The following is a 72089-nucleotide window of genomic DNA, read 5'->3' on the forward strand; positions in this document are numbered from 1 at the left end:
CTCCCCCTCCTAAATAACCACAATGATCATCGGTCTCTCTCTCTCCTTTCTCCTTGGTTTTTCCAATTGAAGTCGAGGCCTCCTGTACCCATGCTCGTCAAAAATTGGAGCCGACAACGCTGCTGAAGCCCGAGGTAAATACCAATCCTTCTTTCTCTCCTTCTTTCTCATCTTCTCATGGTCTTGGATAACACCGTCAGCCACCAATTCGTCGAAAAATCCACAAAAGTAAGAACCCCTATTTTTCTCTATTCGGTGGGTCTTTTCCTCCTCTTTTTCGACCACCAACGCCGCCATTTGCGTGTTTACCTTTAGAATAGGATCCTCATCTCTCTATCCCTCTTCTCCGGGAGGTTTTGGCCGCCGCCGACCGGCCAATGATCAGAAAACTAGAGAGAAAGGGGCAGTACCCTATTTTTCTGATTGTTTTTTAATTTTCGCCGGTCGAACCTCGCCGTCGCCTTCCTTGCTCTGTCGCCGTCGACCAGATGCCATGCTCCTCATAGGAGCCAAGCCATCGAGCCCCCCTCGGTCGTCCTTTGTTCGGTCGGGAAGAGAAAGAAGAAAAAGAAGAAGAAGAAGAAAAGAAAAGGAAAAAGAAAAAGAAAAAGAAAAAAAAGGGAAAAGAAAAAGAAAAAGAGAAAGAGAAAAGAAAAAAAAATAAAAAAAAAGAAGGAAAGAGAGAATTTCCTCTCTCTCCTGTCTCACTCTTTCCTCTCCCCTCTCTCTACCTTTCTCTCTCCAATTTCTTTCTCTAGATTCTCCCTCTACTTTCTCTCTAAATTTTCTCTCTCTAGGATCTTTCTCTCTCTGATTTTATCACGGATCCTAGGATAAATTTAAGATGAAAATAAGATGATCTGAAATTATTTTGAAATTCGTGCAGTAGATTGGATTTCAGTCTGGTCCTTATTGAAATTTATAACATCGATCATGGTTCATCATATTGAGTCACCCTGATATGATCGTTGATGATCTCGATCATAATTACTTTACTTGAAGGATACGAAGATTCTCTCTTCACTTTCTCTCTCTAAAATTTTATCTCTAAAATTTTCTCTCTTCATGAATTTTCTCTCTCTAAAAGTCTTGTGGACCAATGGAGGGTCCAGATACTCAGACAAATCTCGATTTTAGATAATTCTAGGAGAATCTAGATTTGTGTTATTAGGATCGATTATCGATAATTTTTTCATATATGATTTTTATATTTGATCAGGATCATGAAGAGATACGATTATTTGCATAAGATGTCGAGTGAAATGTCTTATTTCAAAATTCATAAATCAAAGAAGAACATTGATTTCTATGCTTGGATCAGTCACCGATAAAGGTAAGAATCCTTTACATGATCATCATTATATATTTTATTTTATTGTTGGTCTTGCATCATTGATTTTACATCGTTGGATTTGAGATCGATAAATTTGCTATATCTGAGACACCGTTATTTGCTTATATAATTTTTGAGCATGAGTATGTTATGTCAATATATATATGTATCAATGGTTGATGGCATGATTATATGGATATGACATATTTATTTGATCAAATGTAAATCAAATTGATTTGGTGAAATCAATATATAATAATTAAATAAAAAAGAGATATAGTTTAGACTAGCTTTGTCATGTAGAACAGCCTACTAGGAGCTTATGTCTGGGACAGCCCGCCAGGAGCTTATGCTTGGGACAGCCCCCACTGGTTTATATATGGATCAATCGGCCAGAAGCTCATGCCTGGGATAGTTGTCAGGAGCTTATTTTGGAATAGCCTCCGACGGACTTTCGTACGTGGGACAGCCGACCAGAAGCTCATCCTGGGGCAGCCTTGAAAGGCTTATAAGAGAAAAATTATTGGATGGTGACTGAGGTATAGACTTGATTAGTCCAAAGTCAAAAAGAAAAATGTTAAACATATATGATAATGAAAAGAGAAATGAAAGACAAGACATGAAACAATCGTTGAACAAAAGTATTTCACCCATTAACATATGTGATGTATCTCTTTTGACAAGACAGATAATTTATAGATGTTTGTATTATTCCGGATATTGAACATAAAATTTTATATTTTATTGCTTATTCTTATTTTCAGATTATATTATTATATCAGTGTGATATAAAATTCTTACTGGGCTGTAAAGTTCACACCTCTCATTTCTCTTTTTCTTCTCAGAGTTATAGGATGCTCATGGTTGGCTATTGTATGGATTTGCAAGTGAGTGGATGTATAGATAGAGTGTCATGATATCTGATCAGATGATTGAAAGAATTTCAATTATAATTATGCAAGTTTTACTAGTTATTATTGAAATTAGATATTATGGATGTTGAGGTTGTAATGAAATATTTTTGGTCTTGCTTATTTTTTAGGGCTTACTCTAAGGAGTGTGTGGCCATCACGTATCCGACCTAGATGTTGGATTTAGGGCGTGACACCTACAATTTACGAATATAAAAACTAGTGCATCATGAACAAATCAAATCATCATAGATAGATTCAGCATTCAATGAAAACATTAATGAACAATTCAAGTCAGATCTCCCTCTCATCAGCTTGTTTGGTAGACAATATTCAGTTTGCTATTTATACATCATTCTCCTGCCCTCTTTCCTTATTTTCCTTTTGATATTCCTTCATTACGTTGATCAAGTGGGTGGAGTTATTTTTTTCTCCCGGAGAGAGAGAGGGGGAGAGAGAGAGTCACATTGTTCTGACTTTTAAAACTACTATCTGGGAGAAGAAAAGACTATCTAATGCCGTAAAATTGCAGCCAATAAGACAGTAATTTTGTTGAAGGTCACCAAGCTGATGAATTGACGTGAATGATGAAAACATGTTCATTTGACCAAATTGATTGAGACAGAGATCTAGGTAGGAAGACTAAGAGAAAAACTTTGATATACATATGGTCCTCTAAAAAAGTGCATGAAGTGCCTTCTTTCTTCAGTGGGTTTCATAAATCTCCCAACAACCTTTTACGTGGAAGCATCTGTCTCTTACAAAATATTTCCTGTAAGTTGGACTCATTCCTCTTCCTTTGATGGCTCATGGAAGAACAAAGAACTAAAATTAAGGAAGGGCTAATCAGCGTTTCTTCTGAGAAAGGTTTCAGCAGAGGTTAGAAGTCAAGGATTTCATAATCTAACGTTTGACCATGTTCCAACTTAGAATTATATCTCCCTTCCATAGATGTTGGTAATTCAAGGATTCATTTTCTCCGAAATCTCAGTGCAGCACCTTAAATTATTCATTTGGTCACCTAACAAAAGAAAAGTATAAATAAACTTAGCTATCATGAAATGGTGTCGGCATGTTATCACTCTTGCAAGAAATCGAAAAGGTGTGATGCCTTTTAGTTGATTTATTCAATGCAGTCATCTAAGTCGTGTAGCTAGCTAACACAGAAAAGTCTATTCCCCTGGATCATCACTAAATATCTCTTTTTAATCTCTTTTGAGAAAACAACTCTATATATTTTTACTGGAAATTATTGTTTTTTACATGGATAATAATTAATGCTTTTTGAAAAGTTAATGTCTAATGCTTATTTTTTTTTTGCATCTTATCGTAGTTACATCTCCAACTGCTTGTTTATAATGCACTCGATCGTACGTAATACACGAATTATCCAGTTCTTTTACTATAGTTATTTAGTAGTTATTGAATTTTTGGTATTCTATTTTTCAATTATAGGTATATCAAAACTTTCTTCACTTGAAGCAAGGAAGCTTTTGGTTGATATAGTAGCAAATAAATTCTTGGGGGATGCAAGGAACTTGTGGTAAGGCATGTATGCACCTTGACCAACGTTTATCCTAAATTTGGTTGGGATAATGAGAGGAATGATGGATGGCCCTTTCCATCATGTGGATCAAAATATTTTTCAAAAAAATGATGAAAAGGAGGAAAGGAGGGACTATCCATTCATCAGACTCACTAATTTACATCTATCCAAATAAAAAAGGATGCAAAGAAAGATGGATGAAATAAGTGAGGGGTGTATTTCTACATTGACAAAATTATCCCTTGTTAACTATTAACAAAATCCTAATACTTTTTTTATACTAAGTATTGACAAATAAAAAAACATCCCCAACCTCTTGCTAAGCAATTTTTTGTTTCCTCTCCATTTTTTAATGGTAAGACAGGCTCTAGTGGCTAATTCAGTCTTAAGTACAATATCAAATGCAGAAGCGAGGAAACAGCCCCAACCTCCAAAGAAGAGAGACCTGACCATGGGAAGAGCTCCTTGCTGTGACAAAGCAAACGTGAAGAAAGGCCCATGGTCCCCCGAGGAGGATGCCAAGCTCAGGTCCTACATCGAGCAGCATGGCACTGGTGGAAACTGGATCGCCCTCCCACAGAAGATTGGTATGATTTTCCTCTCAAACACACCATAAATCTCTTAAACAAGTAGAACGGTACTGCTGTTAATGCAAACAATGATGAATTTTTTCCTAATTGGCAATTAGGCCTTAAGCGATGCGGTAAGAGTTGCCGCCTCCGGTGGCTTAACTATCTCCGACCCAATATTAAGCATGGTGGCTTCTCTGAAGAAGAAGATAACATCATATGTAGCCTATATGTTGCTATTGGAAGCAGGTGATAAAATTGGATATATCTGCATGCAATCATGCCATCATTCAATATTGACTGTATAGAGCGGTATCAGTAATAGCTATGCTTTCTTTGTGTGATCAGATGGTCCATAATTGCAGCACAGTTACCTGGAAGGACTGATAATGATATAAAGAACTACTGGAACACAAAGCTGAAGAAGAAGCTCCTGGGAAAGCAGCACAAGAATCAACAACAGGCCCGTCGAGTCTGCCGAAGAAATCAGGGGACCAAGGATTCTAAAGATAGCAACACCATGAGTGCTAAGGAAGGTAACCATCACTCCTCTTGGCCCATGCCAACCATTTCCACTAACCAATTCAACCAGGTGGATCACCATGCTAGCGATGACGTGCATGAATCGATCACAAAGTTTCTAATGAACCTTGATGGTGCTGCGTTTTGTTGCCGTGGGAGAGCTGAGCAAGGAAATCCACTTGCTTCTTCTCTGGGACAACAGCACCTGAATAGAAATTCTATGGGTTCAATTACACTTCCCGAGCAAGCCAATTCTTTCATCAATGGTTATTCTCCATCAGGCTACCGTATATCACAAGGTCTAAATGAGATTGCAGTCGAGCTTGATGAGATGTTCTTGGGCAACTCAGTAAAACTACGAGGGCTGGATTGCTTCTTTGGAGCTGGAAACATGGTGGCCGAGAACAATTGGACTAGCACATCAGGAAGCATGAACTGGAATGAAATAAGCCCTTTGATCTATCCGCCTGTGGTCACTAACTATCAAGGGATGCAGCAGCAATGTCTTCCTGATGAACTGGTGCACATCCTTGGGGCACAAATATGATTGCTGCTGTACATGAGCTGTGTAAACTTGTGTGGAGGAGGAGGTGTTGCAATTCAGCTATTCCCCAATAAAAACACTCTTCAGAAGAGTTGTTTGATGTGCTTTTCGTTTCATACCCCTTGCCAGTGTTTCCTCATCTTTGGTTGCTTCAATCGAATACTTTATATTAGTTGTGTAGTGTTGGTTTGTTTCCTGTTGGGATCTTCCTCCAATTCCTGAACTGTATTTGCTGTCCTTGACTCAGAAGTTCTTAAACTCAAAACTCTTATTTGTGTCAGGAAACATGGGCCCATCCCGTTACTATGTTGGGATGCACTCATGTGCTAATAGGACTGCTGCTTGTGTTGAAAGGCGCTTATAGAACCTCATATGTTAACATGCATAGGCATGGGGTTATTATGAAATGATAATTCCTTGTTATAAAGTTCTTGGAAACCCAAGCTAGAAGGCACTAATTAAGAGGAGGTTCTTTGAGAATTTGGCAACACCTTCCTAGGCTCTATCAAGGACAGCATCTCGAGATGTCTTGGGTCCTTCGTAGGGACCTCACGTCCAGAAACAAAGCCGGACCTCTTAAATTCCTTATCTAATAAAGTTTCTCTGTCATTCCGTATTTATTTTTCTGGACATACTATGTTCCACATCATGCTTGACGCAATTACTACATTTTTTTTTTTTTTTTGCTTTTTTAACGGAAGTTAGTCTAGTTATTATTTGAGAGTTTTGGTACTTGAATATGGAAGAGTACTCGCTGTATCTCCAATTAAACCTAATCCCACATTTTAATTTCATGTCTTACTTAAAGATCTAAGGTTATGTAGTTTTTGGTTTCCGTGCTACTTCTTAAGCTGTTTTCTCTTTCAGAAGTGTGAGATATGTGATTATCTGGTAAACATTTAAAATTTAAGGTTTATATCATTTTCATTAATGATTATTGTCCTCTATTGACATATAATACTTCATCATTATGGTAATATCATGATGGGAATTACTATCAAGGATGCTTAGCGTATATATTGCATTAAATTGCTGTTAAAATCTCTGAAGCTTTTTTCTTTGTCAATATAAAATAGTGATCAAAACTTTCAAGTTTAACTATTATAAGAAAATGAATAGTAACATGAATTGGTAGATGAGAATATAAACAAGAATAATCTAAATCCATTGGTTATACCTATATTTGTAGATGACATTCTGCTTTATTTGTGTTTTAGCTCTATAAGCATCAAGTCTGTGCAACATTCTAGTATCCCTTAACAATTAATGACATGAATATACCTATTTTTTTGAATTTGATGTAATCAATTTGACTATTAATAGCTATATCTCATCTTTCACAAACTCACAATCACATATAAGAAGGCTAACATTTGGAATGCAACTTTGAAATGCCTTTTTCTTTTTTCTTTTGCTGCCAGAAATTCTTATTTTCTTCACTGCTATGAAATGCTTGATTTTCATTCTTATAATCACCTTATATTTGGACAAATATAGCATCACTGAAAGCTCATTATCTAAATCAAAATTGGCTATGGTTGCAATTGCCGTCACTTGATTAAAGATGCAAGAAAAACTACAGGCAAATGGAAATATAATAAGAATAGTTCATGAAATTTCATGAAGTTAAAATAATTTTTCGCATTTTATACCATGCAAGATCAACACAACAATCAAGATTTGTTATAGTTGGGATTTTTGGTACGTCACCATAATACTTCAATAACAATTAATAAATGTTTATCATGTTACTTTAAGCTCTCTTTTTTGAGGAAACTTTCACTATGTATCATATCATTAACAATTCCATATTTCCAACTTCACATATATTTCCTCCTATAGCTGATATATATTGACATTTTATTCTTTCCAATATGCTTGATGGTTTACACAAAGAAGTTCGCATCCTTGAGGGCTGCACAATTGTGTCATTCATATACACTATTAACATGATGCGCTCTTATACTCATTATTGAAATGGAGAAACCTTACCAGTCCTGACAAATTTCATTATCAATCTCTCTATGATGTTCCATTCAAAAAAACTCTCTCCATGACATCAATTATATTTAAATGTGCCTAACTTGTAAGCAACAAACATTAACAGTTATAATACCTCAAACTTATCAACAAGAATCATCTCAAAAAGAACACTTTTGAAAGTTATGATCTGCCACTGCTTATGTTCATGATGAGTTTTAAGTGTTTTCCTTATTTCGGAAGTATATATTTTTTTTGTGTGCACCAAATATAGAACTATCAGGAGGAGCCAACCTTTAAGTTTTTGCATGAATAATAAAGCATCATTTATGGCAATAATGCTCAAAGAACCACATGCTACCAGCATATAACAGGTGAAGGCATAGAATCTTATCCACAAGTTGAAAAGTTCTCTTGCTCCAATAAACTTGCTTGTCCAATAGCCTCTCTTAGTTAATTGCAGTATATGTTGACTTTTTATCCTATCATCTCATAAGTGACTTCTCATCTAGAAAGTTGTCAGATAAGAACAAATTGTTGGAATTAATTTGTTGTCAAAATTTCAACTTGGAATTCATTCTTTTCCTTTATAGTTCTAGCAATGTTGGAATACACCTACTCCATTGCTAAATAATTTGTGTCATATTATATATACCTAATATGCATTTCCTTCCTCTGTAGTCTATTAATTAAACCTCTTCCTTGTTTTTCTATATATGCTTATCTCTCCGATAGCCTCGTGACATAAAAAAGTAGTAGCTGCATTATATAGTTCATCAATGTGGATGTGTTTTTATATTAATGAATGTGTTTCCAAGTTGGTAGATTTTTAGACAATGGTCCTTTAAGTTAACCTAGATATGATTTAATGGAATAAAAATCATATGGGATGGGCAATAGAGAATAAAATTATGAGGCAGGCTTTATAGTTTACCATGTTTCTCTTAATATCAATCTTAAAGAATAAAACTAAAAGTTAAAGACTTTTTCTACTAGTAGAATTATTAGTCTCGTGATTAAAAAAATAATATTCTCTTTCTATCTCATTTTTAGTATATATCTTTTACTGATATATACTACATGGCCATATAATATGCAATAAACAAATTAATCATCAAATCAAGACATGCCTCTATAATTTTTAAAATATAGAGTTCACCAATATATGGTATATGGCTAGATGATACACACTTATTAAATTAATTATCTAGTAATTCAATACACACCTCTAATCAAATTGATATATAATTTTCTGAAATATTACATTCAAAAATACATATTATATGGCTTAGTGATATACACTCAATGACTTTTCGATATATATTACAAGCTTCTTTAATACATACCCAATAGTAATTGAATATATATTTTTAGATAAAAAGCATATCCTAAAAACTACATATCAATTTATATGAATATGTGTATTAAATCATTACTAGATCTGTATCAAGAAAGTTTATAGTATAAATCGAAAAATCAATAAATGTATATTACTATACCACATAGGGTGTGTAAGTGAATATAATATTTTAAAAACTATACATCAATTTTTTGAAGATGTGTATCGGGTTGCTAAATGACTAATTTACTAAGTATGTATTATCTAGCTATGTACTATATATTGGTAAACTCTATATTCTAAAAACTATATGTCAGTTTACTTAGAGGTGTATATTATTAGATCACTGCTAAATGTATATCAAAGAAGTTTATGATATGTATCAGAAAATCAATGAGTACATGTTACTATACTATGTAGTACATACTAATACACGTAATATTTTAAAAATTATATATTATTTATTTGGTGATATGTATTAGGTTTCTAGATGACTAATTTATTAAGTGTGTATTATTTAGCTATGTAATATATATTAATGAACTCTATGTTTCAAAAGCTATATATAGATTTTGCTGGATGTGTGTATTAACTTATTTGATATTAATTTATTTAGTGTGTATCACTTGACCACATAGTATGTATTGATAAAAATTATATTATGAAAATAAGAAAAAAAAATACTATACTTTTTTAGTTTTTGTTATAAAATTAATGGCTCCATTAACAAGAAGAGTCTTTGACTTTTAAGTTTCTTCTTTAAGATTGGTATTAAGAGAAATATGATAAATAGGAAGTCCACCCCAAATGATATTCTATAATGCCTGCCTCATATGATTTTTGTTTGATTCGCCAACCTTGAATTGCTAAATTATTAGTGATTAACAATAAATTATGATGTAAGATAAAATCTCATAGTTTGGCACAAGAATGTAATGATGATGATGGTGTTGAAAAAATAATATGCTAATATTTATAAATACTTTGAAATAATTAAAACAAAAACTTTGCTAAGATAATATGATAAAAGTGAAATAAGAAAATGATAATGATGATGATGGTGTTGGAAAAACAATATGCTAGTATTTACAAATACTTTGAAATAATTAGAAACAAACCTTGCTAAAATAATATCATTATCAAAATGAATAAGAAAAAGGCATATTTGAAGTTGACCCACAAGCTTCCTCTGGTCACCCACAAGAGAAGTAGAGAAAGTAAACAAGAAAGAATATTTCTGGCAGAGTCATTAGCCTAAGGCCCACAAAGCTCAACTAAATCTTGAAATTATTGGACTTCATTAAATGGAAGTTTACTTGCATAAAATATGCAATATGCAATTCTTCAAAAACATAAAAACTTTAATATTTGAACCTTTTTAGAATCATAAATATTCTAAAAAGTTAAAATATTCCAATAGTTGGGACTTGCCTGTAACGCATCATATGCGTGCATGGATGATGAGTTCCCTTCGTGGGACAAAGACATCGGTGTGCTTCTTGGAAGTAGCCAAGATGGACTTGGCAGAATAAAAGTGGAATATGCAAACTTAATGCAGCCTGGCTCAAAAAGCTTGTAAAACCAATTACATGCAGATGAGAACAGGAGGATTGCTTTCTTTTCATGTTGAAATCTGCCAAGTCATGTAAATTCACATGCATATAATACAGCACAAATTAGCAAATGGGCCATACCATCTCCATATAAAAATAGCCCCTAAACCAAGACTAGGAGGGGTCGTTCTAACTTCCAAAAACCCACTCAGAACATAATGTTCTTTAAGGAATCAACAGTACAGTCATCTTCTCTAAAATACTTAGACTGAAAATTTGAACTTATTGTACGTTAGCAGAACCAATTCAGAGAAGGCCAGTCATAAGGCACCTTGCATTCAAGGTTCTCTGCATACATATTGTGAATTAATGTCTCTGTCTGCATGGCAATAACAAGAGGAATGGTATGACTTGCTCAACCATACCTTTTACGGAAACCATTCCCTTTTACAAGTCCCCCAGCTGATGGAAGGAGAACATGTCTATAGTTGAGCAACATGGTTCCCTTGATCTAATACCGTTACTATCACTGATATTAGTGTTGAACTCATTTCTTTCATAAAGGTATCTGGTAGAGAAGGCTTGGAGCTTAGCCCTTTTTATTTATATCCAAATGATGATCTGTGAAAGCAGGCATCGGATCTCCAATGCAGTCAGTGGGAGACTTCACCAACAGACTTTTTGCCACCTTTACCCTAGAGTTCAGGACAGAGAAGATGCACAGAGACTGCTTAAGTCTATGTTCTACTTCTTAACCTCATGGTCTAAAGATTTGTCACCAAGCAAGTAATGTAATCCACAGTAGTTAATTTCTTTTATCTGTAGCTCCTTCAATACGTACGTATCTGAGGCAATAACGGTAGCAGCACAATGGCACCGCGATAACTGGTACAACATTACATAATGATCAAAATATACAACAATCAGCCAGCACATTCTCAAAATTAATTACTTTCTTGGTCGGCTGTGAACATGATTATGACGGTAAAGCAGTGAGAATATCCTTAAATCAGGAGGGTCATGGAAGAAAGAACCGCATGCTAAACGTCAGAGCTTGACAAGTTAGACTTGGAAGGCACATGCCCTTCAAACCGATGACCATATAATAACATCGACAAGTTTCAGACAAAAACCAAGCGACAACCTTAACACTACCCTTTCTTGTATTATCTTAGGCGTGCGTATCTGGAATCCCATTTGTTTATTTAATGACATGGACAGTCACTAAGGTGGGAACTTTGTTTTCAGCAGCGTAGTTTCTTGTCATATTCCATCTTAATTATCATATATATTTTAACTTGGTCTTACCATATAATCAGTGCTTTTTGGCATGCATGTCTCTTGATGCATTTGTAAATGATTCTCCTTCCAAGAAGAAGCTGTTAGCATGGCTCTGACTAAGTTGTCAAAGGAAGGATAAAGGGATAAAGATGGTCTGTAGAATGTCTTCTAGCTTGCGTCCTCCGTGACTGCTGCAATAGATTATTATGCCTGCTTTTTGTCATTTTGATCTGGTTCACATGGATTGAATGGAGAATTTTAGAGTATTAGTGGAGGATAAATCAATTTACTTACCGAAGAAAAAATATGGTGTAACACATTGTTCTTAAGTTGGTGATTACAAGTGGCATAAGGTAATCTTATAGGAGGTGACAATCAGAAAGGAATACAGCTCAAAGAAAATAACAACAACAACAATAATAATAATAATCAACCATGGAATGATGCATGTGGAAGAAGATCAAGCATCTGTCCATTTTTTGTTCTTTTAAAATAATTATGTTATAATAAGAGAGATGCAACCGACAAGGGTGGAACATGTTTTGAAACTAGGAATATGTTGGGCAAGGAGTAAAATCTATTGAGAATCTATATATTAGTAAATAAGATTACATCAATTTAGTGACCTATCATTCTCATGCTTTTCTTGTGATCTGTACTAAAGCCAACCAGAAGGCAGACCATTAAAGTAGCCATTGCAAACCATTGGTAACCTTTATATGCTGTTATGCATCCATTAATTTGGATGTTCTGGTCCCCTAAAAAGATGGACATTCTAATATTTTGTCATAGCTGCTATGGATCCCCTACAATAGTTTATGGGCTAGAAACATATTATGTATGGTCCATTTTAAGGTTTAATCAATATTATTGGGGGTTGCATCAATGGTTATACCACTCCTCTGGCCAGTTCTTCATTTGAGTCTTGGCTAGTACATCGAAGGAGGAAGCCTAAGACAAATATCGTACAGGTAAACCCCTCACTCTCTTAACCAAAAAAAAATGCCAAACTACACCAATATAAGATTGTGACAAATCACATCAAAATCATAAAAGTTGCAGTTTTCCTCATATTTCAGATTGAACTCCTTTAACCCATGCTCCATGGGAGTCAAATCACTATGGAAACATTGTGACTCACTAGAAAACTAGCCTAAACTATGCACTCTTAAATGATAACTACGTGTTGTTGTGATATTATTTTGAGAACGAAATCTTCATAAGAGAAAGAAGTACTATAGAACTATTGTCTCCACAGCATTGATACATTGTTGTATCTCACATTTGTCTAACCTCTCCAAACCATGGTAGATATGATGAAAGTAATTCAAGGGCACTAAAAGATCGTACTTAGATTCGGCCCATTCCTGAATGGCTCGGGAATGTTGGCCCAACCCAACCCAACCTGGGCCATTTCATAAAATTCCAAGAGAATTAATTCATTAAAACGGACGGTCTGATCGTAGCGAACATAAAATTCTTCGATGTAGCTGACTCTCACCATACTCCCTTCGCTACTGTACGGAAAGGAATCCCTTTGGGCGTCGCAGCTGTGGGCAAAGCGGGAGTTGGGGCGCCGCGAGGGAGAGAGCAGCAAGGAAGAGGAAGAGAGAAGGAGATAAGAGTCAGTGGAGTCGATGGGAATGGCGGTGCTCATGGCTTCTCCGAATCCTCCCGTCGCTCTAAGGAGCAAGGCAAGTGGGATCTCCCTCGTCTTCTCCCTCCTTCCGCGGTCTTTTTTTTTTCTTCTCTTTGACTTCCTTTGCGACCATCTTTTCTCATGGATTTGGAGATCGCATGCACTTCTCTTGTTAATTGCTGAACTTCTCTTGGTTCGTCGATGCTTTTTGCGGAAACTTGGATACCAACTGCTGTGTGGAGTTGCGTGCTGGCTGCGATGGAATTAGGGTTTCGAGAATGGTGAAGAAAGATCAGATTAGGGTTTTGATTTGCTCTCCAGCCTTAAATGCTCTCATCTATTTTTCACTCTTAAAGATCCCCCTAGTCCTGGTTGGCAATGAAAATATGAAATTTCTCGGGAAAAAAGTTTAGAAGATTCTGAAGTTTGGCCATAAATAATGAGACGCCTAGATAAGCTAAGAATCGGATTGAGGGAGATAAATGTATCTTTTTGGTATTTTGAGTCTCGCTGTTCAGACTCAACTTGGATTTCTTTTCTCTGTTTTTTTTTTTTTTTTTTTTTTTTTGGAGGGACCTACTTTGATAAACATTCTCAAATCTTTTAGCGTATACATGCTGTTGAGAAGGCTTGGAACATTGACTAATAGGCGTATATTCTTAAGTTGTACATTCTCCAAGATTCTGCTGTTGATGACCATGTTGCATTTTTTTTCTGCTACCTAAAAATTCTTTTTTGAAAAGGCTTGTTTGCTGACTATCTAATTATTCGTAGTTTTAGTCAATCTCCAACTAAGTCATCCAAGAGGAGTTTGTAGTTGTTGTCACTAGTAATCTTTATGATGTTTTGTAATATTCTATTCGGTGCCAAATTGTCCAACATTATATTGTTGATATCCACGCCAAGGAGAAGTGATAAATCTTTGTGGCACCGTTTCTAGGCTGTTTACCTCTCATCATTTTCACAACTTGCGTTTAATACCTATGTAAATGCTGATCGGGTTGGTGATATGAGAAATTCCTTTTTCATTCTATCATTTTATGTAAGGAAGATAATGCTTCCTGCTCGGAAGCTAGAGTACCATACCATGATTAACGCATTTGTTGAAGTTGTCTCTATAATTGTGCCTGCACTCCATCCTGACAATTGAATGTTATATAGAAATACCAAGAATTTTATGATTGACTGTCAATTAGAATGCTGTTGTTATGTTTTTGGGCACCAACTAAGTGTTCGGTGAATTTGACAAACTTTTTATACATCATGCGCCTTAAATTTGTAAGGGATGTTAAAGTATATATTTAGATAATTTATTGAATTTTTATATAAGATTATATTGTATAATTGATGTATTCTTATCTCTGTGGTGATTTTGCCCATGAATATCTTGGCATTTAGCATGTGTAAAATGTACAAATCATTCAAAAGAGCACTTGATGGTTGCCTACAGTTCCAGCAAATGATGAATATCTGAGACCGGATTGTTATCCATGTTTCTGGAACTTATGAGATTGAAATAAGAATTGCATATTGACAAGTATCAATAGGTTGATATGTGCCAAATGTGTAAGTTCATATGGGGAGAGGGGAAGGGGATAGAGAGGCCGAGGTCTGTGAGGATACTAAATGCTGCTGAAAGTCTAATATCTGATTTGCTTCTGATTATTGTGGCTGTAGCTCCTACTTTCACCCTTCATCACTACCGTCATTGTGGCTGATTGCTGCTGCTTTGAATGGGAGACTTTAGCCAAGTTGGGAGGAAGTTAAGGGAGTGAATGTGAAGGGAGAGTAGCAGGGGAAGGGAATGGGAGAGACAGTTGGGTAGAGGAGTGGTAGTAGATAGGACATTTGTTTCCCCAAGTCACTCTTCTGCATTGAATGCAAGAGAAATTGGACCACCTTTTTTCTACAACCACATTTGGACCATCCACTAACAGGAGAGCCCACTTTATTTGGTTCTCCTACTAGTCGAAGTAGTTTGGTTTAGATGATGTCTAAAGGGTGTTTATTATGTATTGGACTAGCTTCCCAACCTTGCGGCATTTCATTTCTAGTTTAGAGTAACTAGTTAATTAATTCTTAGAAAATCATTGATTAATGAAAGTTCTGCCAAATGGGGTTGCATTTTTTTTTTCTTTTTGATGTGATTAGTGGTCAACTGATACAGATATAACTAAAAATAAACCCATCATCTGTGATACGCATGATTGATTACGAAAGATGAATAATTTGATAATTCATTGTGATTCCATCAATCAATAAATTGTTCGAAATCATATTGTTTAAATTAGACCATTTTCAATCGATATGAAACATTTCACCAAGTTTGTTTGCATGAAGATTTAGAAGGGAACTAGCATCTAATGAATGGCCGTGATCCCATCAGCTGTTAAAATATTTAATTTTAGGTTCTATACCATCATATATGTAAAATTTATATGCCCATTCATGTATGTCCATACTTACATATGTATTGTATATATAACTTAATGAGTTATTCCTCTCAGCAAATGACAAATATATGCCCATGTATTGCACTAAATGGTCTTACATATGTGGGGTATCTTTTGTCATTTGGCCCATGCCACCAATGCACAGAAAAGAGTAATAATCATCAAAATGATCATTATAGAAAAAGGTGTTTTGATGGAATGACTAAATAACAAAAACACTCTCATGCATACATGACTTTGATACAATCCATGAGGGATAAACTTGTCATTTGCATATAGGAGCAACTTAAAAGATGCTTTGTTGGGAGTGTTATTATAATTCTACCATCCATATACATATATGAGATAGAGAGGCTGAAGAGGATTGGAGGAGTGTGTAATAGAATTTGATATCTTGTTTTAATCAGTTTCTTATGAAGTTTGTGTACCATATACTATACTGAGAAGTAAACTCTTGCTATTGCCTAATGTGTTGTAACTTCTTTAGAATAGAGGTGTTAAGATTTTGCAAAGTAAAGAGTATAGTATGTCCCAACGAGCTTTATGCAATGTTCAAGCTTCATATTTAATTAGCTACCAATTGTTTTCAGGTGTATATGGAAAAATGCACAAAGCAATTGCTGTAATTGGAAATAGTTGCACTTCCTCATACCTTTCATCTTATTTAGTCTTACAAGTATGCAATTTATCCTATAAATAACAAATGCACATAAATGATCCCATTTTTAAATTTAAATTTGAAACATTTTCAATTATTCCTTTTGTTTCAAAAAAAGATTTTTTTCCCCATGTAAGATCCATTGATAGATCACCTCTCACATCAAATTTCAACTTGATTGAGTGCTCTTAGACTCAATCTTGCAATAATGGGTAATCAAGTAAAGCAAGAAATGCATCCTCAAATCCAGAGAGTGTTCTGACCATGGTAAAGTTAGATTAGAAGATAAGATAATTCATGTTTTCAAGGCCAAAGCACAGGAAATCAAGGATCATCTTCAATGGATAGCATACAATAAATGTAGATGACTAATCAACAGGTCCATAAAATCAGAGGGTGTGGACATTCCGAGTGTTACTATAGTATCCTCAACTTCACTGCAGTGGAAAACATATAACTAAAAAAGGAGGCTTTTGCATGTATACCCTTCTAAATACGTGAAATCGAATGAATACTCTCATAAAGTTGCTATTTGTATATATATCCTTATAAAACCTTGTTTTGCATGCATATCCTTTGTTATGTATGTATGTATGTATGTAAGAAGAAAAAATTATAGGTGTTCATGCAACTCCACATATTTAGGAGGGTATATACGCAAAAAAACTCCTTAAAAAATTGATCACAACTGCATTGAGACTTGCCAAGTCTTTCATAACTTGGTTGAATCAATAAGTCAAATAAAAAGGCCAAGTAATATTGTTAATTTTTTTGTTTAAGATCTTAATTTAGTCAAGTTGGAATAATTCTATTCTCGCATTTGATTTTTGATGTAATTATCATAATTGAGTCTATGATATTTATATATTCTTCATTATTTTTGGAAGATTCAGGCATATTGAGTTTAAATTAATTATAGATGTTTAGATCAGTGAAATGACTTTTAGTGAGTTATCAATGGTGAATTATTTGTTTATTGAGGTGAGAATTTCACAAAAATGTCATGATTTCTTTGATAAGAATTGATGTCAACATGGGATCATGCAGCATGGTAATACTGATTTTTTTCTGCCACCCTCAATTAAGAGTGACTGAATTATCTTCATTGGAATTGATTTCTACCATTTGAGCATATGCTACAAAGCATGTGATTGAATTTATTCAATTTGGAGCACATGCTCAAATGGCATAAGTCAAATCTAGTGAAGATAGTTCAGTTATTCTTAATTGAAAAGGGTGACAAAAAAAGATCAATATTATCATGCTGCACGATCTTATGTCAATATCATACTTATGGAATAAGTCATGATGCCTTTATGAAATTCTCGTCTTAACAAACAAACAATAACTTAATATTTGTAAATCAGTAAAAAAAAATTTATTGATCTAAATATCTATGATTAATTTAAGTTCAATATGTTTTAATCTTTTAAAATAATGAAAAATATATAGATGTCATAGACTCAATCCAATTCTATCAAAATCAAATGGAGAATAGCATTATCAAAATAATCGTCGAATATTCCAACTTGACTGGGTTAAGATCTTAAACAAAGAAAATTGACAATGCGAATTGGCCTTTTTCTTTTGACTTGTTGATCCAATTGAATCATGAAAGACTGGACAAATTTCAGGTAAGTTTTGATCATTGTTTAATGGGATTGTTTGAGTGCATATGCTCCTAAATATGCAAAATTACATGAATATCCTTGTGAAGTTCCTATTTGCATATATACCCTTATAACTTTTTCTTTTTGTATATCTATGTATAAGGGTATTTAAGTCATTTTAATTTAAACTATTTATTTTTTAACAGCATTTGATGGTATGGGTACATATGCCGAGCACATAACATGCAAAAGATATTGCTGAGCATGTGATATTTGTAACAATAACATTTATTTTGTCTACTTTCTTGCTATGAAATCTGAAGCAATCCCTGACTCATGAACAAATTATGGTTTTTAACACAATGTTTTTTATAGCAGTTTCTTAACACAATGTTTTTTATAGCAATTTGTTAACACAATGTTATGAAATATACATTGGTACATCCGATCAAAATTTGAGAAGTTATTTAAAATGCTTTGGCATCATTAATTTTTCCTTGCAGATAGAGACTTCCCAGAGCCAGAGAACTCTAGCCCATTACAGAGCCTCAGTATCCATAGGATCTCATTCTAGGTGTCATTTTTTGACTCATTCCGTTAAAATACGAGCTGCTGAACATTTTGGTGAGCCAAAAAATGTAACTGATTACCTGGATGATTTAGTAAAGAGCTTGTGGGAGACTTCTCCCAGACCGCTGAAAGAGTTCCCATGGAAGGAAGCTAAATATATGATTCTGGAGCGCTTGCTCTTTCATGGACAGAAGGCTTTTAAATGGTCCATTATTGTGCTTCTTGTTGTCAGTTCTGTATCAGATGTATTGCTCGCAATCTCAAGAAATAGAGAGCTTATGATTCCCATTGGTTTATTCATAGGTGTTGCACTGACAGATTTCTTCAGGGAGTTCTTGCATGAGTATTTTCGGAGTATGAAGGTTAGCTTATTGTACACTTGCAATCAATTACTTTATTCCTAGTCGATAAACCTCATTGCTTCCAGTGGCTGTTGGACAGGATGAATCTTTTAAGCATCTCGTGGGCATTGGATTGTTTTTTGTGCTCATTAAGCTTATCTCGTTAAGCTTTGAAGTTCCAAGGCGGGTATTGTTTTCTCATATTGGGAATGGTGGCTTGATGCAAGTCTTCTGGTTATCAAAAGAGTTGCGGCATACTGAGGATAAGCATCAGAAAGAACAAAGGCTGGATGTCTCATCACCAGAAGTTCAAGGGACTTGAATGTGTGGCTTTACTGCATAAAGAGAATGCTGTCATAGGCTGGATCATGAGTTACCTGACTTTTGGTTTTTGCCTAGTGATGAGTTCTTCCAGGGTCTGAATTCTCGGTATAAATTTTGTGAAGTCGCACCTCTTTTCTGAGGCCGTAGAGCATCATCTGCATGCAAATTGTAATTCGCATAATTTTGAATCAGATATGAATTAACTCAGATCGTCAATCCGGTCAAATCAACTTTGTTTTTCAACAAGATCCCACGTCTGTGAAGTGATAAGCCTTTCAATTGTGATATTCAGCAGTGAACTGAGATTCCTGGATCCTTAAGCTGTTTGATTCAATTCATTGGGAACAGTGGTATAAAGAGAAGATCCCAATGATAAACAATATTTACAAAACAACGCTGCTGTTCCATAAGCGCCTATACTATCTGTGGTTGATGGCAACCAAAAAAAAAAAAAAAAAAGAAGTCAAATAGGCAACTTTACATTGATGAATCATATCCTGATAAGGTGAGATGCTGCATGTCTTTGTACTAGGCACGAGAGTCCCAAGTTGGGTGTGCAGTGATACTGATTTCATGAGAGCGGTCTGTTATGCTGACTTTACTAATGATTGATCCATCGTCATCACCTACATCCGGAGAGGTAGCAGCTGGTGCGGACTGGCAATAAGCTGTGAGCAGCAGTTGATGAATTTCTTCCATCCTGCCAGATTGCTCGTCATCTCGGTCCATCTCGATAAGATCCTGAGGGCACCCAAATCATGCATGAGAAGGTAGATCTATTTATTCATCGCCTCAAGTTCGGAATGCTGGACAAGTACTTCTCAGGATCGCCGCATTAAGCGGTGTCACTGAGAAGATCCAACCTGCGACAAAACCAGAGGTGCTCCAAAATACAACCAATAAATCATTACAGCCGTGCTTGATTATCAGGAACTGAAATCAAGAATTTTTTTTATTTTTTTTTAAAGCTTTCCCCATTATCTATTACTGGGAATCATCACTAACCCATTCTGGTTTCCATACTTGTACAAGTTGATCTTGAATGAATAAAACAAATCTTGTATAATATTATAGTTTGCAAAACATATCTGATGGGTACTGTAATTATATAAATAATCATCAATAATTTAATAGAATTGTATTGTAACATAATATAATATGTTAACATCAACTATACGATTGAATTGTTTGTAATATAATTAATATGATTACTTATCATATTTAATAATAGCTAATATAATATACATATATAATAATATAATATTCAATAAATTATACCATAAATTCCTCTTTTCATGAATATATTATAAGAAACAAATTATTAATTTTGATAATGGACTAGTTAGAATAAAATATTGTACTAGAAACATCATAATGATGCACAAATGCATCATGTTAATGATATATTATATGTTAATATCATTATCTTTTAAATATTCAATAAGTTATAATATATATAATATGAAATAAACAATACAATACAATAAGATATATGATATTAATATTTGGTCGGTCAAATTTTAAGTCAAATCCAATGAGATGAAAACATAAGACACTATTCGACACTAATAATTTAAGTCATTGAAATTGACCTACTACTTTTAGAATATAGATATATAAAAAATTATATAATTTAAAAATCTCTAGCCTATACATTAAGTAGTCAAAAAATGATACTATATCTCGTTATTTAAAATTTTATCTTAATCTCCTAATGTATGATCCAGAGATCTCTAAATTTTATAGCTTTTAGCCTATAAGCAATTTACAAGTAGTATATTCCATTCAATAGGTCAGATCATCAATGTCGGATCTTGTCTTCCAATTTTACAAACTAAATCTGACTTGAAATCCAATCAAATCCTAATCTACCTAATAGTACAATACAATAAGAGACAATAAGATGCAATATTTTTAATACTATATATAAACTATGTAATTATATATCATTATTTTTGCAGGATTGTATATTGGATTATATAACATAATATAATATTTTATTATTTAATAATAAATATATCTTGCTATTATACATTTTCAAGATACAACTGAGGTTAATAAATATAATTGAACAAGGTTTTTTCATCTTATTACTAGTCAAACATATACCCAATATTATGGAAATCAATACCCAATCCATAGCTGCACATTTACCTATTTTTATGGGAATCCAATATCCATTAGAATCGATATTCTCTTATCTAAATGAGTTATGAAACACAAATGAACCAGAATGGGAAATTGATATCCATTTCAGAGCTTCCATTGTAAGAAATCAAACTTCGCCTGGGAGTAAGATAATCGGCATCAGTTTCGTGCACGTTAAAAGTAATGCTGCCATCTGTCATGAGGGGATTCATGAAAATGGATGCGTTACAAGGGTGATTGAACATTAATTTGCTAAGCCAGCATTACTAGGCCTAAGGAAATTTCCTCCGCACTTCACAGGTGCCCTCAATCATTTTCGAATCATGTTCAGGGATGAAAAAGCACAGCATTATTGAGAGAGGTGTAAGAGCCATCTCAGTGGGATTCTGGCTATTGCTGCTCCAATAGTTTCTAAAATCTCCCAGCAGAGTATGCAAATATAGCTCAGTCACAGCAAAACATATGAATTGAACTAAAAATCTTCTAAAGAAGAGGTGGGGGAAAATGGTTAGCAGGATGGCTTGCAAGTGCAAGAGCTCCATCTCACATGACTACGTACTCTATGGCGTACTTCCATTTATGCAGAGACAGATCCTCCTATAAATGGCTAATAGTCAATTAAAAGACTGAGCAAGTCATCCAGAGCATTGCAAAAACTAACCTGTGCAGATATATTATTGAACATGGGGTAAAACCGCTGCCTGCAGTATTCATTGAAGAGGATTGTAGCAATCACAAGAGGAATGGTGAAACCTGAAGCACCTGGATATCTCTTCATCCCAAAAACTCCAAGAGCTATTATCTGTGTCAGTATTAGAGAGAAGATTGCTGTGTTGTGCACAATGGGCCACATTTGCCCTCCAGATTCATATTTTGAACAATATACATTCATAATCTGCAAATTTGAAGAGGGAACCAAGAGACATTATATTATAAATGCCCAACACTAGGGATGGCAGATGAATTTAAAAGTCAACAGAAATTACTAATAAAACATGCCTGTGCAAGGTCTTCCAAATATTAGCAAACCCTCCCTCAAACAGTATGACAATAATAATATTAGTGGATGATGGACTTTATAGTTAATTAAACTTTGACTTGTGACACAAAAACTCGATGTTCAAGGTATTAACATTTAGAAAGAAACCATCTACTGTATAAGCATGTGAATAGATGAAGACAAACTTAACATATATTTATTTTTTTTTTCAAGAGAAAGGGAGAGACCCACCTTCTGTTATTACTCAGGTTCAAATACTTTCAGATGCCTCCAAGACTTGAACCTAGAACTTCTCCTTCTTAGGAGGGGTGTGTGAGTGTGATCATGAAGGTAATGCTAATGCCGATGCACAGCCCCATAGCATTACCATTTCCATTTTATGCACCAATAATGACTGTTATCATTATATATATATATATATATATATATATATATATATTTTTTTTTTTTTTTTTCTAGGCATTTACTGTACAAAATATAATTGTCTCACCTGGTTGCGATACACCACATAACCAAGGAAGAAGTACACCAGCAAGAAGGGCAATATTAGAGGTGCCAAAATGGAACAAGTGAAACCAAGTAGGCCGAACACGAGAACTCTTGGAACTTCAGTGTGATATGGAAAGGATGGAACAGACTCTGGATCTTCCTGAAGTCGGAGTATATTTTTTCTCACAAAATTGTATACTAGGGCAAAAGTTTGCATTATTTCAGAAGATAAACTTGCCCATCCTGATGTCAGAACATGAGTCATGAAAAATGTTGACTGTTTCATAGAAAAAGTGAAGTCACTAAAAGATCAATTCTTCTAAAAATTATTTTACAACAAACTAATACATATTAAAATAATATTATTATGAGCATTCATGTCATAGTGAACCTAGAAAGAGAATATACTAAAACGATATCCAAAAAAAGAAAATACTAAGAATAAAAGCTAAAATTCTCATACTAAAGCTTAATTATGATGCCTGATCACTCTTTTAACATTCGCAGAACATGCTTCAATATGCAGAGCTTAGATATCAAGGTACAGACGCATATCAGTCACTGGCTGGTTCAATATATACCTCCATATGAGGGTAAGTATAGGTTTGATACATTTCACTGTGGCTCAGTAGAAATAAGCAACAAGAGAGAGAGAGAGAGAGAGAGAGAGGTGTATTAAGCATCACAGGTGAATATGCCTTGATATGGTGGGATATGGACTGGTTCTTGTGCACATAACTAAAATCAGCGTGTACCAAAGACCGTAGCCAGTACAGGACATACTGTCTGGTACAGGGCCACTATGGGTGGCTATTAAATCCTTGCACAAATGGCATTCATTCCACTGACAATAATTTCCTATTATCATACCAAAAATTAGGATCACTCAGGCTTATGACACCCGATCTCTCTCTCTCTCTCTGTGTGTGTGTGTGATGAAAAGAGAGGTAACAAGCACCAACAAGACCTGATCTAATATACCATAGAATAGGAGATAATAATCACCTGCTCAGGAACAGCTTTGGCAAGCAAGGAAGGAATGTCTTTTGGTGTAGAAATGACATCCAGCTTGTTTAGGACTGTACCAGATATAACATTAACAAAAAAGACAGTCCAGATGGTAAAATATAATACTTTGCAACAAGCGCTCTTTTTTCTGCCGCTGCGGGAAATAGGTCCTTCAACAGCAGAAAATAGCATCATTATTGGAGGAACAGTATAGATGAGTAGCTGTAAAAGGACACTAGGAAGGTAGCCTGACACTAGTCGCACCAAGATATTCCTGCAGCAGATAATAAATTATTATCATCTAGAAAGCCATACAGGAGCTCCATATTGACTCAAAAAGATAGGTGCACCAGCAAAATACACAAAAAATGGACCATAAGTGGTAGGAATTAATTAGTTTTCAAGATTCCTTGGGCACAAAAAAGAATACATTCCTAAAATTACAAAGCAAACAGAAAATACCTGAAAGAAGAACATAGAAAAGACAGAAAATATAGGACACAAGAACTAGCAGCAACAAAGAATTGCTCGATAGACCAAAGTTAAATCATCAACAAGGCATAACTTCATGTTTAAGAAAGCATTGTCTTGCAACATTCAATACCCAAAAAAAAAGTTTGCAATGATGAACTGCTGATATTGATTAAACTCTATTGTATTGCAAATTAAGGAGTCTTAAGTAAAAGCACATATATAGTAAGCCCACATAATCTTAGGAAAATGATATCTTCATGTCATAAACTTTAAGCACTCTAGTAGTCCATGCACCAAAAAGTTTTACAAATCTGAGTCTACATTCTATACGAAGTTCAGTTATAGGAAAATGGTTCTCCATGTAATGAACAAAGGTATTCTGAGTTCATGATCTGCAGTCTATTAGAACAATTCACATTTCTTGATCATAACCTATGACATAGTTCATAATTTAGCATCAATGTAACACTGCAAAGGCTTCATCATTCATATCAATTAAGCAGTCCAAAAGGTCAGCTATTTTGTTCCTAAAGGAAAGATACATTAATCTTCAGATGATAAATGGCCAGGAAAAACCTAATTGGAAAAAATCAAGTACAAGACATTCAATGGATGTTGCACTATCACATTATCCATAATAGATCATGACCTAGAAGAAATGTATGGAATAAAAGACAAATCAAGTCAGCAACACATCTAATGTATTTATAAGAACTTAGGATGCCCTTTTCATATACTAGCTTAGTTCCTAAACAGTTCCACGGAAGAAAATTAAGTAACAATGATTAACAAACAACACTAACTGATGAAGAATACACATTACTTATTGCAAAAACAATTACCAGATTTAGTTACCTCTTAATTATAATGTTCACAAAGGGTAGCTTCTCTTTCAATTCTTCCAGTTGCGTTAAACCTTGTAAAAGTGTGATTGGAGGAACTAACAGAATCATAAGAAAAGTACTAGCTACAAGAATTGTTATCCGACGAATCCAAAGCTGTCTGTATGGTATCCAAAGGTTTGGCCAATAAACATCATGTGGTTCTGGAGCGGGGTCTGTGACCCATAGCATGGGGTTTGATGACTGAAGAACCTGTGAAGCAACAACTGCAGCATAGCGGGTCTTGAAAAAAACAAAAGCAGCCGAGCATTCCTGTGTGAAAGAAAGAAAAGAAAAAAAAATAGTCCAATGATAACAATAATTTATCAGTTACCCCTCCTTTAATCACTTTTGTGCAGGAAAAATAAAGAATACATGCTGAATGCTCTACCCTTCTGTTAGCTTTGGAAGGTTTTAAACATATTATTTGTGTTATTTTTTTTTAAGCCAAATGGCAGTTTAACATATTATTTCAGTATTTGCATCCTGAATGTTGTTCTTCTACCAATATCTTTAACATTTATTAAGAGTGTCCTATTAAATAACTTCCAAGGTATTAAGTTAACTACACTGAAAACATTAAAATAGAAGGTAAATCGAAAACAAGGAGACCACACTCCATGTGATTGCTTATGCACTAAATTAGTCATGTAGCTTACAATCAAGACAAGAACAGGAGTTTCATTATCAATGGTTGGCAAATGTACACCTCCTTGTAATGATAACCATGAAGAAAAACATTTTGGCATCAAGTTCACAAACCATCAAACTAAGAGAAAGAGAAAGAGAAAGAGAAGCAATATAATTCAATACACCATTGCATTTCCTAACATTTTAAGATTATCATGAACTAGAATGCAGGCTAGATGCAATAAATGCTTGCATCCATGGTTTATAAGAGAAAGAGGAACTAGAGTGGATTATTGCACAAACTCGCTAATTCAACAGAGTCAAGTGCATACCCTAACTCACAGTTTGAGTTCATACTGAACCAAACTGAAGTTAGATGCAAGATAGCAATTTCTTCATCCATGGTTTATTTCCATCTCTCATATTTGACAGCAATAGTGAAATGGGAGAATCCAGCTTAGAAGCTAGAACTTGAAACAATGAGAAAAATATGGAAAGAAAATAGTGTCACCTATGGAAGGCAAGTTTATCCTTTAGAAACTGGCACAATACTGAGAGTCTGAGTCCAATCATAAAATGAATCCTGGCTGGAATTGTTAGTGCAATTGGCTTTAACTGGTCTTAGAAAGTATCAAAGGGAAAGAAATTAGGTAAGTTGGATACATGGATTTTCCTGAAGAAAACATTAAATCAATGCTTATGGTTGCTCTTGATAGGGAAAACTAGTGGTGCAGTGAGTTTGAAAGATGGAACTTTGAAAGATGGAACCATGATCCAAAGGATGAATGCTCAACTTCCCTTGGGGCAATACTACATCACTCAAGATAAAGGAACAGTTCAAAAGAATCATGTCAAGATAAGTAAGCCTAGCTAGTGACAGGACCAAGGCACTCGTTACCGTATGAAGGAATTGCACCAAATAAGACACATCTGATGGGTTTTTGCTGCTAAATTTCTAAGGTTGACAGTAAGCAAGGATAGTATCCAGTGTGCCCACACATGAAAAAGATTAATAGATTAATCAAGTGCCTCAGTTAATTAGATTTGACAAAGAAAAACATTGCCTAGATGGGGCTGACCAATAGGACAAATAATGATATCGACCCACATAAAAGGGATTTAAATAACTGCCAAAATGATTAAAAAAAGAAGGATGAAATTTCAAAATTTATCTAAACATCACCACTGAGCACTTGCTTGGATGGTATCGCCCTTGTCACTTGGGCAAGGGGGCAGGGATTCAATTCCAGTTGGTGTCAGTTTTTGAGGGGTGGTTTGGGTATAAGGTAGAATGGTAGGGATTAGCCCTGCATCTCAAATAAACAAATAAATAATATCTACCACATACTCTCAATAATGGCCATATCTCATGGTCTCAAGATTCCTCAAACCATCATACTTTCATCTACATTAACTTTGGTAGTCCCTAACTTCTCTGGACCTCCTAAGACAATTAAGCACCTCTTTAGGGTTTGAACTAGAATTACCTATGTAGTACATTGGAATAGAAAACAAGAAGACTTATCCCATATGGGCTTCATCAAGGTATGATGTGTTAAAATTTGAGAATGTATACAGTTGCCTTGCAATATTTGCTCAACACCATAATTGGCAAACAACTAATGACTAGCGCAAGAGTTGGGCCCATCTAGAAGAGGCTAATTGGCAAGTAAGGCCACTCACCCTTCTGGTTGTGCAAGTTAACATTTTAAGCTAATGCAACCAAGAAGCATTCCTCCAGGGTACTGTAAACTTAGCAAAGAGCACAGTTAGAGAACAAAGAAGTCAAGGTTTTAAATAGGAAACCAAGTTCATCTCTTAGGTGCATTACCATAAAGCCATATCTTAGGTAGGTACATGTAAAGCCTGTGAAGTCAAATCCACTTCATTCTAATTTCATAAGTCACTTATGCAAATGCCTTTTGGGTGGTTGCATTGTGAGTTCATGAAAGGCTAGGGATGTCAACCAGCCATTTGGCGAGCCCAATTTTATGCTGTTCCAGTCAGATCCATTGTTAAGGCTGCCAAGAAATGTTATGCATTCCCGGATATAATTTATATGGGATGAACAGAGTAAAGGAAAAGGAATTAGAGAAAGGTGTGCTTCCTATTAGGATTATGTTGGAGCATTTGGGGATTTATATATAACATTAGGCTTCAAATTTGATATCCCATTCTTGTAACATGTAGTCTACTTTAAGAATATATAGAAGTGCTATTGCATGATTGTTCTGCACATAAAGCTTGTGAATTGGCAAACGATATAAACTTTTCTTGCTATCTCCGGATTATCACAGTTCTCTGATTGCTATATTTCTTTGCTATCTATGCATGAGTACTGTAAGGGTCAGTGAGTAGGGTTGCAGATGAGTCAGTTTGACTTATGACCCGACTTGGTCATAGCCAATAAGATATGACCAGATCCATCATGCGAGACTCTGGGTTGGGTTAGGGTCAAAAATGGGACCCAATATGGAAACTGAGTTAGGTCTAGATTTTGTATTTCTAACCCAGCCCAACCCAATAAAACCTGTCCCAGAACCTAAATTATATAAAAGCCTTTTGCTTCATCCTAAATATCTTTAAAATTCATCAAGTAAACCTTATATAAACTAGTCAATCTTGTTCATCTCAACAAACCCCAACTCTTCTCGCCTACTTTCATTTAATTATATTTGAACACTCAATGGTTGTTTTGGTAGATTTTTATTTACAATATTCTCAACTCTCAAGTATATCCATATTTATTATTTTAGGATTATAATTTATAAACTTGTAGCTTAAGAATGCTGATTTTCTTAGATCAAATTAAAAAAGCCTTTTGAATAAAAATTCATGTTTAAGTTGGCTTGTAGTTCTATTCAAAAAATTTTGATTTATATTATTATCAAGTATTATAGTTTTTAGTTATAAAATAATAGAAAATGTTTGACCCAAATTGTAGGCCCAATCCAACCCTATCCTGACCTGAACTTGAATATTTTGGATTGTGTCTAGGTCATACTTGACCCTAACTGAACTAATTGACCCGTTGGTTCTAAAATCTTTCCGATGGACCCAACTAACCTGACCAGATCAACCAATGGGTTGGGTTCGAATCCAAAATCAAGACCCAAACATAAAACCAAGTTGGGTCTATGTCCAGCATCCTCTGGCCCAAACCAATCCATTTGCAGCCAATCCACGATCCAAGTGAAACTTACAATCCACTTTAGGAAAATATACAGAAGTGCTATTGCATTGTTGTCATGTGTATAATGGTTATGAATTGGCAAATGACATAAATTTTGCTTGCTATGTATGGATTATTGTGGTCTTGTGGTTCTCTCATTGCAATATTTCCTTGCTGCCTATGCATGCATACGATAAGAGTTAGTGAATTTTGTGGCTCTGGGAAACTCAAACCATACCTTAACTATGATTTAGTAACATGCTGATTGATACCTAATATATCTAGGTTCTGATTGTATCTAATTAAGGTTCTCAGAACTGTCCCGAACCGAGCGATTTGAAGCGTGCTGAACTGGACCGACGGGGAACCAAGATGGTTCCGACGGAGAACACGGCACATGCTGGTGCCAGGGAAGAAAGAGAGGGAAATAAAGGCAGAGAGAGAGAGGAGGACGCCGTCGGAAGCCGATGGTGGCCCTCTACGGCCGTCGAAGGGTGGCGGAAGCTGCTGTGACTCGGTTCGCCTGATGGGGCTGCTGCAACGAGCAAGAAAGAGAGAGGGAGAAGGGGGGAGACCATCGAAGATGGGAGGACAGGACAGCGGAGAGGCCATCGAAGGACTCTGGATGGCTGCCATGGCCATCAGGCGGCGGAAGCGGCGCAGGCGACGTCGCGGTCATGAAACAGGGGTTGTCGCCCTTGTTCACGCGTGGTCCTTTTTTAAAAATGGGGATTAACAGTGAAGCCGGCAAACCATTTGCTGGTTTTACTGTTTAAATTTTTTTTAAAAAAAAATAAAATCAGTGAAGCCAACAATTGGATTGTCGGCTTTATTTTTTGAATTTTTTTTAAAAAAACATATTAAACAGTGAAGCCGGCAAAGCATTTGCCGACTTCACTTAAGTTTATGTTTTTTAAAAAATCTCGTGAAACAAGGGTGTCGCCCTTGTTTCACGCCCGCAGCGCTGCACACGTGGACTACGCCGTGCGACAGCCACGACGGCCAACCGAAGGCCATTCAACAGGCCCTCCGACTCTTTCCCCTCCCTCCTTTTCTTTCTTCCTCCCTCCTCTCTATTTCTCTCTTTTTCTCCTCCTGATTTCCTTTCTTTCCTTGTTTCGGTTCGCATCTATCCGATCTGGTATGGAACCGTATCGGACCGTGCCACCGGTCGGTCGGAACGGCCACCGATACTGATACAAAAAACTTTATATCTAATCAACCCAACAATGATTTTAAAAACTAAATATTAATATCAAAAATGAGAACAAACCAAAAATTGAAAAAAGAAAATACCAATCTCCCACATAACCCCCCAAACCCCCCATCCTTTATACATATTATGCCACACTCTCATTCACTCCTTCCCATCCACTTAACTCATTCCTCCTCTCCAATTCCAAGGCTTGGACCAGATGACCTTTCCCTTCTACAACACCCAATTAAACTTGAGATTGTGCCCCAAGCTAGCCCACCTCCATTGATCCTTCTATTAATGTGATAGCATTGGCCGAGCCCTCCCTTCCAATACCCATCCCCTCCTCCTCTAGTCACCCTTTTGCCTGCTCTCTTCTAATACTCCTCCCATCTATCATTGTCGGGACCTAATGATCCCCAGCCTGGATTGTACAGTCTGATCAAAATATCTATAAGCAACCTAGATTAGATCCTCAGATGAGGATCAGTTTGGATCCTAAGACCCAGGATGTGGATCATATAATTCATTAGATCATTAGATCTAAGATTCTCCGTCTCGATACCGGATCCTGTACTAGTACCATCTATTATAGTGTTGGTACGTGGTGTATCGAGTATCGATATGATATGAGATAATGTACCGGTATGATATGGTATGCTCTGTACCAGGCGGTACAAGGTAGTACTGCAAACCATGATAAGATCCAAAGCTAGATAATCCTATAACATATTAAAGCAATTTCATCATCCATCTTTTAGGATCCTTTAGTTTCTTTGACTTCTACGATCGGCAATCATCAACAATAGGACCCCTGGTCTCTATCAATAATATTTGAATTAAAAGAAAGAGTAAACAAAAAAGAGAAAGAGAACTTGATCACTTCGACCAGATTGGGACCTAAGAAAGACTTTAGGCTAATTAATTTAACGAATTCATTGCTTGAGATTGTGACCCTAGGGCATTACATATTTATAGCCATCAATTACTTGTCCAACAAGAATAAGAACATAACTACTAGGAAAACTATATATACTGGACTAAGGGACTAATTTAAAAAGGAAAGCAAAATAATAAACCTAAAAAATAAGAAATCAAATCTTAGGAAAATAAGGAATACTATTATTCCCCTTCCCTTTAAATCGACCTTGTTCTTGAGGTTGGGTACCAATAAAGATCTATACTATATCTCTTTGCCACAATCAAAAGGTTTGACAGGTACCTTCTCATGCATCTCAATTAGGTGTTGCCTTTGCAAATAATTCAATTCAAGTGGTATGGCGAAGGTCATAATGTCCATGTCATGCTTCAGGCCCCTAATCACACTCACACCACATGACAAAATCTCTTTTTGAAAGTCATGAGTTGCTTTTAGCATTCATTGTATTGGATCTTTGAAGAAGAACATCAAGAAGAGGTCTTCATAAGCTTCAAATCTCCAAACATAAGTTTTAAATAGGTCTTGATTTTTCTTCATCAATCAAATCCTTTAAGTGCACTTTTGATGGCTCAATGGTTTGATCACCTTGTTCAAGATTCACTTATGCCTTAATTGGCTCATTGTTGAGTCCTTGAACTGAATCTGTCTGTTTGATCATTAGATGATGCATATGTAACTTGCAAAGCATCGATCATGAATTCTTCATTCAACCAGATCACCTTCATCTACCTTTGTGCTTCTGCATCATAATGGCCTTTCCCCTCTCAAAATCTAGTGGTTCATCATATAGATTGCGAGTGTAAAAAGTGTTAGATGAGTGTCCTAGAAGTCAATCTTAGCTAATGCCTACATTTCTTTAGGGTATATTTTTTTTTACTTGTCGGGCAATTTTTATTACCAATCATGTTCTATGTATCCATGATTTGTCTTAGAAATTAACAAAGATGATTTTGTATATTCTCAAGGTGTTGAGAATTTGAGACATACATCATTAGTAGTTAATTTCTAAATGCTCCCGATCGTAGGATCTTCACGGAGGACAATGATCAATTCATTCAAGATCAGTGCACGGATCACCTCTCTTCTGGGCAGATGGATCTCGAGTCTGCAGTGCGGGGATACTGGGATGAGAATGCAGGTGGTTGTTAGAGAACAACTTGCACTGGACATGACCAACACGAGAAATCACTTGGATGTCTACTCACTCGTTAGTGATTTTCTCGATACTGCAATGGTGAGACTGATCCTTTGACCTACAGTGTGTTGGCTATTCGCAGCGAGGCAACTTAGTTTGACTGCACATTTCCTTGGTCCCTAGTCATTCGGATTCTTGTTATGTATGTTGGCTATTGTAGGTTCAGATTCGCTGTTTAGAGTAGGATACACCTAGATAGAATCTATCGATCTCGGTAGAAAAGTAGTTCTATGCGATTAGCAAGACCAAATTCAGAAAGTCTCTGACCAGAGCAAATGTGAATACTGAAAAAGAATTTTCAAGAGATTCATAAATGAACTTGAGTCAAGCCAATCTGGCATATGACTAACGATGGGATTTGATGAGTTTTCTATGACTTCCATCTAGTCGAGACTCACGATAGAGAGACTGTATCATATAATAATTATATCTAGGGGTTCATCTTTTTTATTCTGCTGGGTTACCACTACATGCTGCTAGACATTACTGGTGGATCGTGAGAACTCACCAGGATCATTTTCAGACTAACGATCTTTGTTGAGATGAGTTGGAATCGTTCCAGCCCATCAAAAAAAGTTTTGATGATATTTTGATGGAGATCACGGTATGTCTCACTACCAGACAGAATAGAACCTGAGAGATCATACACAAAAAGAGCATGACCTGATCAATGATTTGGATCATATTCGAATTATCAATCGGATTGATAGTTTAAATTTTAAAAACTGCTAATTTGTAAGTGTTACATTTTTGACAGCTGTTAATTATTAGTGCAGGGACTTAATTGCAAGTGTTGTGACTTAATTACAAATCAGATTTAATCTAATTGGGCTTGATTTAATTTAATACTAATTAGGTTCAATTATCCAAATCAGATTTGGATTTCAATCTTGAGTGGATCAGATTTGACAGCCTTTCGAATTCGATTTGATTCGGACTTGATTTGAATCCGATTTGGACCACATAAGAACCAGATTAAACCTAATCCTTAAAGCCCACTTTCACTGAGCTTCTCTCTCCAGATCTCATGCAGAAAGGAGGGAGGGTGAGCGTGGAGATGCACCCCCTTTGCTTCTTGCTCTCGTGAAAGGAAGGGACGCCACTAGTTGGTGCCCCACCTTATCTGGGAATCTCTCTCTTCTTGATTTATTTTCTATTTAAATTCGATTCAAAATAGAATCAAATCTTATCAGCTAAGGCATGGGAAACTAAATTTTTGTACGACAAAAATTGAAGAGAGTGAAAGGGTGTACACTAATAATCGTGAGTGATTTTCTTTCTTGCCGTGTGACTTCTTCTCAATGCCTCCCTTCCTCCTTTCTTCACCTCCATGCCCCATGATCTGATAAGATCAAGTCTAAAAGAGAAAGAAAAGAGAGAGAGGAAGTTCTTCTTCTCTTCTTGGTGGTTCAGCTCAGATCCCATCAGATCTGTGCGAAAGGATTCATGCAGCCTTCATCTTCTTCGAGTTCTAGAAGAGGATTCAGATTTAAAGCTAAGGAGCGAGGCCTGCAAGGTGCTAGCACACCGATGGTCTCGGTGCTCTGATCAAACATCTCCGTATAGACACTACCAGAGGCCAAATGCTTGCGCGGCTATGACTCAAACCCTGGACATTCGCAGAATCCGAAGGTATGGAGATTAGATCTCCGATTTTTCTTCTGATGCATTTTGTGTTTGATTTCAGAGTTCAGACGATGGTGACATGTTTGTACGACGATCCAGCGCATAGTTTTCAGATCTGATTTGATGTGTGAATTTAAATTAAAAATATTTTAATTTAATTTACTTTCGCTGCATACATAAATCTATTTTATGTTAAAAATTTTTAAACTACACCCATGAAACCATCGCATTTTCTAACAATGGTATTAGAGCCAGATTCTGATATGAACATGAAACCCTCAAATCTGAAATCTAATTTGTAGAAATCAGATCTAAAGATTAGTTAGATGCTAGACATCGTTTTGAAATAATGATGCCCTGGCATAACCTGTTATGCTGATAGGTTGTCCTAGAATGATATAGAATATTAATTAATGGTAGATCTGAAATTTCTGCATATTGTAATGTAATTACAGGATTATTTTGAATCTGAAATTGTTACAGATCTGAAATAAATCATAAGTAATTCAGATCAGAAATTAGTTTTAAATCTGAATACGTTAATTAGGGTTTAATTTGGATCTAGTATAATTGCTGAAATTATTTCATATATGCGATATATGCTTGCATACATAGATTTAAATTATTGTTCATATGTCTAACATGTAAAAGATAATTAGATCTGAATTTTAATTGATTACATATGTGATATGTTAGATTAATCTCTTAGTAGCTTAGTAATCAAATTGGGATAATCACCATAGCCATCCGGTCATAAGAGGAAGAAGGGATTAAAATCCTTCTCTTGCCCATTCAATAGGTTCTCTTATGACGTGCAGAAGTGTCGATTGTGATGTTTCCTATGAAGATGAACAACGAACGAAAAATTGTATGTGATACATATTTTAGATTTAGATCTGTTTATGCATGTATTAAGATATATGTTTTAGATCAGTAAATGATATATGTGATATATAATTTTTGACACATGATCTGAAACTTAATTTTTATAAAACCTTAGATCCAAAATTCTAGATTCTGTTTGCATGAAATCATGAAACTGTGACTGGCATGCCTGTGGAGTCGACTCGATTCTTGTTCGGGTCGACTCGAATGCTTGGCGAGTCGATTTGTTTTTTTATTGGAGTCAACTCGAGACCCTGATGGGTCGGCTCATTTGCTGATGAGCTGACTCAATAGTACCGGCTAAATCTACAGATTTTTGTTTGTCTCAGTGTGGAGTCGTTTCACTGTGACGAGTTGACTTGAGTATCAGGGCGAGTCTACTCGATTCTGCAGACAGCAAAATTGTATGAGATACAATACAAATAGTTTAGATCAGAAATTATTTCAAGATCTAAACTTAAACCCATATACATAATACACTTAATTGAGAATTAAGATTCGCAATTATAAGATCTAAAATTGTGAATTTAAGATCTAAGTTTTAATGCATAAAACATGGGCTTCGGGTATAGGTTGAACAAATTAGATCTAGAGACTAAACTACAAGTAGGATCAGTGATTAGATCAGGCTAGAACCCTTTTCGATTTTAAGCAGTTGATCAAACCTAATCAAAAGTTGGTTGGGATTAAGTCAAAGGAATTTAAAATTGAGTTTGGTTGTAGTTGGTCAAATTGATTCATATGTGATGTGAATTGATTAAATCAAGACCAAATTTGGCTCAGTAATTCGAGCCCGAGTCTATAGGTTAACTTGATCGATTCTAATCAACCAATTTGACATCTAAGGTAAGTCTTAGATGGTGGTTTTTTAATTGGTTCCATTGTCTGATCTGACAAATTTGTTGGTGTCTAAGGAAAGCAATGGAGGGACCCCAACTCATCTTCATTTATCTAACCATTTTGGGAGATTATGTTTTATATTAGATTACTTGTTGACTCGAGTTCACTCATGCCGACTAGATTGATTAGACATGAGATGATGTGCTGACCTAAACCAAATTAGTCATCTACATCAGATGTATGTGACTATTAGAAGAGACTTGAACCTAAATCTCCTCACTAAATATTAAGTCTATCAGTCTTCCACCGTTGTAGAGATGTGGGTGACTTTTTCGACATTGATCGTTCTCGGCTGGTTACAGTGGTTTGGTTGCATTGGGAAGGCACAACCACTCTATTGGCATTTGATGTCCCTAGGTAAAGATGGGGTTGCATCTAATAACTATTAGGTGAAGGATCCAATGACAACTTTGCGCTCGTTGGTGAATGGTGGGTCGGACTTAACTAAGAAATATGTCAATAACTGTTAGGTGAGACCACAGGATTTAGAGACCAAGTCACTGCAATATGCTTGGAGAAGTATCTGGACAAAGAGTTATCCACGTATTAGTGTACGTGTCACCAATAACTGTTAGGTGAGGTGCCGTACATCGATGGGATGCAGCACCTACTAGAACCACTTGTCGTATTAGGATTTCTGTTTTTCTACCTGAATGTGAGAGACTCAAAAAATTAGTGAAAGTCTTTGTTTGTTTTTAAAATCTCTAGAACAAACTTTTACAAGTACAATCATCTAATTAAATCTTTACTCTCTATGGTTAATTCTGTCATCTTTCAATCTTCTAACTCGAATCTTAGATATCAACCACTTAATCGAAATCAATTATATATTCTGGCTCAGAAATCTAAGAATAGTTCTTAGCTTTTAGAAATTAAGCCATGTTCTTAACCAGATTAACCCAACGTGATCAGTTTGTCAGTCAACGAGCTATACTTGACAAATGCTTGGATATTGACAATTAGGTTAGATACTATAAATTAGAGTACATAGTTGATAAACTCCAATATGTGCATAAGGACATATAGACTGCCAAGGATATGCTGATTCATCTGCAACAGTTGTGAGGTGATCAGAGTCACACAATGCATGAGATGAGTGATGGGCAGTTTGTCCATGATCACTGTTTGACAATGATTAAGAACATTGAAGAGCTTGAGAAGCTCGACGTAACCATATACAAGGAATTGCTGGTGGATTTGATCCTGCAATCTCTGATTCATATGAGTAGTTTGTGAAACTATTATATGAATAAACAATATAGTACCTTAACTGAATTGATCAATATGTTGATAACTAAAGAAATCTTGAAAAGTTCAGAGGTACATACCTGGAAAGCCTGAAGAAACATGGACACGCCTTTGGAAGGTATGTCGAAATTGCTCACATTTGATCTTACGGTTTCTTCTTCTTCCAGTTGAGTATTAGACTCTGGTGTATGTTACGCACTTCAATATAGGATCTAAGGAAAGAAAGAGGGCTGAGAGAAGGTGAAGTAACTCTTTTGGATTGGTGATGGGGTAAAAGTTGCACTGTGGCCATGGGTCTAATCTCGACGATTCCTGTTTTGATTTAATTCTCTATCATTTGCATGATGATGTATTTAGGAATTTATTTGAGCAAACAGTGAACGCTGTTAGGTCTAAGAGATCTAGAAATCAAATAAACCTAAAGTATATAGGTAGTTTTTTTGGCTAGATCATATATAAGAAAAAAAAATGATTTATTGATTGAAGAAATATGAGCCTTTGAACTCATTGACTACTGAGTCATATCTAATCTATGAATCATCTCTTTGAAAATTAATAACCATGCTGTCCTTTGTGGGACAAAGGGATAGGACCGCTGAGATACTTACCTTTATACACATATATGTGCGGCCCATTTGATGAACCAAACAAGGAAGATTATCTCTACTTTATTACCTTTACTAATGATCAGTCATGATATAGGTATATATATGAGATACAAATTTGAAACTTTTGAAAGGTTCAAAGAATTCAAATATGAAGTAGAAAAGCAAACCGAAAAAACCCTAAAGATATTTCGATTAGATCGAAGACGCAATACCAAATAGAAAATTTTATAATTATCTGAAGAAAATGATATAGTTTCATAATGGAATCCTCCTAGTACACCTTAGCTCAACAAGGTATCTGTAAGGAGGAATGGCACTGTATGAATATGGTCTGATTCATTATGAACTTCATTGATTTAATCTTTGTTTTTTTAGGAACATGCTTTAATTTCTGAAATTTAAATTAGGTTACCTTTAAAGTTGGTTCCACCACACCGTATGAGATATGGTATAGCGGATAAGTTAAAGGATAGGTGTATAAGAGCTCGTTTATGAGGTATCCTAAAAGATGGGATGCCACTTTTTCTTCCCAGTGATTCACAATACGATTGTGAGCAATCATGCTGTTTTCTTAGAAATAGTGAGAGGATGAACTCAAAGAGAAAGTCTCTAAAGAACGAGTCATAGGACCTATAGAACTATTTCATGATGAGTCAGTATATATATTACCTCCTCCACCTCATAGATCTAGTAGGATCTTCCATCCTTCTGAAAGGTACTTATTATTCTTATAGAGAATTAAGAGAGTATTTTTCAAAAGAGATTGGAAACACAAAGATGATCCCGAAACCTACAACAAGACGATGTTGGATATCAACCCCGAGAAATGGACGTATAGATAGCCCTACTAAATGGATATCTTGGAAAGATATCTATATGCAGTGGCCTATGGATTTCACTTCCAGTGATAAAGATCACACTGTGAAAATTTATTCATGGATTTAAGCAAAAATCTTGGAGTCAGATAAACTTGTTTAATGATGTGATCAAATTGTTTAATTTCATCAAAAATGAGAAGAAATCATGTGTTTACATGAAGGTCAGTGAGAGGGTCCCATACTGACATCAGTTATGATGTAGTTACATATAGAATTTTTATCAATGATCTAGTACAAACGTCCTATGCTCTGAGAATAAAGGTCTATAGAGATGGATCTTAAAGAATATTTGGTTTTTCACAGACAAGTATATAGAAGAGGTGTTGAAAGAGTTCCACATAGAAACCTCCAAGAGGGGTCCGTTATCCTCTTGGGCATACGTGTGTGCTATGTTATGTACTCAATATCTTGCTGTGAGAGTCACGAGTAGATATTTATTGAATTCAGGTTGAGAGTACTGGATTGCTGTGAAAATATCCCTAAGTATTTAAGAAGCACTAAGAATTTATTTCTGATCTTTAGAGAATGATTAGAGCTAAGAGTGACAGGATACACTGATGGTAGAATGTCTACATCAATATGTATTCTTGAGTTATATTGGATCGGTATGTTGGAAGAATTTTAAGCAACTGATCAATAGAAGCTAAATATGCTATAGATGTGCAAAATGCATTCTGATTCTTATAATAGTTGCGGAACTGAATGGCATGCCATCGGATATCATGACACTATACTGCAAAGATAATGGCCCACAGCCTTTGCTAAAATACCAAAATCTCACCAGAAGTCCAAGCACGTAGAATAAAGATATACGCAATTACCTCGAGTAGAAATACATAGAGGTACAGACCTCCACATAGAATGTGGTAGGCCCAAGTCACTTAGTCAGCTAAAGACCGAAGCTTGTCTTCAGAAGATGGGACTCAGATATGTAGCAGATTGGTTGTAGTGCAAGTGGGAGTTTGTTAGATGAGTGTCTTAGAAGTCAATCTTGATTGATGCACACATTTCTCTAGAGCATATTTTTTTGTACTTATCGAATAATTTTTATTACCAATCATGTTGTATGTGTCCATGATTTGTCCTAAAAATTAACAAAGATGATTTTATATATTCTCAAGGTATTGAGAATTTGAGATATACATCATTAGTAGTTAATTTCTAAATACTCCCAATTATAGGATCGTCACGGAGAACAGTAATCAATCCATTTAAGATCGGTGCACGGATCACCTCCTTTTTGGGTAGATGGATCTCGAGTCTACAATGTAGGGACACTGGGATGACAGTGCAGGTGGTTGTTAGAGAACAACTTACACTGAGTGTGACCAACACGAAAAACTACTTGGATGTCTACTCATTCATCAATGATTTTTTCGATGCTGCAGTGGTGTGACTGGTCCTTTGACTTGTGCTGTGTTGGCTATTTGCAGCGAGGTTACTTAGTTTGACTGCACGTTCCCTTGGTCTCTAGCCATTCGGATCCTTGCTGTATATGTTGGCTATTGTAGGTTCAGATTCGCTATTTGGAGAATACATCTAGATGGAATCTATCGATCTTGGTAGAAAATGAGTAGTCCTATATGATTTGTAAGACTGTTCAGAAAGTCTCTGACCAGAGCAAGTGTAAATACTGAAAAAATTTCACAGGATTCACAAATGAACTCAAGTCAAGCCAATCTGACATATGACTGACGATGAGGTTTGATGAGTTTTCTATGACCTTCGTCTAGTCGGAACTTACGATAGAGAGACTGTATCATATAGTAACTACACTTAGGGGTCCATCTTTTCTGCTGGATTGCCACTACATACTACTAGACATCACTGGTAGATTGTGAGAACTCACTAGGATCATTTTCGGATCAACAATCTTTATTGAGATGAGTTGGAATCATTTCAGTCCATCGAAAGGAGTTTCGATGATACTGTAATGGAGATCATGGTATATCTCACTACCAGACAGAATAGAATCTGAGGAGTCACATACAAAAGGAGCATAACCTGATCAATGGTTTGGATCATATTCGAATTATCAATCCGATTGATAGTTTAAATTTTAAAAACTGTTAATTTATAAGTGTTACAGTTTTGACAGCTGCTAATTGTTAGCGCAGGGACTTAATTGCAAGTATTATGATTTAATTAGGACTGATTAAATTATGGATCAAATTTTAATTAATTTAAATCAGATTTAATTTAATTAGACTTGATTTAATTTAATGCTACTTGGTTCAATTATCCAAATCAGATTTGGATTTCAATTCTGATTGGATCATGTTTGACAGCCTTTCGAATTCGATTCGATTCGGACTCGATTTGAATCCGATTGGAACCAAATAAGAATCAGATTAAACCTAACCCTTAAAGCCCACTTTTACTAGGCTTCTCTCACCAGATCTCGCATAGAAAGGAGGGAGGGTGCGTGTGGAGATGCGCCCCCTTTGCTTCTTTCATGCGTGAAAGGGGCGCCAATAGTTAGCACCCTATCTTATCTGGGAATCTCTCTCTTCCTGATTTGTTTTCTATTTGAATTTAATTCAAAATAGGATAAAATCTTATCAGATGAGGCATCGGAAACTGAAATTTTATGCGACAAAAATTGAAGAGAGTGAAAGGGCGTGCGCTAATAATCATGAGTGGTTTTCTTTCTTGCCGTGTGACTTCTTCTCAACGCCTCTCTTCTTCCTTTCTTCACCTCCACGCCCCATGATCTGATTAGATCAGGTCTAAAAGAGAGAGAAAAGAGAGAGAGGAAGAGAAGAAGAAAGGTTCTTCTTCTCTTCTTGGTGGTCCAATTCAGATCCTGCCAGATCTGCATGAAAGGGTTCGCGCAGCCTTCATCTTTTTCGCATTCTAGAAGAGGATTCAGATCCAAAGCTGAGGAGCGAGGCCTGCAAGATGCTAGCACACCAGTGGTCTCGGTATTTTGATCAGGTATCTCCATGTGGATACCAGTAGAGGCTGGACGGTTGCACGGCTACAACTCGAACCCTGGACATCCGCAGGATCCAAAAGTATGGAGATTAGATCTCCGAGTTTTCTTTTGATGAGTTGTGTTTGATTTCGGAGTTCAGACGATGGTGATATGTTCGTACGAAGATCTAGCACGTGATTTTCCGATCTGATCTGGTGCATGAATTTAAATGAAATTTAATTTACTTCCACTGCGTACATAAATCTGTTTTATGTTAAAAAATTTTAAACTACACGTATGAAACCACCGTATTTTCTAACAAAAAGTCCATTGAATATTGATTGTATCGAATCTCATCACTGAGCCCTTTTTCCCGATGCAAAAGAGATAGCCATCTTATTGTGCAAGGTTGGCGCATCTTAACCCTGTTAGATATCTTAAAGGAAGATCTTGAGTGGATGTTCATGGTAGTTGTCTGTCAAGATTATTATATGTGCACTTATCCAGTCACTCAAACTAAATTTGGTACTCCAGCATAGTAGTTGTTTGACAAATTCTTACTAGCTTGTCATCAATTTTCTAATATTCAGAATTAACAGAATATTGAACCTTACTGACACTCAAAGCTACAATATGTTGGCAAGATTGGTCACCTTCTCCTTCAACTCCAAGAGTTGCTAATTAGTTGAAGAAATCTGGCCCTTGAGCTGACCATCATATTGTTGTTGAGATGAACTCCTTCAAATGATGTTCTAGGGCTCAAAATACATAGGATTGCAACCCTGATAGCCAGCTGATAGAACACCAAGTGCCTTTAGGCTGATTAATTTAACTTTTATTGCTTTAGATTGTGGCCTCTAGTGCACTACATATTTCTAGGCATCCATTACTTGTCCGACAAGACTAACAACATAAATCCTAGGAAAACGAGATATCCTAGATAATTGGACTAATTTAGAAAGGAAAGCAAAATAAGAAACATGAAAAATAAATCTAATCGTACAAAAATAAGGAATCCTATCAATCAATAAGTTTGCAAAAAATGATACTATCCCTTTCAGGTTTCAACTTTCCAAAGAAAAAAAAATATTATTTAGAAGCTATGACCTGAAATTGATTTCATACCTCTCCTACCATTTTTGAAAATTTTGATTTCTTTTTCTTCTATAATCTTTTAACTTAAAGGTAAGTTAAGTTAATTCACTGTATGTTTTGTTTTATGTTTTTATATTAGGATTTATTTTCTTTAGGAAAATATTTTGCATTCTTTTCTTGGTTCAAGAGGCCCATGTCCACATCCATCTGTTTAGGTCGATTCAAGATATATCTACTGATTTATTTGGTGGCATACAACTTTGTTGACTGACTCAATATTATCTTTGTTTCTTGGAATGATGTGAGCTTATGGTTGTTGAAATTTGAAGTTATGCCCTTATATGGTTGCTTTTCAGATTGCAATTGAATCATGCATCATGCTTTTCATATATTTGTAGTTTTGTACCCTTTTCACTAAAACGTCTCAAAGAAATTGGAAAGAATCTACAAGTTGTGAACCAATCTATGATCTGATCCGACACCCTCTATGACATATGATATAATTCAATCTATACAAACTTAACCATCCTCTGACCAAATATCTGACCAAGAAAACTGTTCATATGATATGTTGCATTGAAGAGAAACTTCATTATAGAAACACAGCTTATACTAGAAGTCTAAAGGAATCACCTTTTTCTCAGCATTTCTTTCCGAACGGTCTTGGCCTCCTTTATTTGCATCAGGCTCAAAGTCATCATGGTACAGCTGGAAAGAATTTGATGTTCCTCCACAAAGGCCGCATCTGTATTTATTAGCTCTGCATTTGTGGTCAAACTGAGTAACCTTTAAACGTACAAACTTCTTATAAACCTTCTCTGCAGTAGACTGTAAGTAGAAAAGTTTAGCCATAATAAGAAAAGTTCCTTAAAGCACCACAAAAAAGCATGTCAATTATTACATAATATAATAATTATATTAAAGCCACATTTTCATTCACATGGTCATACTAATGATCATATAACTTAAAACAGTAAGAAAATAAGTAATATGAAGGGAGAGGTGTTGAAGAGATTTGTTGTCCTAATAAAATAGCATCTAAAGCATGTATCCTGCAAGATGATATAATATTTTGGTAGAAAAATAAAACAATTCTATATTTATCTTGATGTAACTAACCATAAGACATCCACACCAAAAGCTGTTTGCTTGCTAGTACAGAAAGATAGTTTTGCCTAATTGCAATAAACTACATAGTTTGGATTGGTTGCAATAAAATACATGCCTAACTATATGTCAACTAGAACTAGAAATATGTTCCAGGGTTCATAGATTTGATCAGCATAATTATACATTCATCTTGATGAGATTGTATAAGAAATATCCTCACAAACAGATGCAATATTTAAAATCATACCTAGATAGATTATAACATTGTAATGAATTCCTACTTAGCTATTTTGAATCAGCATTAGAAGTCTCAATACTGCCTTCTGGTGGTATAATGTTTGTGACTAGGAAGGAGCAGGGATCCTGCATAGTCCAACAGGAGCAGAGACAAGCTAAAGTTATATGAGTTCATCCTATTAATCATATCATAAATTAATAACAACAAAATATTGTTAAAAAAATACATCATTCCAAGTATAAAACCTTTCACTCATGTTTTTTACAATGGAAATAATCAAAGTTTTCTTCAGTATAAGAATTTAACTTCATCTGTAATAATCAAGTTGGTCAAGAGTAAATTGGATTTTGCATTCCAAATACATGGTAACGATGATCAGATTAAGTTTTTAAAATTTTCAAAAAATATTTTTCTAAAAAAATGAAAAAGCAGAGGACCTGCAAAGAGGCACAACCAGGAAACAAGCATATGCATGCATGACTAGGCTCCTGTGCCCATTGAACCACCACTCAAGCACCTTAGAAAGAAGGTGTGGTCATTTTGTGGCAGATTGGAGAGAGATGAGTAGTTACAACTTACAATTTGAGTGTGTAATAGATAAAAATAGTTTGATTAGTAAAATGAAGTTGGAAGATGAGATTTCCAATGGCGATGTTTATGATCTTCATGTTCATGATTTAATGGGATTTAGCTAGAATTTCTCTTCTCTGTCTTGAAATGTTATGCTGAAGATTGGTGGTTTAACTCGATTTTCTCTTGAGAGAGGGCTCCTGATTGGCATGCCAATGGCAGTTGTCACTTGTTAGCGAGCAGGAGACTTTGAAGAAACAAAGTTATTTCTGTTATACAACTATTCAAGTAAACACAATGCCATGAGAATTTTCCGTTGTTATAATGAGTGAGATTGGGGGAACAGGATTCGGAGATGACTTTGGTGAAAGATGTCGGAAAGAGAAGGGATCCCAAGTAATGGTGGACAAGTAGTGGGATCTGAGGGACAAAACTTTTAATGGAATTACATGGAGCCTAGGGGAGCCCAATGAATGCAACCTAAGGTCAGCATCTACAACAGATTCCTTGGAGTTACATGGGGGCCATGCCCCTCCCCCCACCCCTTGCTAGACTTCATTTCCACCTATACAGGACAGCACAGGATGAACCCTGCAATATGCAGGGTATCATCGCATATATGCATGCTCAGTGCCAGCACTAGTTTAACCATGTCATGGCTTGTAGGGAGAAGCATGTTGACCCATGAGCCGAAGCACAAGGTTGATAGCATGGCATCCATTTTCTAATCAATAAATTGGAACGAAAAATCAAACATAAAAAATGAATGCAGTCATGCAGAGCTCACAGGTCTAAATAGTTAATGGTGCTGGCATATTAATTTAATCCAAGAAAACAAGATATCTCCCTTTGTTCTAATCAACAAATTGGAGAAACCAACTCAAAGTCCAACAACAACTGAATGCAGAGCTTGAATGTCTAATATATGAATGACACTATCCTACAAGATGAAATCAAGAAAACATAATAGCCAGCTTACTAGATAAATGATATTAAAAACATTTTGAAATGAATAAAAGCAAGAAAGAACCAAATAATTAAAACTACATTGAATTATAATGCTATCTTTACTAGATTTCATCTCATGCAGACCAAAATGGTGAATTTTAGATCCATAGCCATCACTTAAGCATGACAAAGTTCAATAGCAAAAATCATGAGACAAATATGTAAGAAATAGCTTTAGTAAAGACACAAGGACAACATGCAGAAGTTGACAAGGGAAAAACCAGATTCCATATGTAAGAGTGCTTAACAAGAATCAAGTGTTTTGGACCAAACCAGCAGCTGTACAAGTTGAAAAAGGGGAGAAAGGCCAGAAGACAGGAAAAATAACTAAGTAATACAAGAACAACATTTGAAACAAAGGGAAGAAAAGATGGCCAAGTAAATGGTTACGCAAGTCAGAGTTCAACAACACTATATGATAACAAAAATGCAGAGGCAGAAGGAAAAAATTGGGGACAACATGAGATGCTCCACAAAGCAATCCTGCACATGCATGTCCCAATCCTATGGCCACCTATAAGGATTCCAAATAGCACAATAAAAAAACTAAATTACAAAGTTAGAGTTAGCAAGATTGCTAGATTTTTTTACCAAGGTTTTATATCGTATCAGATGGATGCCCTAGTTTTTTCATGGCATAGGACACCCCGCTGTTCTGTCCTATCCCCGTAGCAGGCCTAGTCATACATCCCGATAGATATTTTCTATCTCCTCCTCCTTTCCTGTCTTTCTTTCTTTCTTTACTTTCTTTCCTTTTCTTTATTTTTTTCTAGTTTCTTTTCTTTTGTTTCCTTTTTCTTTCTTTTCTTATCTTTTTTTTTCCCTTTTTCTTCTTCTTTCTCTTTCCTTTCTTTCTTCTTTCCTTCTTTTCTTTTTCTTCTCCCTTTCTTTCTTTCTTTGTCGTCTTCTTCTTGCCTTTCATTTTTTTTTCTTTCCTTTCTTTCCTCTTTCTTCTTCTCTTCGCATGGATAGGTTTCGGAGTCCCGACCCCATCTCAGTCCCATTTTCCCGTAAGAACAAGATGGGGTGGCTAGTACCCCCCTCCCCCATGCTGAGAGGACGTAAGACCTGGGTTTTTACTGACATGCGTGACATAGAAAAACATGAGAAAGTATTGGCTGATAGCTATCATTTGTAAAAAGTAGCCAAACCATGTTGAGAGATAAAAGAGATCCATATGTAGTGTGGCTCTAGCTAAAGGCACAGATTACCATGTCGAAGAACAAAAGACAATTAAGTGTCACAATGAATTTGGAGAACTGTCTCCCAACTATATACCATACAACTTGAGGTGAGGTGTTGAGATGAGGAGTTGAAATGTTGCAATCACAGTCAGTCCAGTTTGGCTACAATAACCAAAGTATCTGCAATCTATTTGATGGGAAAAGGCTTGGATGATGATAATGATGATGAACCTATCTTTTACATAGGATATCCAACTTATACATAAAGAGTCTGCCATGGCTAGCTAGAAAACATAATTATAAGCAACAGTATAAAAAATCAGTATTTATAACATGGAAAAGGATCACAAAAAGTTATATTTCACATATCAAACGCTAATAAATGCTGACAGAGAATTTTGAGCATGAAATAGATAACTAATTAGTAGTAATATGCAATTTGCCATAGAAAAGAATCACTTCACACATGATACAAACTAGAAGCATTAAGCATCGCACCATAAATTTATGAACTTTCCCTGCTCGATGAACTGTTTGATGTGATAAGTAACTTAATCCATGATAATTTGTGAAGAAGTTTTTGATGGCATCGTCCAAAGATTCATTTGAAGACCTTGGGACAGAACGGACAAGAACAGAAAAATGACTGGGATTGGGGGGCGAGTTACTAATATGTGCAAGCCTCATTCCAGAAATGCTCTTGTATTCCTGAAGCCGCCATAAATCAAAATCAGAAATATCTCACAAATACTTAAGAAATTCAATCTAACAGATGCATTCGAAAGGAATGTGAAATATCAGAAGCAAGATCTTACAAAATAAAGAAGAATACAAGCTGAAAGGGTTATAATATACAATGCAACACAGTGAACCCAAAGCCTGCAATAAGAGAGACAAAAAGCATCTCTTAAATGTATTATCCAATGTGGAATGACATCAAGGTGGAAAATTTCTAGTTTAAGCATTCAGTTTCTTCTGAAATTGAAACTTTACTTATATGCTTCTTTTGAACAGTATGTCTCAAAATTCAAGTTGAAGAGACAACAAAAAACACCTTTTAAGTTCATAGCTAAGAATTTCTTTGAAAATGTTCCTCCTTGAAAAAAGGATATTTATCATTTGTTAATGTTAGAAATCAAATTGAAAGTCCCTAACTCATAAACATTTATAGTTTTATACCTATTTGAACCAAGGTATGCCTACCAAGACCAATGACAACATAACTTGAAAAATCATGTTCCATTTAGACCATGTATTTAGCAAATTATACCCATCATAATCTGAAATATGATCACACCTACATGTTACTGATTTCGTTCCAGCATGTGAGGATCTGTGTGGGAGTGTATTTTGTCCTACATTGGTTATTTGCTGAGAAGATCTTAGGTACTTATACAAGACCAAAGAACCCAAATAATACCTTCCCACTGGCCTTTTTGGGTAAGGTTCTGGATTGTTACATATGGTATCCGAGCCAACCCAGTCGATAGCCTGTATGGACTAGAGGATGCTACAGCATAATTCATTGGAACTGACCAAGGGCCAATCATGGTATTTCATGAATGGATACATGAATTTAGACCCTTAGCCTGACAAGGATGCCAGATCTTAAATGGGAGGAGTATGTGAGGACTTGTGCGGGCGTATATTTAGTTCCACATTGGTTATTGCTGGGAAGAACTTGGATACTTATACAGGGCCAAAAAATCTAAATAACACCTTCCTACTGGCCTTTTTAGATGAGGTTCTAGGTTGTTACAGAGCAACTCATGCATCTTAGACTCATTACACTCCATGCATGCAAACATGCCCATATGGAAATTTAAAAATTCATTCCTTCATAAAGAATGATTTTCTGAACAAAATAAATGTTGATGTACAGCTCACCATACCAATCAACCACCATTTCAATCCATAGCTTAGTCATGAACTAAATGATTGTCTTCGAAAAAGAATCCATATATGTGTCAAATGATATCCTCTTAATGTTTTGTGCTTCCTTCTCTGAAATAGGTGATGTGGTGCCATCAAAGATGGTGTTATTGTTGTATCTACTTCATTAGGGTACATATCCCAAAACACAGGCATGCAAAACAGATACGATTCTTCTGACTCAAACTAATAATACACCATGCAACACAAGCTAGCACAAGAAGAAAGTCCCTTGAATAATGGACTTCTCAAGTAAGTATTGAAAAAATAAATTATGGGACACTTTGGATGGACAACCAGCTCATCCCTATGTTATCTCACATGATTATGATAAAGTATGAAAAAAATGATGTGGAAGAATAAATTGTCTAAGCAATGTTGGGAGTCCAAAATCTCGCCATCCCAAATTTTCAGCATACTGATGATCACCAGTTCAGGTGGATTTGGATATCTCAGAAAGAATTGGGGGAGCAACAGCCTGTCAACTCCTGCCATTTCTTGATTCCCTTGCTTTACCTTGCAATTCCTACCACAGAGAAGATACTTTAAAGAGAGGGCGATCAGACATCCAAAGTTCGATCATGCACTAAAAGTCCCATGAATGGGAGATTTTAAAGGAGTCAACAAGCTGAAGGCTGGAAAGAGATGACACACCAACAGTATCCAAACAAAGTAACAACAACAGTTTAAAAAGTGCCATTCCATCCTTCGGCATCCCTTGCTTATGTTTTTTATGAATGAACAGGCCTATTAATAAATGAAAATAGGCATGTAACTGAGAAATTATGTAACGCACAGAAAGAGAAAAGGATGCAAAAATGAAGAAAAATCCTAAGTTGAAAAGACTATTTTTCAGCAATATGATACATAGTTCACCAAAAAACAAATTAAAACAAAGTCCAACATGATCCAAGAACTATTTGAATAATTCCAACATGAAAAGGAAGTCATGCAACATGCATAAATGCATGTCTGCAAATTTGCATGTATCACTATTTCTACCATACCTAAAAACTCCACCTGGTCCCTAATGTGAATAGAACAATAGCACAAACCAAGTGCCTCTGCAGCCAGGCACCATGGTTCTTTTGCATGGTTACTGTTTCCTTTTCAATAAACATGTAGCTTCAAAGAATGTGCATGCACTCTCAACAGGTTAATTTTTTTTCAAGAGAATTAGTCCTCAATGTCAGAGATAATAACGCCAAGAAACAGCAGCAATCATATTTCCACCTTTGTAATTAACTTATCAGAAGAATTTGAAATCTTACCACTGAGACTCATCCTTGACATTTGCAATGGTAAATACAAATAATGCCTCTGGACGGATGGCCATATGTTTCTTTACTTCGCCAAAATAATTGACAGGAAGAACTCCAAATATGCACACCACGGTAGCTATGGAGAAGATACGGATGCTGTAGAAATCAGATAACAAAAAAAATAATTACAAATATTACATAAAGAAATACTATGATTTTATATGATACTGCAACAGATGAAAGTCAAGCAGTGCAGCTTTACTAACATTACATAAAGAAATACTATGGTTTTATATGACACTGCAACAGATGAAAGTCAAACAGTGCAGATATCAACTTGTCAGTGCAAAAAAAACAACCAGAAGATGTAACAAGAGCATGCCAATCAAACCTAATCAATCTTTAATCAGCATCATATAATAAAGAGACAAGACAATCAACTTTTTTGGAAAAGCAACTAATGTCTTGCAGCAGTAAACATGCACAAAAAAGAGGTGCTTGAACATACTAGTGCATGAAAGCATGAAACATAATTAGTTTAAACGATGTTGCTGTCTCAAAAAATATTACTTTATCTACAAATCTATGCACAACCAAGCATTGAGATTTAACAATAAAATTGGTATAAAAAGTATGCACCATCAAAACATCAATGCATATATCAAACAATTATATGACAACAAATAACAGATTTACCTATTTGATCATGTAATCAAAATTATGAATGGGTATAGTTTCTTTCAACAGTCTTAAAGGCTTTATGGGCTTTATTTCTTTTCATATTCCACAGTCAAGTGCCACCTGTAATGGATAGGTATAGGAGAATCTCCAGTCATCTAACTTTATGGTTAGGTACTATCAAGTCAAACAGGTTCATAAGAGCAACAGTTTTTTCCTTTTATTTCTTGGAGAGAAGATTCCCACATCAATAACTCCATGTACATACATTACTTTGGGATAAATTAAACTTATTTAGTTTATTATTATATCAGGGAAATAAGAGATTCATGGAAGGTTTTATTAGTTGGAAGACAGACTGCTAAAAAGAGAAGATTCCCACAACAATAACTCAATGTACATACATTACTTTGTGGTCAATTAAATTTGTTTGTTCCCTATAATATTAGGCAATTAAAAGAGTATGCAAGGTTTTATTAGTTGAAAGGAAAAGATGGCTAAATAGGAAAGGCAATAATAAAAAAATTTACTACTCTTCTTTGCTTTGCCTGGTACATTTTTTTGTTTCTTTATTTTTCTTATTTATGATTTTTACATATATCCCTCAAAAAAAAACTGTTATTTATATACTTAATCTCCAAGACTGGATAATGCATATCTGCACTTTTAAAACTCTGAAATGTCTGCACCCTCCTATTATGTTGCTTTCTTTTCTACAATTATGACCAAGTTTTTAGAATAACTTAGCTTGACCATTTCCTTTTCCCTCAACAGTATAACTTCTAAATGATTCAAAAGGAATAGCTAAAATTTTGAGGTAATAGTTTATATCTACCATTCACTTTTTGACAGGCACATTATGTATAAATTCTTTTAAAAAGTATAAGTGGAAAAAAATCTGATAGGATAAACAGTAACCATAACAATAATGCATCCAGCCTTTTCCCAAATATATGCTTTTAGCTTAATGGATTCTGACTTCCCAAGTACTTATCAGGGCCACCTCTAGTATTGTTTTGAGCTTCTCCATATCCTTCCTAACTACTTCCCATCCATATTACCTAATGTCTTCCTCTCCTTTCATACAGTCTTTCAACATGAACTAAAGTACCTTTCCTTATTTGAGCCACCACAAGTCTTTATTATACATATCCCTACCATCTAAACCAATATTCCATCACTTTGTCCTTAATTGGTGCAACTTCCAAAGCTCTAATATATTCCTTTCTTGACCATTTGATGAATAAAATAGTAAGATAATACTTCTCATTTGAAGGGGGCAGGTTTCCAAATGCCTCAGTTTAAATGTTGCAGATCTAAATTTTCATTACAAATAGTTTGCTCTTTTGTAATGAACCCAAGGTTGTTGATCTAAATTTTTTTTAGTTTTCTTGGACTTTAAATTTATTACAAGCTCTAAGCCCATTCTGGGAATCTAATCATCAATGAGATATAATTTCAATAGCAAACGTTGTCCCCACTACCTCACTGAATAAAGTTTATCCCTCTTTTTATTTTCTAGTAGGTAAAAAGATTAAAGAAGATGCATGTTACTAGAAAGTCATAGTTGTCTTATGACTAAAGCTAAGTAGTTAAGTTCTAGTTAGTTAGGAATTGCTATTGGACTAAGTTTTAGTGTCTCAGAGTCCTATTCTAATTTGGATCTTGTGTCAAACTATCATTTCTTACTCATTATTCTGATTGACCAAGTGCTAGGATCCATCTTATGTCCAAATAATTTAACTTCAATTAGTATCTGTAAGTACAAATAATTGAAAGTCACCCACTGTATTTATTCTTCTCCTTAATCATCCTGAAAATTCTTACCTATCTGCAAGATTGTAACCAAGCAAGCTTGATCATGATTGGGTCTGATCAAGCTTATTTTCAAAGTAATTTCAAGCTTGAACAGTAAAACCAAGCTTGATTTTTTTACTATTATTTTGAACAAATTAGAGCTTAATTTCAAACTGAGCTAGCCAAAAGCCTAATTGACCAGTTTGATGATCCTACATCAAGCAGAAATCAATTTGAGCTTGAGTCAAGCTTGGCTCAAGCCTGAAGTAACATTTAATTGATTCAAAGAACAAGGATACATGATTAAGACATTTGTCCAACAGTTTATATATATATAATGTTACAATACATATATGTGAAGATAGTTGAGTTTTATCAGGCCAAGCCTGGTCAAGTTAAATTAACTTCGAGCCAGTTTTGTTGGTTCATGCTTGGTTCATTTAGCTTTGAACCAAGCTCTGTTCCAGCTTTTCTTTAGCCAAGCTTGGGCAAAGCTCGACCTACTTAATTTATTTGATAGCCCCTATTTGTCTCCTCCAACTCCACCATTCTCTTCTTACTACTGTTCCCTTGCTCATCATTGTTGTCATTCCTTCTAAATAAAAAGGTCTCATAGCCAATCTCTTCATTATGTTCTCTATAAGCCAACCATTGTAGTAACTCTACTCTCCCTCATCTTATGTAGTTTTTACAGGAAGTACTTGGATGCATCTTATAATGTCTTGGAATGCTAATTCCTTCTCTTTCATTGGGCATCTATATCTCATATTGCCAATATAATTTGCATCAATCTTCTCCAAACATATCATTCTGATTCAATCAATCAACTAATCAAAAATTTATTGGTGATGATATTTTGGACAATCAAATGCCATTAATACTATAATAGTCATCCTGGTTACTTAAGGCTCGGTACTGCACCTATTTCTTGTTGAGTCAATATAGTAACCCTAGTATTTTTTCTCTTTATTAACTTCTGATGCTTCTAAGTGCAGGACCACGTTAGTCTGTCCAACTGGTATATTGATCTTATTAAAAAGAAAAAACTTCTTCCTCGAATCTGCTCACGCTCTATTGCAGGACATTTGGTGCATGGCAACAGAGGGTACCTTTTTCTTTGCTAGGCATGTTTATCATGAGGCAAATGGGGCTGCTGACTATGTAGCCTCCTTCGTCACCATGCATTCCGACAAGGTGTTAAAGACTGTCATTGCAGCTGCTCCAAGAGCTTTCAGGGACAGTGTATTTTCTGATTTTTTTGGATATATTCATATTAAAATGGTGTGAATCACAGGCCTTGTCAAAAAAGAAAAAGGGAACCAAAATTGAATTTTGTGGGAGAACAATGAAACTACAAAAGCAAGGTCTTTGATCCTCTTTCGAGCCTAGTTGCAAAAATCTTGCTGAATTTGGGGGAATCCAACAGGATGGGCTAGAGAAAGAGAAGGAAAGGAGAGAGCACAAGAGAGTGTGGGAAAGTGCAAGGAGGACACTGGCCCCAGTCTTGATAGGAAAAAACAAGACCTCTTGAGGTCATTTTTCTTTCTTGAAGTCATTTTTCCTTCCTGACATAGTCAAGCCCCAGAACACACACCCCCCCCCCCATCCCAACCCTTTTTTCTCTCACCCTCTCCACTCCATTATTTCATTCCCCATCATGCTCTCTTCTGATCCATTCTGTCAGATCCTAAGGGATTAATCCAGTCAGGCCCTTACTCTCTCAAAACCGAATGCTCAAAATTTTGGCATAAGATCTCTATGCTAGTAAGGTATGTCTTTACTATTCAATCACATTTATCTTCTACCTAAAGAGGTAGTGTCGTACCACCCCAAACCGTCTAGTCCAGGATGTACTAAACCATACCACTCCCAAACAGGGACAGCACACAAGGTCAGTTCAAGCCCATACTGGACAGTTCCAGCCCAAACCGAGCAGAACCACCTAGTTCCGCCTGGTTTAGGGTGGTTCGGCCCTTAAACCCCCTTAAAGTATTGAGAGGGAAGTAGAGAAGGCCTCTCGATTGAGAGGGAGGTAGAGAAGGCCTCTCGTGCCTTCTCTACCTCTCTCTATTTTTTCCTCCACTCAAAAATCATGAAAAAGGGGAGATTTTAGCGGATTTTATCTCAGACCTTTTCCATCTCCTCTCTCTTTTTTGCTTTTTCATGCTGAAAATCAATTAAAAATGGAGAAAATGATGGGAGATTATGCAAAAAAATCTAGATTTTGGCATGATTTCATAATATACTTAAGATTTACAGATGATCAATGCAATGCAGCCAAAATATATGAATTTTTTGATTAAAATACATTTCTAACTAGAAAAATTAATCAATAAAATAATGATTAAAAAATTCCTGCAAATTTGATAGCATGTTTGAGGGTATGCATGCTACTTTGCATCTCAATTTGACAGCAATTTGTTTAAATTTGGTCATGACCATGTGCATAGCAACCTAGGCCTAAATGTAAATAAATTTTAAAAATAAGTGGTGTTTTGTGCATACCCATTGGCTGAGAAAAATATATGTAGAACCTCTAGTAGGATGCTGCAAATATGAAATAAACTAATTTTTGAATATTTTATAATAAAATATTATCTTATTAATTTAAAATATTTAAATTACTTCAAAAATTATGAAAATTAATATTATGTATGCTTAAATTTAGAATTATTTTCTGAAGTAATAATATGATTTTGTGCATTACTCATTTTTCTCCTCTCCCATTCTCTACTCTACAGTTATTCCTCTCCTCTTTTGTCTTTTCTTTCTCATCCTTTGTTTCACCTAACTTTCCTGCTGTTATTTTTTCCTGCTGTGATGTTTGCTGCTGTTAAACAGTAAGTTCTTTACAGGTTTCAAATGTAGTTTAGATATCCAAATTGCTGTTTTACAAATTTCATCATTCCCTTTTCTGCTGTGAATATTAGTGCTATTCCAGAAACTAGCTGGATTATGTCTCCCTCTTTATTCTTCATATCCTAAATCTTGTCACTTCAGCCTTTATTTTTTCCAAGAGATATGGTTGGAATGCCACCTTCCAGCATCAAAGTTGGAACCTATCCCAGGCGCATGCACGAAGGAGAGGGGTACCAACCAGCTGGATCAAATCCTTTTGACCTTATTCCTCCAATTCTTCTCTGCGTCTCTTTATTCTACTTTCTATTATGAACCATAATAAGCTACACGAGTTATTTATGTGAGCTAGTTCAGTTCCAAATCTGATCAAAATTGATCTGAAATCACTCATCTTTGGCTTCTAGTAAACGGGCAGGATTGTTTAATAAAGTAATAAACAATGTAGATTCGGGCTTTATGGGTGTTTCCTCTAAGTGTATGAAATCACAATCTGGGCCCCTACCAGTATGCAGTCTGCATTCTGAATGAACGTTCATAACTATGTATCTTAGGATATCGATCTGTCCATTTTAGAGGAAATGGTGGCCATATCACTCAAAAACATTTCTTCTTATTCTTAATTTCTGGTACCCCATGCACATTTGATTTCTTCTTATTCTTAACTTCTGGTACCCCATGCACATTTGATTGGACGCATAGTTTGACAAACTATGTGTTGGGATTGTGGAGCCTGATCATCCCCTTGACCCAAGTCTTATTTGTGCACTACAATTGATAGTCGTGGGTCCCACTGCACGATCAGCGGGCGAGGGGTCAAGGGGGCGGCACTCTCTTGCCGGGGGATGGGGGGGTGAAACCTCACCGAACAAACAGTAGAAAGTACATACTATTGATGACTGTGATTCTCCATTGGAATGGAGGGCAAATTCAAAAACACCTCTACCAGTTGTCAACCCTAATCGCTGATATAAATAGATAATCATTGGGCATCAAATATATGAGAGCCGGCGGCCGTGCTGTGTAGAAAAGAGGGCGTGTGAGAGAGAGTTGCTTCCTCATCTCTTGTACTCTTGGAAACTCTCTGATTATATAGTGAAAAATTTCTATGCGATCATGGAGCAAGAGACTCCGAACTACGTAAATCCATGTATTTTTGTGTGTGTGTGTGATTTGGTGTTCATTCCTTCTTCCACCCACTATTCTTCGTATCTCGTTGCACGTAGGGCCAAGCCCTAGTTCCTAATACTGTGCATAACTCATCTCTAGGAAAATATTTATGTATGTCGATAAGAACCATAGAGGATTTAGAGCAGATGCTCTGGAAAAATGTAATCCAACAAGATTAGATTAAAAAAAGGACTTCAAACATGGTGAAAAGAAGCAAAAGTTTGTTCCCCACATACTGTTTAAGCATACGAGTAACAATTAGGAAAGGAAACTAAATGAGACGATATGTATGGTTCCAATCACCTGAAAACAAGTACTCTGAGGAATACCACTGCATCTATTCCAGCAAATGACAGCAGTTCATCTTCTGTAATCTGCCAAGCCTTCACGATCCAGCTAGCAGAGGGCACAAATCTTTCCAAAGCGTTGATGTTCTGGAGTTTGCCATCCTCTTGGGAAAGCCTCCGCCCGAAATACACATAAACGTTCCCTGGCTGTTTCCTGAAGACCGAATACAGCGACAAGAACAGCGCGCAGATGCCTATATTTATGCCTGCAGAAGTCAGAAGACGAGACAAATCCATAGACAAATAATCCTTCTTCCGCTCAGGTGTTGGAGCCATGGCGGCGCCGAATATCGCTGGATTCTGTCGAAAAGAAGAAAAAGAAATCTAATGTTGTCTGTGAAAATACGATGAGCATTACAATGTATCGACCAGTTGCATACGGTTCTTCTTTTACCGAATTAGAGCACAAAAAACTCAAGATATTCATCAAATTACCAAACGAATGAGATGTATATGACCTCTTTGATAGAATACGCAATTTACATCGTCGAGAAGCCCATTAATGCACGGCGATCAAGAAACCTCGCCTAGTCTCCGTACAAGAAAAGAAAAAATGCGCGATAAAAAATGAACCGTAGAACCCTACTCGATATCAAAATCATGAATGAATATTTCCAAGAAAGAGACCAGAGATTAAAATCGAGATAAAAGAGGAAAAGAATTACCAGGAAACAAACAAAAAAAAAAAAGAGCATATGAGATCAAAAGCGACCAAACTTTTGAGAGGAAAAGAGGGCAATGCCGATTTTGGGCACCGCAACGGAGGAGGAGGTTGGGGGAGAGAAAGAGGGGGAAGGGACTTCCCGGAGACAGAGAGGGAGGCACGGTTGGTTTTCCACTAGAGAGGACACGCGTCGTCTCTCTGTTGGCTGGAAAGCCAGGAGAGGTGTCTGGGTTGCACGGTTCGTTGGGTTCAGGATGCGACAGCGGCACACAGAGTTTCTGTTTGCATTTAGGCGCGATTCGATCGCGGAGGTAACCGCCTCCCATTAACTGCTGTCTTGAAGAAGATGGTGATGCTCGTGGGCCAACCAGGCCCTCACTGAAGCCCAAAGAGCGGTGTAGCCCATCATGCACTCGTCAAACTGGTTGAATGCCCGGTGTCTTGCGTCCTCGTTGGAATTGTGGCCGTATGCTCGAGGCCAGACACCGCTCGCTTTGAGAGCTGTGCAGATGGATGGATGATAGAGTCGGGAGAGCTTTACGATCTGTGCAGTAGACGATCCAACGGATGCCGATGCCTAGGATGGTGCATCCTTCTTTCTTGCGAAGTATGATTGGTTCCCCCGTATTCCTCGCATTGTGGCCAGCCGTCCATCCACCGAGTCTAATAATGTGATCATTGCATGCCGTCAAGCCTGCATGCTCCATGCATGGGTATCATACTAGTGGTTAAGTTCTGTAGTTTCTGACAGCTGTTTTTGCATGGTACTGCATGTATGGTTCCTGAATTGCTAGGTTTTGGCTGGTGGTGAGTTGTGCAATTGTGGGAGTCCTAGAAAGTTGAGCACATCATGATGTTCCTCCATCAATAGTCATTTACGAAGAGGAGTCTATTGGATCAAATTAAATAGCCACCAGTCACATCCCTTCACCATCATATCCCTTCATCATATCTTTCAATTACAATCATTGCCATTTCTCTTCGTGACATCTTTTTATCTAAATTTCTAATTCAACCATCCATGTGAAAGGTCCCAGCACAAGTTTTCCACCTCACATACTCGTTTTTATAATATTTGGATGCAATCACCTGGATTACATGCTAGTTATAGTATGTACAGCATAGAGGAGAAACATTAGGATTAGGATTCAGAGAAACATCCGATTAGATTAGATTATGGAATGGAATGAAAGGATTTCAATCACATACATCATTAAGTGGATCCTAATATTCCCTTCTTCCTCTACCATGCAATAGTTATGGCAAGCACAAAGAGAGAAGTCCATCTTTTCTTCTTCTGATCCTTCACCCATTGACTTTCAGTTTTCCTCGTCTGATCCCGCGCCCATCAATTTCTACTTTTTTCTCTTGTCATTCAGGAGAAACCACACACCTATGGGAGGGAGATGATTAGATTTGCTCAAGAGATAGACTGGGTTGGATTTGGGTCAGACTCAACAAAAGACACCACTTTATCGAGCAAGCCTGAATCTGTTCCGGCTTTTGGGCCTACTTGCTAGATCTAAACCTCCTACTTATCGGGCTTCTAGGCCAGGCCTCAGGCTCTTAGACTTTTCAAAGTAATTAAAGATTCTTCTAACCAAACATGGTCAAAGAATTCTATGACAACCAAAGTTGAGTCCGAGATGCAACTGGAGACATCAATAGAAGCAAAAACTACAACATGCACTCTGCTTATAAGGTGAGGAAGATCAGCAGAAGAGAATAGAAAACCTGAGATATAAGATGAACATGAATCAAGCTAAAGTGACACACCAAAACCATTGAAGGGAAGAACCAAAATGAATTTAAGTTGTTGATAGCTTCTTAACACCTAATTTAACAGAAGAATCAAAATCATTTAAAGGAAGAATTCAAGCTAAACAAGATAAAGTGTAGACTTCTTTAGAAGAAGTCTCCTGATATAAAATTAGTATCAACACAAGAAAATTAGAAGAGGGATCACGTCGAGTAGAAGTGGTGTGATGGGAGAGGAAGATGATGAGAAGAAGGGGATACCGTGAAGATGGAAGTGGCAACACTGCCAACGATGACAAGACAAGAAGAGAAATAAGGAAAAAAAATGGCATAGAGTCACACCGATAGAGCAGAGGAGGGAGCTAGGTGTCGTATATACATTTCCTAAAAAATGCTAACATAATGATACTAGTTTTAAATGGTTAAAACTCTTTAAGAAGTTATATTTTATAAGGAGTCCTAATAATTTGAAGTTTTAAAGAGTTTTAATTTCTTAAGAAGTTTCTGGTCATTGGAGACTTCTGCAATGTTAAATTATGAAGAGTTACATTACTTCTCAAAAGAAATATATCCAATATTCGGACTCCACAGTGTTGCATCGTTCCATTTCTAAAAAGAAACTTATGTTGCATGTAAACTCTTATAAATCTATCCGGATTTGAGAAATCCAGTCCAATAAAAATTCAGTTCAATAACTATTCTGATAACTTTCTTTCTTCTTTGGGTATGGTTCTTAGGAGAGAAATCTTCTAAACTGCAATCTCAATTTTTTTTTTATTAGGCATTGCATCTTGAGGTTAGTATTTTCAAGTTTTCATCTGCATCGATGGCAAAGAAATAATTATCCTTAAGATAGTTTCCTGAAAATGCCTTGCCTAACTTTTCTTGACCACATTCTAAATTTTTTGTTCATACTAGAAAAAGTTAAATATAGTTATCTTCTTCATCATGGAATTTGCAATTCAGAATGTAGAGAAGCTTGAAGGCTCAAATGCAGAATGTGGAGAAGCTTGAAATATTTAATGGTCCTAATTACAAATATTGGAGCATCAAGGTTCCCTATCAACTTATAACTGTGAAAGTTGCTTATGTACTTAACATATCATATCTACAAGAGCAAGTGGCTAATGAAGGACTCACTGAATATCAAAAAACATGGTTGGAGGATGATTGCTTTTGCCATTTCATTATCCTCAATGCAATGACCAACTCTCTATTAATGTGTTTCATACTCACACAATGGCTTTAGATCTATGGAATGCTCTCCAAAAGGAGATATGCCAATGAAGATACTGAGAATAGATCTTTTCTTATTAATAAGTATTGATTTTAAAATGGATAAACCTATTATTAATCAAGTCAATGAACTCAATGAGATTACTTCTCAATGTGCTAACACAGGTGAAACAATTTTGGAGACATTTCAAGTTTTTACCACCATTAGTAAACTTCCCCTTTTATAAAGGGATTATCAAAAGATTTTGAAACATAAAAATAAGTCTCTGAGTTTGGATCAACTGTTCTAACATATTTAAATTAAAAATGAGGCTAGAATCAGAGATGAAGTTGATAATCAAAATAGAGAAAAAATGATTCATAATATTGAAGGATCAGTCTAAACAACTTTAAATCCATGAACAAGTATTCAAACAGAAAGAAAGGTTCTTCCAACAAAAGAAAGAGAGAGAAGTCCAAAGAATATGGTAATAAGAAAAAAAAAGATCCTTGCTTTGTTTGTGGCAAATTGAGCCATTTAGCTAGAGTCTGCTATTATCGCAAAGGATAAAAGAAGAATGAGGCTAATATGATGTAAGATAGTGAGATGGTTGCCTTGATTACTGAAATTCTTATGGTCAACATGGAAGAAGGCTGGTTGATTGATTCTAGAGCAACCTACCATACAACTTTATGCATAATTTTTTTCAAGACTTATGAAGCTTTAAATGGTGAAAAATTAGTACTCTTGGGTAATTTTTCCTCATGTGCTGTTATAGGAAAAGGAACTATACGAGTTCCTCTTACTTTTGAAAAAGTTCTTACTCTCAAGGATGTTTATCATATTCTTAAGCTTGGGAAGAGTCTCATTTCTATTAAAAAATTTGATAATCATGAGCTAAAAGTTATATTTGATTCTCAAAAAGTGATTATCTAAAAAAAAGGATCCTTTGCTAAGAAAGGCTATACCAAAAATAATATATACTTGCTTAGTATTAATAAAGATACTTCTATTTTGCTTACATTGTTGATGATTTAAGTCACATTTGGCATTATGGATTAGGATATATTGGTAATAATACTATGCATCATATGATATCACATGATTATGTTTTCAAATAAAATTTTATTTTAACCATAAATTTATGTGAAAGTTATGCACAAGCGAAAATAGCAAAAGCACCTTTTAAATCTGTCACAAGAACTACTTCACTTTTAGAACTTATTCACACAGATTTATATGATAATAAAGATCATTTGACTAGAGGTGGTAAATACTATTTTATAACATTCATTAATGATTTTTCAAAATATACTTGCATATATTTGTTAAAAACTAAAGATGAGACTTTTGAAAAATTTAACGTTTTCAAAGAAGAGATTGAGAATAGGAGTGGTAAAAAGATTAAGAGACTAAGATCAGATAGAGGTGGTAGATTTCATTCTTCAAAATTTGTATCATTTTATAAATAACATGGTATTATTAAAGAAGTAGCTGTACCAAATTCTCCATCCCAAAATAGTGCAGAAAGAAAAAAATAGATCTTTATTAGAGATGGTAATTAAGCACCATACTTATTCATTCTAATCTACCTATAAATTTTTCGGATGAAGCTTTATATACAAGTTATATCTCAAATGGAATTTTGCACAAAAATTAAGATAAAAGTCCTTATAAACTTCTTGATAATAGAAAACCAAAAATTGACTATTTCAAAGTTTGGGGCTATATTGTATATGTCTTAGATTCTATACAAAAGAGATCAAAATTTAGTAGTAAAGCTATAAAATCTATATTTTTGAGTTATGCATTTCATAGCAAAGCTTATAGATTTACAATATTTGAATCTATTCATGCAATTTATTTTGAGCATCTAATCATTAAAGATATAAATAAGCTTAAAAATGAAAAAGACTGATAAAAAAAATAGAACTTAATCCAAAAATTATTTTAAAAGTTCTAATATCATGGACAACAATTCAAGTGATAAAGATTCAGATAAAAAATATTCTAATGCTAATGAAAAAGAGCTTGAGCCTTTTGAGATAATAAGATCTGAATCTGAGTTAAGAAGGAGTAAAATATGAAGAATTAAAAAGGATTTGGGATAAGACATGTTTACTTAATTGAGAATGATTTCAAAATTTTTCAAGAGGCTATTTCTTTGCTCAATGCAAATCTTTGGAAGATGGCTATGGATGATAAAATTAAGTTCATAAATGATAATAAAACATGAACTCTAATATATCTTCTTTCTAACATTAAATCAATTGGTTGCAAATGGATATTAAGAAAAAAGTTGAAACCAGATTGTAGCATTGATAAATATAAAGCTAGGTTACTTGTTAAAGGATATAATAAAAAAGAGAGTATTGATTACTTTGAAACTTTCTCTCCTATTACCAAATTTACTTCTATTATAATCTTGTTTCCTATTACTTCCATACATAATCTTGTTGTTCATTAAATAGATATTAAAATTATTTTTTTAAATGGTGAATTGATGAAAAAATGTATATTTACCAACTTGACGGGTATATTGTGAAAGGTCAAGAGGATAAAGTTTGCAAGTTGAATGAATCTTTGTACGAACTTAAACAAGCCCTTAGACAATGGTATAAAATATTTGAAAAGAAAATTAAGAAAATTGATTTTAAGATCAGTAAAGTTGAAAATTATGTATTTGTTAAATATACTAATGATTATAAAATTTTGATTACTCTTTATATTGATAATTTACTTATTTTTTATTCCGATATGGAATGTGTTAATGAAACAAAAAGTTTTTAACTCAAGCTTTTATATTAAAGATTTAGGACCTGTGGATATGATTTTAGGTGTTAAGATTAGTAAGAGGAATAATGAATTTATTTTGACACAATCTCATTACATTGAAAAAATTGTAAGAAAATTTAATTATTTTGATTATAAACCTAGTAAAACACCTATAGATCCACATTGCAAGCTTTTATGTAATAATGATAAACCTGTTAGTCAAGAACAATATGCTAAGATTATTGATAATTTAATATATGCATTGAACTATACTAGATCTGATATTGCATGTGCTGTTAGTATACTAAGTAGATTTACAAGTAATCATAGTCATGAATATTGGAAAGAAATTGATAGAGTTATGATATATTTGAAACATACTTTGAATTATGATTTACATTATAAATGTTCTACCTCTATCTTGGAATGTTACAGTGATGCTAATTAGGCTAGTGATAGAATAACTTCTAAATCAACTAGTGGTCGGTTAGTTACTTTAAATAATGCTATTGTTGCATGGTTTTTTAAAAAATAATCATGTATTGTATTATTTTTTATGAAATCTAAATTTATTGCTATGTCTTTTGCTAATAAAAATATTCTATGAATTAAACGTTATATGAGACGCATACCTTTTGTTGTTGTAACAAAAGGACCTATAATTATGTATTGCGATAATCAAGCTACAATTCGCAACATCAAAAACAAGAAAATGTCCAGTGAATAGCAAGTATATTGCTATGCATTACAATCATATTGCAAATATTGTGAAAAATGGTAAGATAGCACTTGAGCACTTACCTGCTGATCAAATATTAGTAGACTCCCTTATAAAACCTTCACTAAAAGGATGAGAAAAATCATGAGAGGTATGGGACTATTACCAGCTAAAGAAATAATCTAAATTGAAACCTACTTCATCACATTAATGTAAAAAAATATTAAAAATCATGTGCATGGAAATTCAAAAGAAATTCAATTAAAAGACTATCTAAGAAATGACAACAAGAGGTTGCATTTCCAGTGCATTAACTTTTTTAAGGAATAGTCAGGGTAAAATTGAGACTATTGAAATAAGTTATATTCTTTTAAAGTCCTAAATCTAATTAATGTATTATTTTTTCATAATAAAATAGGTTGGACATTGTCCTTAACAGAGTCATAACCTTCAAAGTAGAACGAATAATGATTGTGGACATTCTTGATGAGTCTATGTTTGCAAGTAGAAAATTAAGAGACCGCTTTCTATGGGTTATCCATAGAATCCTAGAGTGCTTTCTAAACCAAAATAATGATAATAATTTTAAATAGTTAAAAATTTTTAAGAAGTTATGTTTTATAAGGAGTCCTAATAATCTAAAGTTTTAAAGAGTTTTAATTTCTTTAGAAGTTTTTTACCCTTGGGGACTTTTGCAATATTAAATTATAGAAAGTTACAATATTGTTTCTCAAAAAAAAAAAGTATCTGACATTCTACATTCAGACCCCATAGCACTGCACCGTTCCATTTTTTTTAAAAAAAATATAGGGGTGTGTAAATGATTTGATTAATCAAAAACTAAATCAAATCATTAATTATTTTGGTACTTGGTTTGACTTTTTTAAAAAAAATTTGATTTTGATTTAAAATCGAACCAAAATTTTTTAATTAGTTCAATCTTCGGTATTCAATTTAATAACTTTAATTAATTAAAAATTAAAATTATCTAATTCCTTTCAATTTAATATTTAGATTTGTCTAAGTATTATTTGAACCATGTCCAGTTGACCATGCTGTTCCATCATCAATCCACCACTATGATAAGTCCGAAATCGAGTTACTGAATCGAACTAAACCAAAATTATTTTGGTTTGGTTTGTTCAATTTTAGACTAATTCGATTAAATTTTTGGTTCTATAAAATATAAATTTGAAAGTTTGATTTTTCAGAACCCCAATACAGTTTGAATCGAAAAAAATTGAATGCACATCTCGAAAACTTATACGGCATTTAACCTTTTATAAATTTATCAGGATTTAAGAAAATACGACATTTAAACTTATGCGGCATTCCACAATTCAGACTTTTTGAGTTTCTACCTGTAGCTATTCCGGTAATTTTCTTTCTTATTTTGGTATGGTTCTTGAGAGAGAAAAGTTCTAGAGTGCAATCTGAATTTTTCTTAATTAGGTATTATATTTTGAGATTAATATTTCCAAATTGCCATCTATATGAATAGTGAAAAAATAACTACACTTAAAATAGTTCCTTATAAATGCCTTGCCTAATCTTTCTTTGACCACATTCTAAGTTTCTTGTTCATACCTCAACACTAGGGACTAGCCCGAAAGGGTGACGTCCCATCCTCGTCCGGCAAAGTTCTCTTCGTGCAGAAAAGGATGAATTGGAAACGTCCAGAACGACCACAAAATCTGCAGCTAATTCCTTCAAGCCTGAGAAAGGGATGAGTTGTTAGCTTGACGTCACCATCCTTGGATTCCTTCAAGCCCAGTTTAATTTCTATGAATCAATATTGGTGGTTGCTGCCTCCTATCCAAGCAATCCACCAGGTGAATATAATCTTCACCGTATGAATTCAGCACCTGCAACCTACAAGTTGCCTTCATCGAAATTAACATGCATGGAAGATGGAAACACGAGTCACTTCGGTCGATTACCATTTCAAGTTGATCAGAAATTATGCACGTATGGAGATAGAATGATCGCACGTCAAATGAATTCATACAGCCCATGCCATGATCACATCATCCCACTCCATCGGTGAGGGAGATCGTGGGTTCCAAACACTAACCATGCATCCTAAAAAAACAGTGACTTGAGCGATTATTGAGCAGGCCATCATTGTCGGTGTGGCGTACATATATGTTAGGAAGAAATCTACACCGCGCGAGTTGCACAAATAATTCCTCATATTAGGAATGGCAAAGGGCCGGGGCAGAGACGGGATCCCTCCCCCCCGGTCCGGCGGGAATTTTATGTCCCCATTGTCACCCCAATCTTTAGTCTACTACAAAAATTTAGATTATTAATGATAGTTAGTTGCCGTTGCTAATAATCTACATATCATCGTTAATAACTTCGCCGTCGCTAATTTCATCGTAACAGCCTATCTGAAAAAAATCTGATCATTAAATATCTTTGTTAGCGGCGGAAATCGTAGCTGTCACTTGTAAAACTATTAGCAACGGCTTTAGCGATGAAATTTTTTCATTGCTAATTATTTTTTAATTTTTAAATTAAATTTAAAAAAAATTAAAAAAATATTAGTGCTGGCATTTCGTGGCTAATACCATCGTTAATGTCTTCTTTATTTTTTTTAATTTTTAAATTAAATAAAAAAATTTAAAAAATATTAGCGAACAACATTATCATCGCTAATGCCGTCACTAATAAGTATTAACAACGGTATTTTTCATTGCTAATACCTTCATTAATAATTAATTTTATTTTTAAAAAAATTAATAATAATATTTTTTTAAATATATTTTAATTAATCACAATGAATTAGGGTTCCTAATATATGTTATAATTAAAATCTAAAGATAATATGACAATCAGAAATTCAAAACTAATTATATTATATTAAAAATATAAATTATATAATTTTTTTTACAAATAGTATCAAAAAAAATACAATACATCAATAAAAAATCAGGTCCGATCCTCATCGTCGTCTGCCTCCTCCTCCTCCTGTACCTCTCCAGCAGCTGGTGGATGAGAGCCGGATGTCCCAACATCTTGTAACAAAAGAAATAAAATAATATTAGTAAGTTTCGATACGGAGGCATATCTTTTGATATACTAATCTGATTCTTAAATAAATTATTTTTATATGTTTCATTCGATGATACAAAGCTATATACACCTCCGGTCCATCGATTGGACAGTTAGATTGAATTTTTAACCCCTAGATCCTCTTTCTGGACTTAAATCTAAATATATAAAGCTTCTAAATATGAAAACTTAAAATAAATAAAAGGGTTTAGTAATATAATTATTTGATGTGATGGCTGGGACGACGAGCCCAGCCAGTTGCGCAGCTGTGGGTCTTGGAGAAGCTCCATGACTATATCACGGATGGCATCTAAAAGGCTCTGAAGTTACTGACTTAGAAGCCTCTGCTCGACCTCCTCCATGTGCGCATCATTCTAGGTCTGGGACGTCGAAGCCTGTGAGGATGCCGAAGGATATCAAGCCAATGGAGAGTTGAAGCTATGGCCGAATCCTATGATCCAACTTCTACTCACTCCCCCAGTAGCGCTAAGCCATCCCTCAAAGTCAAGGGGGGCTAAGAAAATGGGTCATCATCGTACCTCTCAGTAGCATACGCCACGCAACGCATCTGCACAGTTCAAAAAATACATTAGTTCTAATATAAAAATCAGATCCTGTAACAACCTAATTAGTAAATAAAGTTTGAAGTTCTTACCATAATTTGTCATGATATAGAATCTAAATAGTCACCAGTCCTCCTAGACTGGTGTGTGGCCCACCACAACTACAGCTGGTCTGGTGGACAATCCAGCTGTCATATCTACAATAAGTAAATAATAAAATTAAATTAATTAAAGTATGCATATAAGAGTTTTCACAGTTCTAGTGAAAAATTTTAGTATAAATTTTTTACCAGTCTATCGGCCATAATATGTGTGCCGATCGAGCCGCCCGTGTGCTTGATCGGATCCTACTGGGCGGTCTGATTCTGTCAGACCCTCTGCAGCCTATCGGAGTACTCCTCGCTATTCTACTAATCGCAGAGGGCCTGCCATATGTCCATCCGTATCCAGTGATCTGTGAAAGACCTCCAATCTGATGATGACTGAGAACCTGAATGTTGGATGGCGGACTGTCTGAGGCTGTAGAGGCTATCTCGGAGCCTCCGTGTGGCCACCTTCTCGAAGATTCGATGGTCAGTCTTCTCATCTTGGAGAGTCTCGAATCGGTAGTACTCTTGCAAGATAGAAACAAGCATGTATTAATATGTAATTAAAATATCAATGCATCAGAAATTTAAAAATTAAACTAGTTTTGACTTATCAGAAATATTTCTCAAGCTGCATCACGAGCTCTCGATGGCCAACTCAAGAACTCATTCATCGATCCCGATATCAATTGGCATATGATCCCGATAACGACATGGGATGTAGAAGGCTCTCTGAACGTGCTGCAAAATTGATTTGAAGAATAAATTTAATTCTAAAATTACTAAATTCTAAATATATTAATTGAGCATTTAGTACTTACAAACTCTGGATATGGATGATCTCTCTATCCTTCGATCGAGTCAAAGATGTCGCAAGCCGGACAGATCCTCGACCATGGCATTGTGTCTGAGAGTCGATGGTCGTTGCTGCATGCGACTGTGGGGTCAATGGTGACCCCCTGTCCTCCGAATCTGAGCACAAAATATCTAATACAAAGAATGTTATATTAGTTAACAAATGACAAAATAACATAAACAAGAATATATAAAGTGTTAGAGCTTACCACTCGATGTGAGAGGTACAGAACCATGTGAGCTGGCCACATGATCGCTTTCTCCTTGAGAGCTCTGTCCTCTGTTGGCGTGGCTTCGGCCTTTGGAAGACATGATGTATGCACTCTGAAAATAAAAATAAATAGATTCACCAAATTAACTATACAATTATGGATGGCAATACAAGATTTAAAATGATGCAAGATAAGTAATTAAAATGATCCAAAAATTATATACTTAGTACTACTCATCAACCTCTTCAGATATTTGATATCCTTCGGAATCTTCTTCCTCTTCTTCCACTTCTTCATCTTTTTCTTTCTCTTCTTTCCCTTATTGGGGAGGATTGTCCTTTAAAATAATCTCAATTGGATCTACCTCCTCATGTTGGCTATCTTCACGTAGGAGAATTTCTGGAGCATCCAATTCCACATCATCGAAGAATTGATGAACTCCTACTATTTTATCCTCTTGAAAGCATTCTGGTAATTGGGGTTGCTCTTCTTCTTTGGACGAGTAATGAACGGCTCGAGACTTAATTTTACCATATCTATTACAAGAGCAACGAGCCCATCCTTAATGTAAGAGTGTCATATTTTCAAAAATAAAATTATAGAAGCACTTTACACCCTTCTTGTGTTTAGCAGAAATCTCCCCATCAATTACTCGACGGTCCATCCAACTACGGTCTATGACAGACTATCTAAGAATTCTGTAAATACATAAATACAAGATAATTTCTAAATACTATTTTATCATTCAAAATGATTTATACAGTAAATACATCCTATCATCAACTAATAGGTAAAGATAGGTCCTATCCCATTCAGAAAATACAGTAATTCTATAGATCCATTATAATAATCAAATAATATGCAATAAGGATCGAAAAAAATTTTGACAGTATTTTTTCTTAGCTCTTCAGAGTAGGGAGAGCAAAAAAGAAATGATATCTAAAATTTCTTTCAAACCCTCAGCACACCGTTGATTACTATAATGATCTATAGAATTACTTGCATTTTTCAAACTATCCATAGTAGACAATCAATTAATCAATGTACATAATTCTTCCATCCATACAAAAATAAATAAATAGATGAATACATTAGAATATGTACATCAATCAACTGATGGATCTATCACTCCATGTAATGCAAATTTTATTAAAATTAACACATAATTAATGCTGTCTAATACTTTCTATCAGCCTGAGCGTACAGGACGTGCGAGGGCTGGATGCCTTGGATGCCAATTATGACCCAAGGCTCGGGTATGTAGGGCATGCTCCGGCCCTGTATTTGCAATACTGTTCGGCACTTTCCCTCAGTCCGAGCACTTTGCATGCCGAGATCCAAGTCCCATACATCTAATTAATTAATTAAATATCAATTAATTAATTAAATTAATATTTAATTAATTTTTAGTGACGGCACTAGCCGTCACTAATACTAGACAACACTAGCCAATGCTAATGTCGTTGCTAATACTCATAATAGTAAGCGTGCTAACACGGAGATGGGATCGTGGGGCAGGGCTGCATGGTCGAGGCCACGAGCTGGGGGTGGTGGGGTAGGGGCTGTGCGGTCAGGCCAGCGGGGATGGGGCCATAGTGAGGCAGCGGGGCAGGGGCCACAGGGTCTGACCGGTGGGGTCGGGGCGACTGCGAGCGAGGCAGGGCAGGGGCAGTTGGCTCGGGGCCGCAATGTAGGAGGCCCCGATGGGGTTGGGATGCTGGAAAGAAGGATGCGCGGAGAGTGAGGAACGTCGAGAAGGACACACCGGGGAGGGAGGTCACTGTCAGTCAGGAGGAGGCACCAGCGAGGTGGGAAAAAATCGGGAAGGAGGAGAACGAGAGGAGATTCACAGGAAAGAGGAGAATGAATGCAGAATTTTTTTTCCTCCGACGGGGTGGGGGTATTTTTGGCCAGACTATTACCGACAGCAATGCGACCGTGAGTAATACGGTCAGTAAAACTCTATTTTACATGTCAAGATATTAGCAACATCAGTTTTCATCGCTAATACACATCCGCTATCGCTAATACTACTAATTTTTTTAAAAAATATTAAATTTTAATATTAAATTATTTTTAAAATTTTTAAAATAATATTTTTTAAAAATTATTAGTAATGGCAAATTATTCTATCGCTAATGCCATTACTAATACTATTAAATTTTTTTAATATTAAATTTTAATATTAATTTTTTTCTCCTTGGTCATTTTTGGGATGGTTAAAAATTATTATTGAATTTTATTAAATTTTTAGACTTAATTAATTTATGAATCAAATACTAATTGATTTAATTAAATTTAATTTAATTAGGTTTGACTTAATTTGAGGCTAATTGAGGTTTAATATTCCAAGTAGGACTTAGATTTAAAGCTGAATTGAATTAGATTTGAAAGAATTTTGAATTGGATTCGAATCAGATTTGAATTAGATTCGAATTGAATCATGGATCAAGTCCTAATTGATTTAAATCAGATTTAACTTAATTAGATTTGACTTAATTTAAAGATAATTGAATTTTATAATTCAAGTAGAACTTAGATTCAAAGCCTAATTGAATTAGGTTTGATAAAATTTCAAATTAGATTCGAATTGAGTTCGAATTAGATTCTAATTGAATCATAGATTATGTCCTAATTGATTTAAATCAGATTTAATTTAATTAAGTTTCATTTAATTTGAAGCTAATTAGATTTTATAATCCAAATAAGGCTTGGATTTAAAGTCTAATTGAATCAGGTTTGACAAGATTTTGAATCATATTTGAATTGAATTCAACTTGAATTATAGATCAAGTTCTCATTGACTTAAATTAGATTTAATTTAATTAGGCTTGACTTAATTTGAGGTTAATTAGATTTTATAATCTAAGTAGAATTTGGATTCAAAGCCTAATTGAATTAAGTTTGACAGAATTTTGAATTGGATTCGAATCGGATTCAAATTGAATTCAAATTGAATCATAGATCAAGTTCTAATTGATTTAAATTAAATTTAATTTAAGTAGGCTTAACTTAATTTGATATTAATTAAATTTTATAATGCAAGTAGGACTTGGATTCAAAATCCAATTGAATTAGATTTGACAAGATTTTGAATTGAATTCGAATTAAATCTAAATTAAAAATTATTTTTTTAATTGATTTAATTAAATTAAATCTCATTAGACTTGACTTAATTTGAGGATAATTAGATTTTACAATCTAATTAAGATTTGGATTCAATGTTTAAATGAATTAGGTTTGACAAGATTTTGAATTAGATTCGAATAGAGTTCGAATTAGATTCAAATTGAACCCAAATTAAAAATTATTTTTTTTTAATTGATTGAAATCAGATTAAATTTAATTAAATTTGACTTAATTTGAAGGTAATTGAATTTTACAATCCAAGAAGGATTTGGATTCAAAACTTAATTAAATTATGTTTGACGAAATTTCGAATCGGATTCGAATTGAACCCAAATCATTTTTTATATTATTAGCAATGAAAAAGTATCATCATCGTTAATTTCATCGCTAATAATATTTTCAAAAAATTTATTTTTTTAAATTATTATTTAGATTTTTTTTA

The 72089-nt window shown here is 35.1% G+C and overlaps 3 protein-coding genes across 4 annotated transcripts; 2 read left to right on the forward strand and 1 right to left on the reverse strand.

Annotated features, from left to right (window-relative positions):
- Positions 1 to 4191: 4191 nt before the first annotated feature.
- On the forward strand, positions 4192 to 5959 carry LOC105055954 (uncharacterized). The gene is made up of 3 exons (XM_010937996.4): positions 4192 to 4377; positions 4479 to 4608; positions 4708 to 5959. Exons 1-3 carry the CDS (start codon positions 4242 to 4244, stop codon positions 5426 to 5428), a joined length of 987 nt encoding a protein of 328 aa, XP_010936298.1. The 5' UTR covers positions 4192 to 4241; the 3' UTR covers positions 5429 to 5959.
- A 7127-nt stretch (positions 5960 to 13086) lies between these two features.
- Positions 13087 to 19419, forward strand: LOC105055887 (uncharacterized). Its single transcript, XM_073247728.1, has 3 exons — positions 13087 to 13276; positions 18446 to 18870; positions 18950 to 19419. Exons 1-3 carry the CDS (start codon positions 13216 to 13218, stop codon positions 19169 to 19171), a joined length of 708 nt encoding a protein of 235 aa, XP_073103829.1. The 5' UTR covers positions 13087 to 13215; the 3' UTR covers positions 19172 to 19419.
- Positions 19420 to 19468: 49 nt separating this feature from the next.
- Positions 19469 to 57576, reverse strand: LOC105055888 (CSC1-like protein RXW8). Of its 2 annotated transcripts, none has more exons than XM_073247727.1 (11): positions 57280 to 57576; positions 56571 to 56914; positions 49776 to 49922; positions 47388 to 47451; positions 47071 to 47280; positions 43096 to 43290; positions 25148 to 25446; positions 23816 to 24092; positions 22812 to 23087; positions 21983 to 22216; positions 19469 to 19914 (listed from the first exon to the last, which is right to left on the reverse strand). In XM_073247727.1, the coding sequence occupies exons 1-11, from the start codon at positions 57307 to 57309 to the stop codon at positions 19702 to 19704; spliced, it is 2289 nt and encodes a 762-aa protein (XP_073103828.1). In that variant the 5' UTR covers positions 57310 to 57576; the 3' UTR covers positions 19469 to 19701. The 2 variants fall into 2 exon arrangements, with proteins under 2 accessions (XP_073103828.1, XP_019710168.1); XM_019854609.3 differs by having other exon boundaries at positions 57073 to 57576.
- Between the last annotated feature and the right edge of the window lie 14513 nt (positions 57577 to 72089).

Source organism: Elaeis guineensis, chromosome 13 (genome assembly GCF_000442705.2).
Source record: "Elaeis guineensis isolate ETL-2024a chromosome 13, EG11, whole genome shotgun sequence".
Classification (NCBI taxonomy): Eukaryota; Viridiplantae; Streptophyta; class Magnoliopsida; order Arecales; family Arecaceae; genus Elaeis; species Elaeis guineensis.

Excerpts from the sequence above, each read along its gene's own strand:
- LOC105055888 (XM_073247727.1), bottom strand. The coding sequence starts at position 57,309 with ATGCTCTTTTTTTTTTTTGTTTGTTTCCTG. Across the intron at positions 47,281-47,387 it reads CTTGTATTCTTCTTTATTTT|GAATACAAGAGCATTTCTGG; the intron begins GTAAGATCTTGC and ends TGGCGGCTTCAG. Across the intron at positions 22,217-22,811 it reads ATGTGGTGTATCGCAACCAG|ATTATGAATGTATATTGTTC; the intron begins GTGAGACAATTA and ends TCAAATTTGCAG.
- LOC105055887 (XM_073247728.1), top strand. The coding sequence starts at position 13,216 with ATGGGAATGGCGGTGCTCATGGCTTCTCCGAATCCTCCCGTCGCTCTA. Across the intron at positions 13,277-18,445 it reads CGCTCTAAGGAGCAAGGCAA|AGACTTCCCAGAGCCAGAGA; the intron begins GTGGGATCTCCC and ends CCTTGCAGATAG. Across the intron at positions 18,871-18,949 it reads AGTATTTTCGGAGTATGAAG|GATGAATCTTTTAAGCATCT; the intron begins GTTAGCTTATTG and ends GCTGTTGGACAG.
- LOC105055954 (XM_010937996.4), top strand. The coding sequence starts at position 4,242 with ATGGGAAGAGCTCCTTGCTGTGACAAAGCAAACGTGAAGAAAGGCCCA. Across the intron at positions 4,378-4,478 it reads CGCCCTCCCACAGAAGATTG|GCCTTAAGCGATGCGGTAAG; the intron begins GTATGATTTTCC and ends ATTGGCAATTAG. Across the intron at positions 4,609-4,707 it reads TATGTTGCTATTGGAAGCAG|ATGGTCCATAATTGCAGCAC; the intron begins GTGATAAAATTG and ends TTGTGTGATCAG.